This window comes from Talpa europaea, assembly GCF_964194135.1.
Source record: "Talpa europaea genome assembly, chromosome: 1".
Lineage (NCBI taxonomy): Eukaryota > Metazoa > Chordata > Mammalia > Eulipotyphla > Talpidae > Talpa > Talpa europaea.
In genome coordinates this window covers 92887701-92959789 of record NC_140073.1, presented here as the reverse complement: position 1 = coordinate 92959789, position 72089 = coordinate 92887701, and the positions used below count along the sequence as shown (strand labels likewise).

The following is a 72089-nucleotide window of genomic DNA, read 5'->3' as shown; positions in this document are numbered from 1 at the left end:
GGTGTGTATGTACCACATCTTCTTGATCCAGTCATCTATTTTTGGGCATTTGGGTTGTTTCCAAAGCTTAGCTATTGTAAACAGTGCTACTATAAACATAGGAGTGCAGGTGCTCTTTGGAATTGATGTTTCTGTGTCCTTTGGGTAAATACCTAGGAGTGGAATTGCTGGATCATATGGAAGCTCTATGTTTAGTAGGTCCAGAAATCTCCACACAGCTCTCCATAGTGGTTGGACCAGTTTGCACTCCCACCAACAGTGCAGGAGAGTTCCTTTTTCTCCACACCCTCGCCAACATTTGTTGTTACTAGTTTTTTTAATAAGTGCCCTTCTCACTGGTGTAAGATGGTATCTCATGGTAGTTTTGATTTGCATTTCCTTGATTACAAGTGATTTTGAACAATTTTTCATATGCCTTGGCCATTTGCATTTCCTCTTCAGAGAAGTTTCTTTTTAGCTCTTCTGCCCATTTTTTGACCGGATTATTTTCTTTGTTTTTGTACACCAACCCTACTTTAATCCAACTTCAAAATGGTTTAAAGATACATGGCTGAGAGCAAGGGGAAGCTGGGAATGTGCACAGTCACACAGCTGCTCACGCTGTGCCCTTCCTACCCAGCTAGTTCCTTTGTTGGAAAGGGGAGCTGGGAGTTGGAGTTGGTTATGGGCTGTACTTATTTATATTTGAACCTCTAATGTTAACATAGATATTGTGATTCAGAAATAGCCATATTTCAATATGGCTCAAAATAATTTCAATATGTTCAATATTTTAATATAAGATTATACATATACATATCAGATACAAAATTGTATACACCAAATATGTATTTGTTATATATGTTTACATAGTGCATATTTGTCATATGTTGGTTCAACTACACATTTTTCATTCTATATATAAATGTGTGTATATAACATTTATTGTCTATATATAAACTATGTAAATTTCTTTATACATAGAGATTTATAGTCTTTGTAAGGGAAGACTTATACCATTGAAGTTTATATATTCCTTTTATATCACATTTTAATTTATTTTTATTTATATATATTTAACATCATTGTTCATTTTTAAACAATGTTTGCCCTTTTTTTACATCACATTTTATTGATCCAAAAAAATGTTCTTTTCTTATAGTTTATTCAAGGAAACTGGTGATGTTCTCTGATAGCTGAGATTTGTTCACACTCATAACTTTATGTGAATTACTAGAGAAAAAAACATGAAACTCCCTGGGGACATTAAGGGAATGTGAACTCTCCCTAATTGATATAATCAAATTTCTAGAATCACAAAAGAATAAAGAAAACTTGTTGGAAAGTTACATTCCCCACCAAAGATTTTCAGTGGATTATTTTTTTAAGCTGCAAAGACTATGAAATTGAGACCAAAACGGGATCTGAGCCCCAAGAACACTTTCCCACATACTACACATTCCTGACTTTGAAACACAAAGTCATAGATCCAAGGGTTCAGGCTTGCACAATTCCAAAATTATGGTTTCCACAGAACCCATACTCACCTTTATACAAAAAATGTGGATTCATAGCAGAGTTTGTTAAGGATATATAATATGTAAAAATTTTTCAGCTACAAACACCTGATTTACAAACATCCATACTTAGAACAATTGCATTCTTCTTTCCAGAGTTGCCTTTTCCATCCTGCTAAAGACCCTGCTGATTCTGCCCAAATACATAATCCCCTACCTCCTCTCCACCACCACCCCTTACACATACAGCAATAAGCAAGCAAGCAAGGCTTTGAAAAGTAGTGGAATATAAAAATGGATAAAGGAAACTGTGAAAGTGTAAACGGATAATCTTTGCTATGGGCAAGACTTCCAAACAGGAATAACAGAAGAATTTGAAATGCTAGTTGTCATTCAAACTAAAGTGGATATTAGTTTAATCAAAGTTGTTGTCGTTCTCATTAAAATTAGCTTCCTCAGTGGCCTATGGTGGTAAAATATGGGTGATTTGGTGGCAGGTGCACTATGGCGGTAATATCTGATGGGAACACTTCAATATTACCTCAATTACAAGAAAAAACAATAAAGTAATATATAGACAAAAAGTAAAATAATAATTTCTAAAAAGAATAAATAGCTTCCTCTTGAAAACTTTCTCATTATCCCCTCCTACAAAGGTTTTATAGAGAAGGTAAAGAACAGCAAAAAGTCACTGTGAGGGTGGGAGGTAGGGGTGGATCTGAATAGCACAATATAATTTGGGACATAATTACAAATAATAAAAAATAAAACGTGGTGGAACATCTCAAATGACGTTTACCTAGAAGTTGTCTTTTCTCCTTATCTTTTTCTTCCTCCTTTCACTTTTCCACGGTCTCTTGCTCCCTGAGGAAAATTCAACACAGTCTCTACACCACACTCATAGGATCCGATCCAACACAACATGTCATGTCTGCTCATCTCCAGATATGGTTAATGGGCTTGTGTTTCATACAACCTCAGGAGTGCTCTCTGGGACAGAACCATTTTATATTTCCTATAATAAGCCCACTAAGGTTTCACAGTGATGCCAAAAGCAGACTTTGTTTATTTGAATCAGAAAAAGGAGAGGAAATACTCTGAATTTCTGCCTTAATAAACATTTGTGATATGCTGCGCACCTAGTGAGGTACCGGGAAGCACACAATAATGAATCAGTTGTTGTCTTTGTCCTCAAGGACATCACAGTCTTGTTGGGAAGAAGAATATGTAAATAAATGAGGACAATTGAATATTTAAAGGTGTTGTAGTCATCTTGCAGTCTGGTGTGAGTAATGCAAAGAAACAGGGCCAATTTAAAATTCATTTGGGTGGTGGGAACTAATTCTAATATTCAGTATTCACAAGCAGAGTGAATTAATATAAGTTCAGTGGTGTGTTAATGGATTGCTAGTGACAGTGGACAATAATATAGATGAATCAATAGCAAGAAATGTTGCCTGGTTACATTTGAAGTCCTAGGATCTGTGTACCAAAATTAGCTCCAGTCCATCAATGTAAATGTGTCCAATATCAAATGCAATGCTGGCAAAAAGAAAAATGTCAATCCCCCCCCCAAAAAAAAAATCCAAGCTAAAAAAGAGACTGGGTATAAGAACAAAAGACATATCTAGGGCCTCCCCTGGTGGCACAGGAGGTTGAGCACAGCGTTGTGAAGCTGTCCGCAGTCTCTGCAGTGCAGGTTCGATCCCAGGCAGGGGGCGAGCGTCCCGCACGGCGTGGCAGACCTCTCCTGTCTCGTCCACTGCTCCCCTCGGCAGTGTATTTCAGTCAGTCTGCCTGTTCTGTTCCCCGCTCTGTCTCTGGTGAATCCTCTCACCCTCCTGTGAATCTGGCCTGTACCCCAGTTCTTGTATAAATAAATAAACAAAAATCTTAAAAAAAAAAAGACACATCTAAGTGCAAAAGATTGAAATCAGCATTATCTATCGATCTATCCATCCATCCATCTATCATCTATATGATGAATATTGATATATAAATGTAGATATATCCATATAGAGGTATCCACAAAGAGGCACCGCTATATGGAGATATGTATATTGTATATCTGTATCTATCTATATCTTATTTGTACCTCTATGAGAGAGAGAAAGCACAAACATAATGAATTGAGTAAACTAATGGATGTCCTGTGATTCTGTGGGATAGCACAAGGCCACCATGTATAGAACTTTAGCTTGGGGGTAGACAAGGTAGGGTTAAAGATCCCTTATGAGTTTAGACTTTGAACATGGTATCCTAGATGAACATATATTTGAATTGTAGCAAAGAAAATTGGTCAAGATATGATAGGAAAGGAAGTGCTTGTGAAGGAAAAACTAATAGAACATATTGTTATGAAAATAATGACCTTTTTAAAGTAAAATTTGGTTGTTAATGGGTAGTAGAGAAAAATTTGTAATGTGTTAATAAATGTAAAATGGAATATGTGAGATTGAAGCAATTTTTTAAAAACTATAGCAAGCAAAGTAGTCACAAAAGGATTTCTGATAAAATATTTAGGTAAGTAAATAAAAAATTAGTTTGATCTCATGATCTACTCACATGCTTTTTCAGATATATCTCTTTCTTTGTAATAAATAAAAACCATTGAAGACACCAAATTTAATAATTTTAGAATGTTTTAATATATCCTTACATTTATTCTTGTTTTTCAAGAAAAAGAGTGCTGAAAAGTGATGATTTCCACAAAAGAAAAAAAAAGATAAGATACACCATTTGAACTAATGTATACAATTATATATATATATATAATTACATATAGCCATCTTAAGACATAAAGAGTGAAGGTAATATTGAATTAAAATTAATCACAAGTAGCACATTATTTCCATTATATCCAAATTCTAGAAGACATTATTCAAGTACTGAAATAATTTCTTAGAATATTTCCCTCTCACTAAGAATAAAAATTAAGCTGTTCCAAATGTCATTTTATATAGTGCAGAATATCAGTAACATGTCCAAAATATACCTGTGATGAAAATACTATTTGAATGTTCGTGAGTACATGCAACTACTTCAAAATGAATTCAGAAAATTTCCACTGTCAAAGTGAGTTCCCAGCAGCAGTGGCAGCACCAGTAACCAGATACTGGCTTTTCTGGTTCCAAGGAGCAAAGAATGTTGATAGAAAGCACCACCCCATGATTCATGTGTCAGGACAAGGTTTAAATCATTCTTTAGTAGAAGAATTTCCAAGGTTATTCCTCCCACAAACTTTGTATATAAGGTATTCTGCTATCCCCATGGTAACCAAAAGGGGAGGAGAAAATGTATTTTACATTTCAGCTGCTGTTGAATCCAAAGCACAAAATGACCTTCACCTGAACAATGTCTTCTGAATGGTTTTTATTTTTTCATTTGATTCTGGATATGACTTGTCTTTGAAAGCAATGAAAAAATAACCCCAAACAAAGAACACATATCTTCTGCATGTACGATAATTAAAAATGTAGATGTCTGCATCTAACTACGTTGTTTTTAAATAATTTGAGGGGACTGGCAACAGGGACATCACCCAGAAAAAGGTGATAGAGGAAATATTTTTAAGAAGGTGAGATTGAAATGAAAGATTTGAGTTGGGTCGTTGAAGTCAATAGACTAGATAAATGATGCCCATCAGCTCCACTTACAGGGACTAGATTTTTTAGTTTAATAATTAATAGGAAATATTAAAATACAAGAGGACAAGACATCTAGATCATGTGGCACATTGGCCCCATCTATTTTTTTTTCTCAAAAAAAAAATAAGAAAGAAAAACAAACAAAACAAAATGATGACATCAAAACACATAAGTTGTCTCTGCTTATCTAAATGAATCTCTATCTCTTTAGTATCAGACTCAGCTCATGTCTCATTATCTACCATAGAGATGAGTTAGGTATTTCCAGAAAAGTTCTTACCTGTTTTGACCTAGAAGCAACAACACAACAGAATCAACATAAAAAATTCCATAATTTTCTTGTGTCCTCAATATGTGCACAAGACACTATATACAATTCAATGATGAATATAATTCAGTCCTTGTTCTTAGTGAACTTACAAGTTTATCAAGGAGCTAAATACCTTATTCCATATTTTATTGTAATTTAATTTTCAGTTTGGTGCTTGTACAGGGAAACTGGAGAGTCTGAAGGAAGAAGAATTAATATCTCTAGAAAATCAGAAGTTACGCTGTAGAGGCTGACCTTGGCGGTGTAAGATAGGTAAGATTTGAATGGGTGGCAATAAAAGAAGGGCTTACCAAAATAGAGAACATAGTATCAGCAAAGGCATGTAAATTGGAATTTGAGTCAATGAGCTTAAAGTTGTCAGAGAAAACTAGCCAGTAAATAAGGATGATCATTCTATGGAAGGCCTAAAATGCTAGTTTAATAGAATGCATTTCAACCCATAGATAATTGAAAGTCATTAAATATATTTGAAAACAGAGGTGATTGTAGTGAATTTCCTAAATGCAAGTCTGACCACAACATGTCTTAAAGCATTGTATAAAGCAAGGACAAAGACAAAGTTGAAGAGGAGGCAAAGTCCTGGGTCTCCAGAAGGGCAAACCAATCATCTCTTCACTCTTTTTAGGCTGTCAATAACAGTCTTTCCTTGCCCCATAACTACCCCTACGCAACTTTCCTACGTTGGGCATATGGATAAGCCCTCTCCAGCATCAATCCTTGTTCCACTGGGCAAGTTTCATTAACAGTGCAGGTACTATGTGACATCTCTGTATCCCTAGGTATTTAGATAAAGAACCAGGCAACAATCAGCCTGAGATCAGGGGAATTTTTAGTACAGAGCTTAACTCTACAGGATTGTTCTACACATTATTTTTGGAACAATCGCTTCTCCACTACAGCCATATCTCTGGCCCCAAACAGCTGCTGATATTTCCCTGTTGTTAAGAGGATTCAACATGATAATGAACTACAGCTGAGAGGATGCAATGGGATGATGTGTGCAGGGGACTACCCCTTGTAGGCAACCAAAATCAGTGTAAGCCCTTCATCAAAGATACAGAAAATCCACACAGCATGCATTTTAATGGGGGCTATATCACCTCCAAAGGGTGCAGACAGATTCTTGAGGGCTCAAAGCATCCAGTTTGTGTTAAATATAAAACACAGAACTACATACAGTATATAAAGAAATATGCAGTACACCTGTGATATTAAATTGTCATGGGGGAGAAAGTTTATTAACTTACTAACAAACCAAGACTTAAAAGTTTCTTTAGGAGAGCAGTGATAAAAAAGAGATTGAGAAACGATTTCCCAGGACAAGGAGATTCAATTTCCCCCACCCCCTTAGTTCACATGAGAAGTAGAAAGTAAGAGAGGGGGAAATCTATGAGAAATTCCCAACTTGACTCTATCTCCTGAGCCAAGGCAGAGCTGTCTGATTACTTAGCATCCACTCCCACAAGGCTGATGGTACCTATTCCAAGAGCTGATGGCAGAATATAAAATTCCTGGGTCTTGCCAGGCTGTAGACAAAGACTGCAGAGTGGCAGCTGGGGAAGAAGCTGGATTTGCCAGCTTAGGAGTGTGCATTAAACCTGAGGGTAGGGAGTTCCCAAGAACTGTTTTAGAGCTCAGGCTTGTACCAACACAGCTGGGGTTCCCTGATATTGTTCTACATATGGGGAGAGACATGTGAAGCTGAGATTAGTTTTAAGTGCCATCTCACCAAAACATGCCAGTCTCTCCTGAGTTAATGGGTATGGAGGTACTCTAAAGGAAGTATATTGGCTACGTTGTACTTTCTGTATACCAGTAGACTGGAATAGAAGGATAATCTGGCAATCAAATTCTTAGAGTGATGACATATCCTCTTCTTTGTAGCTGAGGTACAAACAGATGGGGAGAACATGGATGGGGCCATCCATGACATCACACAGAGTGTCTTCTTTGTTTCTGCTAGAGTTTCTATGTAATTGTTTTGTCCACCCACAACTGCTGGAGTCTTGCCCAGTATCTGACACTTGGGAAGGGGGTGGGATAATGAACAAAACTAAAAAGGGGAGGAAGGAGATGGTCTTGCTAGGAAGGCATGAAATGTGGAGGTTGATGGAGAATTGAAGAGGGGAGTACATGAGAGAGAGACTGCAGGTGTTGGTGGGTTACCAGGGCCATTTTAGCTAAGGAAAAGGAAAATATGAAGAAAATTGTTCTGAGGACTAATTGACTAGATATGTAATTTTCTCTAATTATGTTGTATGAGAACATTATGCATATTTATATATGCAAGAGACTGTATTTCCCATACAAGCATGCAAACACATGTAGATCTCATCTTATTATATATGTGTGGAATATTTGGCTATGTAATTTTCTAATTTGATAATTATTTAATGAAGTTCTTCTTTCAAGATACCTTCCTTTAAATTTCTTTTTGTATTCCTGTATGTTAAGCAAAAAGTGAGAGGATCCTTCCAAAAATGGAAATGCATGGAGGTAGGCAGTGAAAATTTGATGAGCCTGTCACCTTTAGATCTTTAAGGAATTTCTTGTGAAGAGTGAATAATACTCAATATAATTACTTGCTGAAGGATTAGAATATATTTTTTAATTATAAGTTTATACAGGTAAATGTTTATGGGCTTGCACTGACAAGCCTCAAGAGAGGTAAAGAGGTTTTAAGTCTTGTGGGAGTAGAAACAGGTCCACAAAAGGAAGTAATATTGCTATCCCACGTCATTTCATGTGGAATCAGCTTTGGAATTTATGTTCATGCCTTTTATGGTTAAAACAATGGAGACTTGATTTGCATTTGTAATCTGTGCTCAGGTTCATATCCAGTTAAATCCAACTAAGCTCACACACCCATGTCATTCTGACAAGATTGAGGTGTAGATGAAACTAAGTTTCCTCTAAGTCGTTCAGACCAACATCATATCTGTACCTGCAAAATGCAGTGGAAGGACAATGATTTTTTGCCTTATGGAATTCAAGAAAGAAAAACCTACATTTTCCATATCTCTAATGTGTTTAAAGCCTAAAATATACAGGCCATAGTGACTACCTTGGTAAAACAGATTTCAGCACAAAGTTTCAAAAGAAATGATTTAATTGTGTGGGGGTGCTAATAAAGCATGAGAAAAATAATTTTTAGTCATTAATCAAGTATGTACCATTAAAGCCACATTCTTTGAAAAATAATGGCTTCCATCTTTATAAGAAAAAAGAATCATATTACTTGACAATGGAAGCTGTTATGCCCAAATCCTTGTATCCATCCCACTTGGAGGGGACAAACCCACCTGACATTGGTGCATTTCTATCTACAAATCTCTGCACCTTTTAAAAAGGCACTATCAGAGTCAAGTACTTTCCTAATAGCACAGGGGCTCCAGTTTTAGGTACTGAGTCTTCTCTCGAAGCTTACACAGTGGTAGGGATAAAATTTCCTCGCATGAGCTCTGCCTGACAACTTGTGTTTCTAATTATGCTTTGTTGGTTAGTTGTGATAAGTACACCACTCTTCTCTATCTAACATATGTGAAAGAATTCATGGTGTCATTACTAAATTCAGATTCTGAATAAGTATTTAAACATAACAAAACTGAAAAATGTGAGACAAGTATGCTTTGTCCAGACTCAATTAATCTACTCTGTTATTTTCTTTCCAACACTCCTAAAGAATGTTTTGCAATTAAGACCTTTTGTTCACAATCCTTCCAACATGTTTCTGTTTTATGAAAGAGCAAGAGTTAAAAGAGGTGAGCAAATGCCAAGTTTTTTTTTTTTTTTCCTGCATCTCTCTTTTATTGTTTGAAGAATTTTGGGTGGTTTGTTATTTTCTCCTTTCAAAATTCACTCAATACAAACCCTTTTCTAGTTGGAAAATTTAGTTTTGATGTCATGTAATGAGCCATTCCTAAGGAAGTACACAGGAGAAGTCACATGAATGTCAGGCTGTAATTATTCAATCATCTTTCCACCATGATAAAACCCATTACATGGGAAAATGAAGGTCATTCATTTTCAAGTCAGCTAGAGAAATTAAGATCCTTTAAAAAAAGCCTCCCAGGTGGAAAATTGTGATATGTGTGGTTTCAAATAAGTGATCACTCATTTCTCAAAAGAAATATTTTGATGAATTAGCAATTTTGCAGATAGAAATATAACATGTTATATGTTACACACACGAGAGAGAGAGAGAGAGAGTTATTCAAGGGATTTATTTTGTAGGAAATTTTTTAGGTTTGAACAAATACACTAATACTGATAGGCTTTTTATTTATTTATTTTTTTATTTATTTATACAAGCACTGGGTACAGTCAGAAGCACGGGAGGGTCAGAGAATTCACCAGAGCCAGAGCGGGGAGCAGAGCAGGCAGAAGGACCAAAGTACACTGCTGAGGGGAGCAGCGGGTGGCAGGAGAGGTCTGCGCACCATGTGGGACCCTCCTCTGGTGGTCGGGGAGCAGCTAGGGATCGAACCAGTGCTGCAGAGGCTGTGGGCAGCTTCGCAACCCAGCGCTCAACCACTGCAACACAGGGGAGGCCCTGATAGGCTTTCTTTTAATTAGTCACACATTTGACCCACCCTTAGGAGAAGCAAACAGTGTGAGCTGTTGATTTTCACAGTATTTTGCCTAAATTGTAAGAGGAGCTCAAGAGTCAAAGATAAAACTCAGATTGGAATTGAAATAGTATGTCCTTTTCTAAGGTCTGCATCACCATGGCCACTACAAATACAAAATCATGAAACACACATGAATGTATGGCAGATTTTTTTTTTCTCTACCTGAGGAGAAAATTGAAAGGGCATTAATAACTTATAAATTATGTCATGTGCTGTGCGCAATCTTACTAAGTATTCAAATATTTCACTGTGAAGAAAAAAATCTAAAAATAAAAAGCCTATTTCTTTCATACCAACAACTGAAGTATGATAGCAGAAACAGAATATCATGAAAGAAAAACAAGCATCTCATTGCTCTAGATAAATGAACTGAACCTGTAAATGTGGGAGAATTTCAATTTCTATAAGTTGCAGGAAGGACTGCAATGTTTCTGAGAACTGTTGGCACACAAAATACAAGTAAGGCTGTTGGCACCATATTGTCACTTGTCCATCACCCATTTGAAGACTATTCAGAATTGTTCTAAATTCAGGAAAATTCCAAGAGGAGTTTATAGTAGGAATCCACTCAGCCAAAGCTTATTAAAATCTAATTTTTATGATCCCACTGCAGTGGAGTTTGTTTGTTTTTCCAGGAAGCGTGGCAAAATATACTCTAGATGTAGTGACAGCAAGGCATGGGGCAGCTTCTCTGTCAGTTCAGGAGACGGGTAAAGCAGAGTCCTTGAGCCCACGGTGGCTTTTCCAGGCCTTTAATGATCTTTCTTCACCATTTGTAGTGAGGCAACCAGGTACAAGGCATGCAGGGGGGCCGGGGGGCTAGCAGGACTGCCAGCCTCCTAGCCCCTGGCAAATCTTTACTCTTTCGGTTCTCTGTGGTCCCATCTCATGGTCTCTTCCTCTCACAGCCATTGCTCATCTTCTGTCTGGGTCACAACACCCTTAATAGCCTTTCTCTTGGCTCAGGTGTGCCTACTTTCGCATGCACACAACATGCTCCAGTTGTGCACGAGCAGGCATGCAGGCCCCGTACCCACATTCCCAAGTGCCTTTTGCAGTCACGGATGCAGGTGATAGCCACAGCAGCCTGCAAAGTAAAAGCCTGGCTATCACTTACCCTACAGAGATTATCTTGCCATATTAGCCCCTATTAATAATAGCAAACTTTTAGTTGGCTTATCTGATAACCTTTGACATGACCTCATAAAGTAATCTCTCAAATGGACAACTTCTAAACATTGACACAACCATTAATAACAATGTTTACAAGTTAAAAGAAAACCCTTGAAACACTGAATTCACAATCTAGGTTATTTGTTAAATTTCCTCACTTCTTTCCTTTTATGTGGATGAAGACTAATATGTTTTCTAAATTCCAAGTCAGTCTTTAAAGTCAGTGAATCAAATTGTGAAAATCACAGTCATTTAATGGTAACAATTCTAGAAACCTATTTCTTCATCTACAAAATTAGAAGACCAAATTGATAGATCTTAAAAATCCTTTCCAGATTTACAGTTCTTGTTCTAGTAGCAAAAGTAAGAAAAGCTTCAAGCAAAGTTGGACGGGAAGTTAATATTTGTAATGTCACATTGAGAGATTAGCTCAGCAATTTCCATTAATAGGAGTCATATGGTGAAATCACCCAGAGCTATTTAGAAACAAATCACTGATTGCTTAGAACTACAGGTACAGGCAATTTACTTCTACTTTTTTAAATTTTATTTATTTATTTTTTTTAGAAAATACAAGGTATTTGGAGGCTATGCTCTCTCTTTCTTGGGATGGGGTGACAGAGATTTGCAGAAGAAAGTTGTGTTTCTCAGATAAATATTGGCAAAGGACTAACTGAAAAGAGGTTGGGGCAAACGAGAATGGGAAATGTTACAAAGGTCCTAGGAAAAAGTGGGCTCTGCCTTGGCATGAGATAAGTAATTCAAAACCTCATGGTTTCTTGTTGATGGTATGCTAGCCTTCCAACTGTAACTAACTCTTTAAATGATTAAAAAAAAATTATTAGGGCAGTATAATCAGTGGCATTCATCATAATTTGAGTTTACAATGGGATGGTTGATAAAAGACTATCAAATGCTGAAGAGGGAAACCAATCAGCTGGAAATTTTCAAAGATTTAAAAGAAGCACTCTAACACATTTTCCTCCTTTGAGTGTGGGTATGTTTGGGTGAAGGGGCCACATGGATTGATGACAATAATTGCTATATTTCATAATAGGTTTTTTTGATAAATTGTCCCTGGAAACAATTGTTGGGTGGTTCATATTTCTGTAAATATGAAGTTTCAGATAATTAAAAATAGAAATTAAATATTAAATGAATTCTTTAAAAAGAATATAGTTTCTGCAGTTCACATTCATATGAATGTGATTTTTCACAATAAAAGATTTTTCCTTCAGGTGTGGTCACCATTCTTCTCTACCACTACCACCACCCATAGTCACATTCATATGAATGTGAAATGAATGAATGAATTCAATTTCCATTAAAATTTTAATGATTTGGGCCTCCCTAGTGACACAGGAGTTAAAGTCAGTGCTATCAAGCTATCGCCAGACACTGTGGCATGAGTTCCATCCCCAGCCAAGGAGCTGACCTATGTGCAGCAGCAGACCTCTCCTGTCTCACCCGCTGCTTCCCTCAGCAGTGTATTTCAGTCCATCTGCCTGTTCTGCTCCCCACTCTGTCTCTGGTGAATCCTCTCACTCCTTGCACCTCTGGTGTACACCCCAGTTCTTGTATGCATAAATAAAAATAAATCTTTAAAAACTTTTTCATTATTTAATGCAACAAGATACATACATTTTGAAGAATTCATTTATCAATATTTTGATAAAAAATGGTTTAAAGTCTACCAAGGAATTGCAAATTATATTTGATTCAAGTACTATTATTATCTAATAAGAATTCAACAGTCAAGACAAACTAATATGTATAAAATATTAAGAACTAGTAGAAATAAGTAACTCATCCCTGGCTATTCTTTTTTTTAGTGAGAGTATATTATTAATTTAAGGTGTTCTTTCTATCCTGTCACCAAGTATATTGTGCTATAAACTCATTGTGTTGAAATAATTTATTAACAAATATACATGCTCCTTTGACTTGATGAATTTTATAATCAAGGATTTTTTTTTACCCTAATATCATCTGTAACTGCTGAACACAATGGGCGTTCAATAAGAATTTGCTCAATAGTTTGATATTGCTTTGACTTGTTTTTAATGTAAACAAAAAGAAAGACCAGACAAATAATCTTATCAAAGTCTTTAAAACCCTATATATTCAGACACCTTTTAATTTTACTTTTCCCTGTACTTTGAAAAAAATATGATTATTAATGACCTATCATTATTTTACATTCTTGTCTGATTTTTCACAATATAGGATTTTTCCTTCAGGTGTGGTCACCATTCTTCTCTACCACTACCACTAATGATAGTCATGTTCCCCTCCCCCACTGACTTCTTCTTCCCTCTTTTCTACCTCCTGCCCTCCTGTATACCTCAGATCTATGGTCAGCTTTCAAAGGTCAGTTTTAAAGTTTGTCTTCCTCTGCTCCTTTGTTTGATTGCTCTATATTCCACCTATAAGTGAAACTTATCTTTCTCCTCTGGCTCACTTCACTTAGGATAACACATTCTAGTTCCATCCATGCTGTTGCAAATGGCATGGATTTATCTTTTTGATTGCTGAGTAGTATTCCACTATATATGGATTATATACATATTCTATATATGCACACATCTTGATCCACTCATCTGTTTATTCAGATGCTTCTTACTTAAAAACCTAAGAGAGAAGAAACGGCCTGAAAAAAAAACCTAAGAGAGAAGAAACGGCCTGAAAAAAAAAGCTTGCGTCTTATGTAATAATTGGAATAGTCTAGGAGACAAAGTACTATAAAAAAAAAATACCCTCCAATGCAAACTGTCAAGTAGGAAAATTAAAAAGATCTGAAAAAATATACAAAGCAGAGGAAGAGAAGCTAAAGGACACTACTTATCAGAAAAATTCAAGTTAAAAAATAGTGAATTGTCATCTTTGCTTGATTCATGAAACAATTTTAAAATGTTGAAAATATCAATGGTTGTTAAAAATGTGGGGAAATGATTACCTATAGATTTTTAGTGTGGTAGAGAATAGTACAGCCCATTTTGGGGAAGGGGGCTTTCAATTTCTAATCTATAAAAATTTAAATCATGTGTGTCCTTTGAACAAGCAAGTTCATATCTTGGAATTTATCTTAGAAAAGTACTTGTACAAAGAAGCATATGTTTGAATATTTCTGGCAGCATTTACTTTGTTAGGGAAAACTTGGAGGTAATCTAAATATATATTAATAGGTACAAGTTAAATAAATTTTGTCCATTTGCAGAAATCTGTACAATCATAAAAATAAGTAAGTTGAATATGTGTTTATTGACAAGAAAGAATATCTGTGACATCATGTTGTATGAAAAATCGAAAGCTGTGAAAAAGTATATGTAGTGTGAGTTTTTTTGTAGAATACATAATCACAAACAAATCCATTCATACTGATGTCTGAGATGTATAATGATGCTGATTATCAACTTTTTAGGTGAGCAGGACGCTGCCAGAGACTTCTGTTTTACTTTGACATACTTTTGCATTGAGTGATACCGCTATTTGATAAATTTTGAAAACACAATAATTTAAAAATGTGAAATGCTGATGGAAGACTTCATATTTTTAGTGAATGATATAATGTTAAACATAATGTTTTTTATCCTAAGTATTTTAATGAATGGAATGCATGCACTTGCTTTAAAAAATATGAGGGCCTTATGGATCAGTTTATATATTTTTGTCTATAAGTAACAAAAGTATTGAATCAGCTGGCTTAAAAAACAAGGCAATTGTTATCTCCTATTACAGTGTGTGTGAAGGGAGGGGAAGTTCTAGGTCAGTTGATTCAACAGCTTATGGTTGTCATGAAGAATCCAGTTTTCTTCTAATTGTCTGTTTTGTTATTCTTAGTATGATTCTCACCCTCAGATACTGCAACATAATCAAGAAGGGGACAGAGCACATCTCATTAGGAGTGAGGGGTCCTTTCTTTTCTCAAAAACATCCCTTTTCACCCCAAAGCCTTCCTTTCCCATTTCATTGAACAGAATAACATCCCAAACAGAAGAGATGTGATTACTCTTGGAATTGTAAGTAGAAGGGTATGTAAACAAATTAGGATTTTCTTAGGAAGGATGGAGGAGTAAATGGGTGTGGGACAGTCAACCAACAATGTCAATTACAGTGAATTTCAAAAAGGAATAACCCTTTTCTTGCCCCATAATTCCTCCTGTCTACTCCCCCTCATAAAAACTTTTTATTACTTTAAATATTCCTTGAATAATTACCCCTGTATCTCTTAAAGAGTACTGCTATATTTTGATCTATGAATTTAGGATTTATTGATGGAATTTGACATAATTTTTCTACATTCTCAACCACTAGTGCTGCTCTTATTCAAATATAATTATGTCATTTATTTTGCTTCCTCTGAAGATTACATTTATAACTCTAAGAAAAAATTTATTTACATTTTCTTATTTTTTGTTCAACCAGCCAGAGATAATATCATTAACTCTGTACTTTATCAGCTGAAGTATTACTCATTCCCATTATTTCCTTGACTACAAACCTCCCAATTTCTATCATCTATAATCTGATTTTACACTAATATGTTCATAATATTCAATAAGCATAGGTAAGTTTACATTTCATTGAGTTAGTTATGTTTTCTGTCCTTTGAGTTAAATTACTTCTAAAAGTTGAAAATCAACAATAGTATTTACATGTATCCTTATAGAAAACAATTAATTGGAGCTTCCTTTTGTATAAGTTTTTGTTTTTTGACACTTTTTTTAGTTTCTAGAATCATTTGTCTATACTCTCAGTTCTGCCTTTACTCTTTATTTTCTGTTGTTTCATGGTTGTCCCTCCAAAGTGATTCCTCCAGAGCGCCTTCCTACTTCCATCTGTCCTGACTGGTCTGTGACCTGCTGGGCAGCTGCCATTTCAGAACTTCTTTCAAATGTTCAACTGTTTTGGATGCACTATTTACTTGAGTTCATTCTTCTTCCATGTTGCATTCTCTTATTTTTTAAAGGATATACTCAAAAGCTCCTGAGAAAGTTTGCTTGGGAGTTGAGTATCTAAAGAGAGTTTTGTTGTGAATTCATGTTTATATGATAGTCCAGCTTGGTTGTATATTACATTCCCAGCTTCAAAGGCATTGTTTTGTTGTTATCTAACATCCAAAGTGACTGTTGAAAAGATGGACATGAGTCTTATTCTTATTAATTTTGAGCATGACATATATATATATATGAGAGCATATATACATATATATATATATACACGCACCTATACATAATATCTCTGAGAACTTTTCTAGACAGCTCTTTATCTTCAGTGTTCTGAAATTTTACACTGATGTTCCTAGGTATGTCATTTTCATTTATTTTGTTTAGATGTTATTGAGTCCTTTGAATGTCCATGTCCTGCTACAATAAATTTTCTTATCTTTTTTAAAATAATATGCCTTTTCATCTTATTTTACTACCTTTCTTCCTAAAACTCATTATTTGGACAATACACTGGCTGGATTGATTATCTGGGCTTATTGTTATTTCTTTGCAGGTTCTTTTTTAGGGTCTTTTTATTTTTTGGAGAATATTACTTTATCTTACAAACATTGTATTTTTTTATTCCAGCAATAATTTTTAAAGTCCAAAACCATTTTTTTCTCCTCTGCCCATTATTTATATCATTCAACATTTTTATGGATACAATATACACTTCAATCCAGCTAAGGATGCCATTTAGATCTTTTTTTCTTCTGTAACCTGAATTTTATTATTTTTTTCTGAGATTAATTATTCTCTTGACTTCTTTCTCTTTCATGCTGCAGATTTTCCATAAATGCCTTTGTTTCTCGCCTTTGTTTCTTATCATATTAATGAATAAACAACATAAAAGTTCACTATGATTCCCCCGTATAGTCACAGAGATTCTCAACAGTGATGTTCCCCCTAATGGTAACTGGTCAGGAATGGGCTGCCATGCCAGGCATTTGATAACTAGAGATCAACTGGGTTGTGTTCAGAACTTAATTACTCTGTTGTCAGTACAACAACTTGTATTTACCTTTAATATTATCTGCCATTTCTGAGTCCTAATCTTTTTCAGGGTTTTTCAGGGAAGGTAAGCTACAGCCAGGGCCATAATTCTCTACACATGAACTTGTGGCTGTGTTGTCTGTTGACCAACTTTATTATCCACCAGTCCTTCATCCTATATTTGTCTCTTGGGAATCTATTAAATTTTCCTGTCTGTTGAGTTCACTCCTCATCATTTTCACATTATTATGGTATCTTATCTTCATTCATTATTATCTCAGTTGGAGTTTTAAGGGTGGTGGTAGGGGAGAGAGAAACACATGTACTCAATCCGCCTTTTGGAGCCAAATGTCACTGATAAGCTCCTCAAGATAATTTTCATCTCCATTTTGACATATTTACAGAAAGCACCTTGTCATGAAATATTTATCAAATCTTTACCACAACTTCATGAGCTAGACTAAATTATCTCTAATTTGCAATTAACAAAAATCAGATGTGTTTCAGATTGACTTCCTCAAAGCTAAAACACTAGTTAGAAACACAAAGGTAAGTATTGTAATTCCAGTACTAACAACAAACATGACTACATTGAGAGATCACAGCTTTAGAGATGTGCTTTTAGTCACTGACATATTCTAGGATGTTTGATGGTATCTTGTAAAGAGCACTTGGCTGGAAGAGCCAGGAGCTCTAAAATCTAGTTTTGTTTCTCTTAACCAAACAACCACTCCTTCAAGGACTTTTATTTCCTCATTTTTAAAGTGACAGGATTAGATGCAAAGACATTTCCAAAGTTCTTTCTAGCTTTAAGTGTTGATATTTCTATAAACCTAGGTATTGCTCAGGACTCCAAGTAATATTGCTTAGGACTTAATAAACAATAATGTAGAAGTGTTTTCTGGTCACGTTGCTGTGGATTTAAAAATACAATGCCCTGCCCTTAGTGGGATGGGCTTCATCAAGAATTTTCCCAGGGCACCAAATTATGTGTAATAATATTTAATAGGGAGGACTCTTGCCTAATTGGAACAGTCATGCTCACTTAATTGAGATGCCTCTAGGTGATTTTATGGTATATCTACAGAATTTAGGTGGCTAGAGCCTGGTCCTGCTTTGGGTTTCTTCAAATAATTCTGTTAGTGCCAAGTCAGCACAACAGCATGTAGAGGAGAGGCTCCTCTCTCCAGAAAAAATCATCTTATTACCTGAGGAGAACCAATTCTCCCAGGAATAACATTATTCTTCAGTTTTCTAGTAAGGGTCAGCTGGGAAAGGGCACTCCTCCTTCCATGGAGAAGACCATTCACTGAAAAGTTGGTCTAATGTGTTGATTACTCAACAAAGAGATGCACCACAGCAGACATAGTTGTACCGTATTTGCCAGAGAGAATCTTACACTCTACATTAAAAATCATACCCACATTGAAAAAAAGAGACAGAAGCTAAATCTGAGGCTTGATGGAAGATGTCAAATATGTACATACACTTACATATCCAATTATTGGCCAAATGTCAAAAAAAAAGCACAGAGTCAAAGATTCTTTATTTTTATTAAAGATTTATTTATTTATGCATACAAGAGCTGGGGTATAGGCCAGAGGTGCAGGGTTGAGGGGTGAGAGGATTCACCAGAGACAGAGTGGGGAACAGAACAGGTGGATCTGCTGAGATACACTGCTGAGAGGAACAGCGGGTGAGACAGGGGAGGTCTGCTGCTCCATGTGGGTCAGCTCCCTGGCCAGGGATGGAATTCATGCTGCAGTGGCTAAGGATTGCTTGTACTGAGACTTAATCCCTTGTGCCATCTGGGAGGCCCCCACAGGGTCAAAGAGTCTTCTTTACAATCTCCATAAAATTATCAGGTGCTGAATGTAACACCTGGCTGTTTTGGGCCATCAGTCTTCTCTCTAAATTAAATGTTTCTTTGGTTTCTTAAGCTATTTTCTTTTTGAGTTTTGTTCTCTTATTAGGAAAAGCTTGACCTTTTTTTTTCAATACAGCTATTTCTAGCTCCTTTGTTTGACTTATATGACAATATTTTCCTTATAAACAGTAATTAGGGAAATGTTATGATAGAGATCATTATTATTTGACATTTAATTTTTTTCTCATTTTTTTGGACACATAGAATAGACCTATGCATTGTTAATATAGTCCTTTCTGTGGTGATTTTGGTTTTATCTGATGTGTATTTATACTCTATGATAGTGAACAAGACCCAGAAGAATCATAGTATTGCCTGAGTGGTTGAACACTATACATACAATTTGCTCTTAATCCAATCCCAAATCACACGTCCCATATAATCACTACAACTGCCAAAAGCAAACTCATGCTACTTAATTTATTTTTTTAGGGGGGTGGCATTTTAAATAATTCATTTAACAAAGTTAAAGGTGGAAGTTTAATTATTGCTTTTCAGCAGTTTACATTATACTTGGACTCAGTAACACCATCATGATTTCTTCCACCCAAAGCAGGAATGTGCCATGTCCTTGATTTAACCTCCCTGATCCAGGTGCTCACATACACTATTATTAGCAAAAGTATTCTACAACTCACAGCTAGTGTGGAGAGATACTTCTCTCTTCTTATCTCTCTGAGGTTCTCATTCTTGGCAAGAGGCAAGTGGAGGTTAAGCAACCTAATAAGCTTAAGTCAGTAGATTTCAGCACCGCAAAGAGAGACCTGAGTGACTTGGTAGCAAGGACAGGCATTTATTTAGGACTCTGCTTTCTTTCCCTTTGGTTCCTCCTCACCCCTATGTCTAATGGACTGAGTAGTGAGTTGACATTTTCATTACAACAAAACTCCGTAATTTTTGATATAATGAAATATTCACTAAATTTAAAAAAATCTATGATTTTGATTTTAAAAATCTTAATTTCCTTATTATTTAAAATTTAAATTCATTTAACATTTAAAATAATTGTTGTTTTAAAATTGTTAGCTTATGAGACAGCAAATGTATATGTCATTTTAGATTAAAATACTTTAAGTGCCATTGGGAGTTTGTCTGCAATTTTGAAAGCAGCAATTGTTCGATTTCCATATTCAGTACTCAGTTCCCAGTGGAGATTCAATAAATTACCATAGTTATTGATGAGGTAACTGTTCTAAATGCATTTTATAAAATAACTCATACAATACTTTATCACTATTTTCGTCCATCTTATGATTATTATATTTGTTAATAACTTCAAGTATTAGATAAATTGCTTGAGTTCAGAATTGATGTCTGTTTCTGCATGGCTGTATATTATTATATTTATTTTTCTAAAAGTCATCTTATGACCAACTGAATTCCTAAGAATCTCTGCTTACTCTGAAATTCAGGTTTATTGGATTCATTTACAAGGTCAAATTTGTGCCAGCATGTCACAGGTACAAGAATTTCCTCAGCTATAGGCTCTGCTAACACCTTGGGCAGGCATTCCATAGAAGAGTTTTAAATATGAGTCTGGACTTCCAAAGAACCTGGGTAGGAGAAAGAAAAAACTGTGGGTGGAATAATAAGGAAAGCAAAACAAGGTGCACAAATGCCTCCATACTAAATCTGTGATTTCTTCAGACCTCAGTTTCATATGCTTTGCAGTGGATTCTTAGATTCAATGTCTCCAGCATTATAATATGTTAATGTTTTTGCTCCCCATGTTGTTCTCCTAAAGGCAACTTAAAAGTGATAGTGAACTCCTCAACCAAATAATGACATAACAAAAATTATTTTCAGATTTATGAAATATCTAGTTGTGTTTGCAATGCTTGCTCTTTGGAAATCATGGCCATCTAATGCCAAAAAAACCCTCCATTGGATTGCAAAAGGGAAGGTCTGGGTTAGCTCTAATAACATAAAGCTTTGGGGAATTAACATGCAGGTAAGGTACACCACATGTCAAGTTTAAACCTACAGAATAGCAATGTACATCTATTTACAAAAATGATGGTCACATAAGATGCATTTTGTTCAAGATAGAGAGCAGTAAATTATTCCTTCGGGATGCAGAATACTGTGGGTAGCTTCTAGGGCACCATTGTCATCAATACCAGCTTTCCTGGCCTTGTAGAGGTTGCTCTGCCCTCTCTCACCTAAGTGTGTAGAGACAAGCAAGAAATATTACAGAAGTCAGCGATGAATGTTACCTTCCTAGTGACTAGAATAATAAAAAAAACAACAATAGTAAGTCATCCACAAGCACAAAGAAACTAAAGGTTAAGTGACTTGTCCACAGTGCTCATTTACAGGAAGTAAATAAATAGTCAAAGTCTAAAACCAGGTCTCTGGAATTCTACGTTTCAAGTTCTCCTTCAGTCCACTACATATAATTTCCCCTTATTTAAGCACAATATGACCTAAAAGATGTGTGCCAGATTTCCCTGCACAGAAAATACTCTGTAACATCTTATGTATGCATATAACTGGACGGAAAACTACCTGAAATGTGACCTATTTTTTTAAACATTAAAGCCATTCCAAACAACTGCATGCTATAGTGTAATTGTATTCCTTCCCTTGTAAATTGTCTGGAATGTGGGCAAGTCAAATGGTTCACGCATATGTTCACGAGAAGTAAACAAGCTTATTTACTTTCCACGGTAGGTTCTCATTTTGTTATCTCTTATAGAGAAGTATTCTTGAAAGAAAAATAATGATTTGATCATGTGATCTTTGTCAAAATCTTGTGTAAACACTCTTCTATAATGGAAAAGAATCAACCTAGAAATAAGTAAAACTTAGTTTTTTTTCTTGACAGAAACAAAGGACTTGCCTAAAAAAGAATTTCCATTCACTTTAACTATCAGAGCTATTTTATTATTTGTAGCACAAGATCTTTTGGGAAGCATATAAATAATAACAAAAAGTGATGTCTGAATTTCTAAACTTGTTCCAGGTTTATGTCTGAAATGAGATAATACAAATTTTAATATTACTTGAACTTACTTTCCATTAAAATTTCTTTATCATAAGAGTGATCATATAAGTAAAATTCACAGGTAAAAACTTTCAACTGTAGTCTTTCTTGTATGTTGCAGTATTGAGATTTTTATTTTCCCAATAAACTGGCAACAAATTGTTATTTTAAAAAACTCATAACTTGACTATAAAATTTGCCAAATTATTTATCAAGAAGCATTCCAGTTACAGTGTCATAATTTTGGTCAGCCAAGAAAGTTCTTGAGTAAATTGCCTCACTTATCACCACAACTCTATATTCTACAGTGAAAGATAAAAGAGAAGATAATACAATAAAGACTCAGCAGAGAGTCAGCTCATTCTGAAAGGCATTGAGTGGTTCTAAGAATAAGAATATTCATTTGGTTTTAATCTTGTTTCTCTTCTTTCAGTAAAATCTTGCAAGAAAATAATAAACAGGCAAAAAAGTAAGGGCCAATGACAGTCTTATATATTTTTAGGTACTTTGAAAAAATAATTCGTCTACTCTTCCCATTTATAAAGATTATCATTTTAGAGAAGTGAAACTATACTCAAAAATATCCAACTTATGGCTAACCGATTTTATAAGTTACCATATTATTAATAAGCAATGATTCTTGTTACAGAAACAGTTTCTTCATGTGTTCCTAAATTCCTCCTTTCGCACTTCACTGTGCGTTACCTCTTGCTTAGTCCTCGATGGAAATGACAATTTTTGTTAGGGGGAGATGGAGAGTATCTGTCAGCATCCTTTAAATAAGAAACTTTCATAGGCTTGATGATAGGTTTGGGATCTAAGCATTTTCTTTTCTAAAATGAATATCTCAATTTCCTGCATCTTTTTTCATCTCCTTTCACCTCAAAATCCTAATTCATGCTAAGAGCTTGAAAGAACAATAGAAAAGGGTTCAGAGTTAAGTCAGTTTGCTGCAAATTAACTGTGTGCCTTAAGTTTCATCATCAGTAAAATATGGTTTGGACAGAATTATCTCTAATTATTTGTGTCTCAAATCAAAATTCTGGTGCCTCATTAGGAAATCTATCCAATTCTCCCACATTATTTCAGGAATATTGAACTGGACACAGCATGCTATGTCACAGTTGTGAAAGATGCTTCACTAATATTTCTGAATACTAGTTTCACAAAACATTTTTAAGCTAATAGACTTCAATGGCAAAAGAATCATTTTATTATCCATGTTAGCCTTAAGACTTTTTTCCTGCTAATGTTGCTCAGACCTTTTAGTTTTGAGTTCTTTTAACTTTGTTTTTAAGTGTATTAGCTAAAGGTATACCTGGTTAACAATCGTAATTTGCTACTGATTATTCCTTCAATGTATTGTTTTATTATAATCTGGGAAACCATGGACTGGCCTACTTTTCCATTTAACGTTATTTAATCCCTTAATTATTATTCTCAAAGGACTATTCACCAAGGAAATATTTATCAGTTGATGCTGGTTCCAGAGAAGTACCACTGATGTTAACAATGATTCTCTGATAAGTCCTCCCTGCATAATGACCAGGAGTTGTGTGAGCCTACCAAGAACCTGTTTTTCCCAGTGAGTTATTTTCCATTTCCATTTGACTATGTTTAGTGCATATATGTTTCTATTTTTTTACATATTTCTACTTTTTTAAATTATGAACTTTCATATAGTACATGAAGTACAATGCAAAACAAACTGAGGAAAAATAACTCACTAGAGATTTCTTCATTGTATGTTGTTCTTAGAAATGCAGACAGGACTTAAAAATAGAGCTCGGAGAGAAGGCAAATGGAGTAGAATCATGAGGGGCCTGGAGTGGCTTGTTCCTAAAACCCTGATTCTCCTGTCCAAAGTTCTCTGCACATGACCTCTGGGACACACACCATGTGGAGCTTGGATAGGTTCTGGAACTTCCTGTGGAAGAGAATGGAATGGGCAGGGATGTTTCTACATATAAGGAAGCTGAAAATCTCCTTCCTGGGTCCATTAGAAGGAACCACCATTGCAACATGAGACTACATTCCCCACAAGCCTGTTACTCTACATACGTTATATTGGTCGGCTTTTCTTGAGAGGTAAAAAGCAGCCCAAGCTGAGAGGAAGCTATGTTGATAACATACAACAAAAGGAAACACATCATAGAAGGGGAAAAAAGCAACCAGCTGAACTGTATATATTACTTTATTAAATGTAAATGGTTAATCTCTCCAATTAAAGACTGAGATTGTCAGAATTTATAATAAATGAGAACCAATCAATTATATGTTGTCAATAAGAAACAAACTTTATATATAGAGTCCCAAATAGCTTAAAAGTAAAATGGTAGAAAAAATGTACACCTTGCAAATACTGTCATAAGAAATGGTGTGACCATGTTTAAATCAGAAAAGTAGTTTTCAAATAAGAGGTGCTATCCAAATAAAAAGGAATATTTTATAATTATTAAAAATTTAATTCATAAAATTATAATTATGAATGTGATAACTGACTAAATTGAATGGACAAATAGAAAAATTCATCACTGGAGACTTTAATAACACACTTTCAGGAATCGGTATGTAGATTAAAAAACTCAACAGAAATATATATTTTAAATTTAAGGATTATTTATAATTTCAAGCTTATAAGCAAAATTTTGTTCTCTAAATGATAACCTCATTGTTTTTACTCCTATGTAATTTTAGAAAAAACAATCTTGCTTGTATCCCCAATTTCCTTCACAGATTGAGTTTACAGAGTAAAGTTCTGTTTATATTTCAGTGCAACATGGTTTTCCTTATAGTAGGGAAGATCTTTGGAGGTTAGTGTGAGAAGAGTGGCTTTCAGGGGCCAAAAATTATCCATAAAATTTGACCTCTGAAGGATTTGTTGTTATCCTTGCACCCAGACATTTTGAACTATTACAGAAAGAGATTTTTCTGGTTAGCATGGTCATTCCCCAAGTATCTCTATTCATTCACCCAAGAATATTTAAGGGCCCTGCAATACTTCCAGCATCAGTCATTTTGGGAGACTTCAAGAAACTATGGACCATGGACTACCCCATGAATTCCAAAGAACTGCAATAATTTCTGATTTTTGTTTTTCCAACAATTTTTAACCTTAATTTCCAGTTCCTATGACTGAGAAGTATAGGCCAACTAGCACTCAACAGTTGAGAATGCAAAGTGAAAACACTGGGAGAGGATAAAATGATAAATTCATATATATTTATACTGATCTATGTATACATATACATGTACACACACATATATATGGAAAGCAACATTTTGGGAAAGTTTCCAAGCTATATTAATTGAGCAACAGCTATTAGTTTTTGTTTGGAAAATAAATCAACATTGAAACATTTTCATTGTACATTATAATAAATAAGCCTCTATAGAGGATGCTAATATATGATTTTCTTTTTAAAACTTTTTTAAAAAATTCATGATTTTTAAAACAAATACATATTTTCCCAGGTTTTTTTCCTCACCATGCAAAGTTTTTTGACACATTACAAAATTTGGTTTCAAATGCCTGTTTTAATTGTATATGACCCACCATAAGTGCCCTGATGCCAATGTGTTAAGGGTTTTGAGAGACCTTGACTAATATTAATCCAGACCTAAAGACGTGGGACTTGCTGACATGGGGTACCACTGAGAACAGTCATTTGATGGATTCCATAGCACTGCTGTGACAATGGGGAATGTGGGGCATTGTCAGAGGCAGCATGGAGACAATAAGCAAGAACTAAGTGTACTGGCATAAATCCTCAGTAAATTAAGATCAATGACAACATACAATATGCTGATGATAGCTTTCTGCTCTGAGTTAAAATTAAGATGAATTGCATTATTGATATATCAGAACCTCCTCTTTGCCTTTAAAACATAGGACCCATTCCCCTCCCTCTCCCCAGCACACACACATATAACTTACGTATCTTGTTAGTCACCAGACATTGCATCATAATGCTTACATATTCATTTAACCTATTGCCGGCCTGCAGTAGTTTGATGGCAGTAATGTGACCTAGAGAAAAGTCTTAGATAAGGTCCAGGATCAGATTGTGATGAGTCATCTGACCTCCACTTATGTGGCCAGTTTTAAGGCTCTGTCAGTCACAATCATGCACAACAGGACTCAGTAAGTAGTGGTATTATAAAAAGCAGTGCCTTTCAGGAAGGGTTTCTAGGAGACTGGATTGGAGAAAGAAGGCACAGGAGATCCTCCAAAATAAAAGATTTTTATAAAAGATAAAATTCTCATTGACTAGGAATAAAAGAGTGCTTTTATTCTCCCTCAATGTTTAAGATTAGTGATTACAAGTCCTTATCGAGACCTGCTACATTCATTACCTTAGCTATTCTTCAGGACAATTTTGAATATATCAGGTGTATTTTCCTATATGTCCTCTTACCCCAAACAGCTGCCTTCAAAGGAAAAAATAAGATTTGGGTTTTTAATTTATAACGTGTATACTAGAAAAGTTAACTGGAAAGATCTTTTACGAAAAAACTTAAAATATTTTAAATAATTAAAGCAAATGAAATACTTTTGCTCCCATTTCTGCAACAAAAAGAAATAAAGCATTAATATTGTAACAATTTTTTACAGGTTTTCAGACTTCTATAGCAAGCTATAAATACATTGCTATGTTTTACCTCTCCAGCTGAAGACATAATCTGAAGTACTGAATCAACTGTGCTGAAGTCAAATCAATTGTGTCAAAAAGAAATAATTTTCCCCTAAAAACTGGTTTAGAGCACTGATTCTTAAAATCTGGATATGGGATCACTACTGTATATGGATCATGCATCATTCAAGTTCTAGTATAACTTCTAAGCACTCAATATTTAAACAAATATTATAGACAAAGTAACAGACCTAGATACCTTTTTATAACTTTGCATCAAAATTGCTACTGCTTGACCTCTCATTCTGGGTGCAGTCTCCCAGAGAACATCTGTGGACTTTTTTTCTTGGTGATTGGTTTTATTTATGTGAGTACTAGCCCTTTGCCCAAACATAATTTGAAAGCTACTGGCCTAAAAAGCATTATCTGAAAATTGAGTTTAAATGCTTTAAAATCTACTGCCTTTGTCTGTGTCCAAGTAAATGACTCCTTTCAAGTTTTCCAAGTTATTTTCTGTTTTCTCACTTTGAGTTCAAGAACAATACACTAATGGCTACTGGGTATTTTAGCTAATAAACTTGATCTAACTGGGCCTCCCAGGTGGCCAAAGGGGTTAAGTCTCAGCACTATCAAGCTATCGCCAGGCACTGGGGCATGAGTTCGATTCCCAGCCAGGGATGTAACAGACATATTGCAGCAGACCTCTCCTGTCTCGTGGTCTGCTCCCCTCAGCAGTGCATTTCAGTGGATTCAGCTGTTCTGCTCTCCACTCTTTCTCTTGTGAATCCTCTCATCCCCCAGCACCCCAGTTCTTGCATACATAAGTGAATAAAACAAATTTAAAAAAAAATTGCTCTAACAATTATTGTCCTCTTATTGTACTAAAACTAACCTCAACTAAATTTTCATACTTCCTTTTTTTGAGCATTTAAGCATAAGGGATGAAAATTTACACTAAGACTTGTTCTCGAAGTCTCATAATACATATCTGTCTTCATCTTTTAAGTCTTGATATAAATATGAAATGCCACTTGACAATACAGATTCATAAGTAACCCAGCTCTGCATAGTTCATCAGACTGATAACAGAGCTCTGACAGTCTCCGCAGAACGGTCTAATTTGTGATCAGTAATAAATAATCTATTTTCTTTGATTACTCTGAAAACACAGAAAAAGGTATAACTTGAGTGTACTATGTGCTTTTCAAAGGATACAATTTATGAAGAACTCATTTCTTAATTTTTTTATTAGAGAAGTTTCTTAAATAGGTTTCACATTGCACTGACAAGTTGATATAAAAACTATTTTGATGTTTAGTAGATTAAGTGATCAATGAGTCTGATCATCCTCCACTTTATGTGTTAATTTTTTGTTTACTTTTTCTGGGAAATACTGAAGTAGAAAGAAATGTCATCAGGAATCAGACACCAAAGTTTATAAAAGGCAATTGGAAAGGGTTATGTGTGATCTATAATACATAGAGACAAAATTATGTGGGCTGGGTCTCTAAAGAATGCAACAAATTTTTGTCAGTCTACTGTAAACAGAGAAAAGGATCAAACGGGCAATGACTTATTACTCAACATTCGTGCCTCTGTGTCATTTCCTGTTGGCTACAGAGTTAGGGCTAAGTCTCCACAGCAGCAGTAAATCATATTAGCAGTCAGCATTAATGAGGATAAACAAGACCAAATTCTGCAACCCAGACTGGAGCACCCAGACCAAACAGCTTATTGCGCTGCCCCTGACAGAGCAAACAGCCACTATCTAAGCTAATATAAGGAAGTGACTCCCTTCCAAGAGAAGAAATTCTTTCCAATATCAAGCTCAATTCACAGAAAAGTACCAATCTTCTTTCCTTAATTTCTCTTTCTCAAAAAAAAAAGCCTCCAATTTTGTTGATGTCTTATATTTAACCTCACCTGAGTGACCCTCCCAAAAGAAGACTTTGAAAGTACCCCACTTCAGTATAGAGCAGGTTACAGATTTATATCTTGTCCTTAATTTTATATTGAACTTCATTTGAATATATTTCATATCCACTATCTTATTAAATTCTCCAAGAATTCCTATGACTCATATCCATATTTTCTGACATAATGTCTATGAGGGCATCCTGCCCGTTTTCTTGTTTTTATGTCATCTCTCTGCCCTGTTGAAGATGCCGGTAGGAGACCTGTGCTTTCTCCTCACGGTGCACTTGCTCCTTCAAACATTTTTTCTGCTGGAGTCTGGAGAGAGGCAGGCGACCATGCATAAACAATCAGGATTATATCTCACAATATTCAACTGTGAACTGGGATCTCCACAAATACACTGAAGCTGGTGGGGGCGGGGGGGGGGTGAACTGTAGTGTTGTTCTAAAGAAGAATGTTTGAAAGTGTAAGTCACAGTCTAGGCAGCTTTAATGTGCATCTTAAAAGAGGCAGATATTATTATCCTCTTGTAAGGAAGAAACAGGAAAATAATTCAGTCAGTGTTTGCCCAAGGTCAGACTGTGCTTTAGTTCAGCTTGGACTAAAGCTCAATTTTCCTGACTTGTAGTCCACTGCTCAGAGGAAGAAACAGAGCCATTATCAGCCCTGCACCACCCCTAGATAGTATTTCTCTCCCAATTCAACCTCTCGCCACACCTGGATTCAACCATTTTTGTGGCAGGTGGAATGCAGCATCTTTAGGAGAAGGGGATGTCCTCCAATACATAAAGGATTAATCACAAAGGAAAGAGCATTTGGCAACTGAATGTGGAATACATGTGGTTTATTAACCAAGCCATATTGAAATTTTTGCTGTGTTTCCACTCTGGAACTAGGGTTTAGTCAGAGAAAGGAGAGAGGACTAGGAAGACGAGACAAACTGGAGGAACAGCAAAAGGAAGGACATTAGGCCATGTACCCACCCTAGAGGGGGACGTCACATTCTCCAAATGAATGTGTTTTTTAGGGGGATATTTTCACTGCAGTTGAAAATCTGAAAATCTGATTGCAGGTGAGCAGCTTCGCCAAAGTTTCAGTTAGTGTACTGACAGGTGCAGACCTAGATCTGGAGTCATTCATTCTTTCATTCATTCAAGTAATTATGTTGCTACTCTTTTTTATGTTTTCCTATGTCTAACTACACACTGTCCTTAGAATTAAATCCAAAATATATGACCATGGCTCCAGGCACAATTATTTAGCTCCAGCTAATTTTCTTCTGTTCTCCCTCCTATTTTCTCTCTCCTTCAGTGGGCCTCGGTCCCTCTGGCCTGCCTTCTGTTCCTCAAACCTGCCAAGCTCTTTCCCTGCACATAACCTTTTCACTCTGTTCCCTTGCCTCATAGCATCCTCCCACTGGAACTTGTCATGGCTGATTTGTTCTCTTCATCGAAGACTCAACCTGCTTAGAGAGGCACTGCCAGGCAACTGGGTCTAATCCCCATTCCACTAGGCTTTATCATGTCATGCTGTTTTTTTCTTCATAGAGCTTACCACATACATTCCTATTTCTGTACTTGCTTCCTTCTGTATTATCTACCTTTTGTGTGGAAGGTGTGATCTGTGAGAGCAGCAAATAAGTCTGGTGTGTTTACTGTTATATCTACTATTCCTACAACAGTGCCTGACATACAGCAGGTATCTACTAAATATTTGTTAAACTAAATGCTAAATAAATTTTAAATAATATCCACTACACATAAGCATTAGAGACTCAAAGAAAATGAGAGAATTCTTACCCTAAAGACACTCAAAGCCTAGTGACTCCAGGCAGTTGGTTTTCTACTCTATTACACAGCCATTAAATTTCCCTCAGTAACTGGCAGATTCCTGGAGATTCAGGTCACCTGATTTCCAAAAATAGTCATCCACTCTGTTTCTGGATTATTCATTGGTAAAGTGATTATGCCTCTCATTTTGCCTGTGACAGACCCTTTTATAACTGTTGTTCTGCCACAATCATTAGTAGTACTCCCTTTTGCTCTCAAAGTGTCCAGGATTATATGATAAATTGCATGGTTATCCTATTCATTGTCAGTCAAATGCTAATCATTCATAATCATTGCTAGTTAGAGTGGTTTGACCACATACACTAATCGATTCAGGAATGTAGAAGGTCAAATTATCTCTCTAGAAAGGGGCATCTTCCTAAGTTAAAAATGTGAGGGAAAAAATGAGGTGGATCTATTCTCCTAGTCTAATTAGTGAGTTCACTAATGAGGCCTTATATGTTCAGTGGGTCTGAGAAGTGCAAATAAGATTTCCATGTGTAATATAAAATAGGTCAAGGGTTCTTAATTATGCCAGGAACTATTCTGCAAACTTCACTTGCATCTTCTCTTAATTACTATTATGACTCCTATTTTACAGATGATGAATTTGAGGCTTGGAGATGTTAAATAACTCATCCAAGGTCACACAGCCAGAAATGGTGAAGTTCAGGACACAAATACACAATCATCTCCTGACCGCATACAGCTGTGACAATTGCTTCTCCAATAAACAAGAAAATAATATAAAAGGTGTCTATTGTTAAGCAGATTTGGGGAATATGGTTAAGCTATGTAGACTATGGTTTTTATAGAGCTTTTTTGTCCTGAAATATGTTAACATGCTTCATACACGGTCAAGGGGTAACATGGACACAGTGTCTCCAATGCTAATTGGGATACAGGACCCTTTTTGTGAGGAAGACCGAAGTTCTGCAAGAGCAAAGTTTGGCCTGTGCTGCTTTAGAAACCAGCCAGGCCGGCTATCTCTCTCTCTGAGTCAGGCCTCCATGTATGCAAACACGGACCTGCACACTGGATCTGAGTCAGGATTCTCCTTTGGAAGGCTCCAATTTTCTCACTTCTGGAAAGGAGACCATCTTGGGATCCCCGAGGCTTGTGGTCCCAGCTGCCCACTACAAACCTTCATGCTTTTTTTATTTTTATTTATTTATGCATACAAGAAGTAGGGTGTAGGCCAGACGTGCAGGGGGTGAGAGGATTCACCAGAGACAGAATGGGGAGCAGAACAGGCAGATCTGCTGAAATACATTGCTGAGGGGACCAGTGGGCAAAACAGGAGAGGTCTGCTGCACCATGTTGGTTAGCTCCTTGGCCGTAGCCACCAGGGAGTTTCCACCTTCATGCTTTTAACCACCTTTATCGTGCCTTTTCAGTCCCACACTGAACTTTCTGGTTTTTCATCTAGACTCCTCCATAGGGGAGCCGATACATTGATTTTGGCCAATCTTACTACAATTTAACAATTGAAGACCTCCTGACCATTTTCAGCGCAGTAGATGAAGATCAGAAAAGAACTGTGCCAGGCCTCCCCTGGTGGCGCAGCAGTTGAGCGCTAGGCTGCGAAGCTGCCCGCAGCCTTTGCAGCGCCGGTTCGATCCCCGGCTACTGGGTTAGGGTCCCACATGGCACGCAGACCTCTCCTGCCGCCCGCTGCTCCCCTCAGCAGTGTACTTTGGTCCTTCTGCCTGCTCTGCTCCCCGCTCTGACTCTGGTGAATTCTCTCACCCTCCCACACTTCTGACTGTACCCAGTGCTTGTATAAATAAATAAATAAATCTTGAAAAGAAAAGAACTGTGCCATTGAGACAAGAGGAAAAAAAAAATGATGCGTCATTTTTACTCCTCTAAGACTTTTGGGGTGGATGGGTAAAGGGATGAATGTAGACTAGGGATAGAAAGTGAGTGAAGGACTGTACCTGTATTTTTCAGCTAAAAATACTCTGTGTTTTCTACGCTTAGTCTAGGGCACTTTGCTTCCAGGTAGGTGTGGGATATAAAGATAAAGGAATTAAAGGAAGGATCAGAATCCTAACCTAATATCCTCACTGCAAGTGGGGCAGTGCGCGGACCTTGGTGGTTGGGTCCCAAGTGCAGTAAGATTGAATTCCAGTGGCTTTTCTCATTTTCCACTTTTCTTTCTTCTTTGCTCTCACCTCTTCATCCTACTCCTCAACCCTTCTGCCGCCTCCTAGATTATTGAAATTGACAGGTTTTCGTAGTCAGTCTATGGCTGCGAGCCAGCTAAATCAGTTCTCGCCCTGAAAACCTTGGTTTAACTATAGTCCAGTGGCCTATATACCTGATACAAGACATTTTCTAAAAAAAAAAAAAAAAAAAAAAGACAAACACTTAACCCTTCCCCACCCAGTATTTGCTGCTGACACTTTATGGCTTTTAATTTGGGTGAGCAATGTTTTTGCTTAATATGTGCTTGTGAGGCTTTTGTAGATCAAGCCACTATTAAAACGCTTTTAAAGGAATTGTAGTAAAAATCAATATGCACATTCCGCTTCTCACCTCCTTCTAGCCCCACCCATCAGCAAAGCGTCCTGGAGCAGACCCAGGGCCTCGGTCTGGAGATTCCGCTCGGCCACCCTAGAGGGCGCGCTGTTTACATTTTCCACAAGTAACGAGACAGCGCTGGCTCCCAGGCTCCATAAAAGGGGAGGAGGCGGATCAGTTTCCTTCTCTCATTGAGAAAGAAGAGGATTGGAAGGCCGGGCGTATAAAGCCGCGCAGAGAGCGTGAAACAAAGCAGTCGGATCAGAATTGGACTTGGGGAGCGCGGCGTGGAGTCAGGGATAAAACTTGTTGGAGGGGAGTCACAAGCCGGCTCCTCCAGCTCTCCCGGTCTGCGCTGCGCTTCAGGGGTTCCCACCAGCCTTGCGATTTATTTTTATATCTGCTTTATAGATACATATATAGCGAAATATATATATTTTTTCCTCTAAAGAGAAAATTCCTGTTCCAAGAGAAAATAAGGCAAGATCAATGAAGGAGAGAAGAGCCAGTCAGAAATTATCCAGTAAATCTATCATGGATCCTAATCAGAACGTGAAATGCAAGATAGTAGTGGTGGGAGACAGTCAGTGTGGGAAAACCGCGCTGCTGCACGTCTTCGCCAAAGACTGTTTCCCCGAGGTGAGTGTGGAGGGGCCCGGGCTTCAAGGAGGGCACGGCCTGGGGATCTGCTTTCTCGAGGAGGGGTTCCTCTTGCTTTTCCTCCTTCACTCCTTTTCCAATTTTTAGAGTCCTATTTCTCACCCTTTACTACTCCCCCCCACCCCCACCCCACCCCCTTAGATTGCTCGGAAAGGGAAAGTGGGCTGGAAGCGTTCAGGGGCTGGGACACGCCGGCACATTCTGCTCTTCGCTTCAGAAACTTGTTCGGTCAAGTGCGCAGAACATTTGGGGTGGGAGATTCGGGGTGCTAGCTGCTTAGAGAGGCTAGTAGGGAGAATGCGGGAGTCAGAAGGGGCTTCGGAAAGGTTCTACATGTCTAGCGTGTTATTTGGTATTTGCGTGTTTTTTTTTTTTTAATAGAGGGATGGGGAGGCGATTTTCAGAGGGCGTTCTATGGGTGTCGTGCATTTTAAGATAACCTCTTTGCTTCTCTCCTCCTGTCCATTCTGTTTGCTAGAATTACGTCCCAACAGTGTTTGAGAATTACACGGCCAGTTTTGAAATCGACACACAAAGAATAGAGTTGAGCCTGTGGGACACTTCGGGTAAGAGAGTCATCCGACCGCGTGGCGCTCGGGGCGGGTTTCCAGCCTCGCGGGGTTGCGCCCGGGCGTGGGGACCCCGCGCCTGGCACGCTCTCAGCGCCGCGGGAGCTCCGCTCCCTCCGTTAACTTTGCCTCTTCCGAGGGATTCCCTCGGTCCCTGCTGAGTGAAAATTTCGTCTTTTTTGGCTGAGGACCGGGGACGGCAGTGGGGATGGGGAACGGCAAGTGGGGCGAGAAGGGCGCTGTGTGCCCGCAGGGTGACCCCACGATCGGAGCCCCTCGTGGGCAAGGTGCCTGGACCGCCTGGGGGCGCGCCTGGGGGATGCGCGCGCCGCCCGGGGCCGCCGGCTCGCAGTGGGCGCCCCTCCGGCACCTGCCCTGCTGGCTGGCGGGGAGGCGGGAGCGCGGCGGGGTGCCGGGAAGCGGGAGAAAATCCCCGAAGCGGCGACGCAGTTACGTGCAGATTCCGCATTTGAAGGGAGAGTAACGTGACGCCTACTGTCAGGAATGCGCCCGCGGCGCGGGCTGCACCCACCGCGTGGTCGCGGCCTCGCCGCGCCGCCGGCCGCTTGCGCCGCCTGGGTGCCGACCTACGAGTCAGCGCTCCCCAGGCCGGGGTGATCACGCTGCTCCCCGCCCTCCCCGCCCCCACCCCGCCATTCCGTCCAGACCCATCTTGCATCACCCTCCGCCGGCCCACGAGGCCCTGGGCCGAGCTGTTCGCCTTTGACCTTTGTGTCCATTTGAATTATTGGCATCTTAGTGAATTATTTTCAAGGTTCTGCGGTTCAAGGTCGGGGTATCTCCTTCCCACGCGCCCACACACCCACCTTGCACTCGGTGGCAGGAAGGGCCGAGGACCCCGCGGGCGCGAATGTTTGGGGCGCGTGACTATTAGGGTAGGGTAGGGTCAAGCGCGGTGTGGTTGGGGGGCACCACCTGGAATCTAGGGCCCGGACCTAGGCACCCGCCGCCCCTGTCACTGGTTCCCGGGGCCAAGGCTAGAGACGTTTTCGAGAAGAGGATCGCCTCTGGAGGGGGAGGAGCCACCGGGAAGGCAGGGTCCTGAGCTTAAGTGTGAGAGCTGAGCGGGGTGCAAGGCTGCTGCTGGTGAATCGAGCCAAATCCTGGGTGAAACTAGCCGGGAGGAGCGTGCAAGTGCCGACACGCAGGTTTTGCTGTCAGGCGGGGAGACCCAGAGGTGGAGCTGCGCTCACCTGGGAGTGGCCTGGTGGAGGTGCTTCTGGGCTGTTGGAACATCTCACAACCCATGACTTGAACCTCTGGCGCCCCCAGGGAAACGGGATTAGAAAGCACTGGGAGGAGACCAGACTGACGGTGCCGCCAGAGGCAGTTCCTGCACAAAGGCAAGCGAGAAGTCTCGCACGAGCGCCTCTCACGGTTGGTGCCAGATTCTCTGAGCGCTGCAGTGAAAAGAGCTGATTCTGTTTTCCCTGGGAGAGTCAGGCTCTTTCTCCAGCCTCTCCAACGGCCGCGGTTCCAGGATCTGGCCATGTTTTGCACGGGGGGGGGCGGGGGGGGGGGTGTCGTACACACACACAGACTCACAGCTAGAGGGAAGAGGTGAATTGTAGACTTTTCTTATTTTAGTAGTTCCTATCCTTAGAATTCTTACATAGGCTAGCACGTAATGGGTTCCAATTCCCAGACAAAGCATGGCCTTTTTACCTAGTGGTTGGAGAGCTGGTCTGGAACCAATAATTAGCACGAGTACTTGCCCCTTGCTCCCCAATCCACCCAGTCATGTTTGTACCCAATACATGACAAGAAATATTTGGGTGTGGGATCTGTCTGTGAGTCTGATCCAGTCGTTAACACAAAGCTGTGTTTAGAGTTTTCCTACTGGTTACCGCAGATTTCTGTGTGCAAATCCCCTACTTCCTTGAGTCTCATTTTCATCTGTAAAGAGGATGCAGGGCTAGATAATGTGCAGATCTCTCCTGGCTGTATACTTCTTGGCTTTAGTACATGGGACAGGCAGTCTTATTGTTTCCCAGGATATTAATTGGCTCAGCTCTTAGTCCCAGTAGACCTGGCATCCCATGCTGGGGTTTTCACCACAAAGCAAAGCAGATTCTGAATGGAGCCACTGCTTCCTGGTGGTTTAGGAAGGAGACTCACCTGGGTAGTGAGGGATAATGGATGGATTCCTAGGAATGCTAGGTCATACGTCCCCTGTCTTTAGCTTCAAGTACCACCAAAGGAGATTTTAGACTAGGAGCCCAAAGGGCTAAAATTAGTTTTTTAAAAGAGCGAACAGGAGCATTGTTTTTTCAAAGGCTAGAAAACAAACCAGATGTGGGCAGTTATTTGCGGTCTGTCCTTTCCACGTGCAGATAAATATCACTTAAGATAATTTCAAGTGCTTAATAAAAATTTGACAGTTTGTAGTCTCTGCACATAACATCATGCCTTGCACACAGTAGTCACCCAATAAAATCTGTTGAGTAAACAAGTGAATAATCATATGCATAGTTTCCAAGGAGATGAGCACATCCCTGACATTTATTATACTGAACTACCTGTGCAAAAAGAATGGCAACTTTATACACCTTGCCTTTCATCAAAATGAAAATCACCTGAAATGAAGTCTGGAGTGAAACAATCACTTGCATTTTTATTTAATGAAACAAAACCTATGCATATTTAACTACAATATAAAAGTTTGGAAAATGATGATTAAGAAAATATCATGATGCAGGATTATTCAATAATGAAATCCTAATTCAAATTTAGATTTATGTAGATGGAAAAAAGGCAGAAGGGAATCATCTAGAATCCTGTTTTGTTGTTTGTGAGGTAAAATGTGGGTTAATTATACACAGCGCCAAGCACTGCTGAAATCCTGAGTGGACTGTTTCCTTCAGAAATTGTTTGTCATTCATGAGTAAAAAAGAGTGAGTTGCATCAGCAACTAATTATTTCAAGCATCTTCATCATTTACCTTGCTCAAGTTTTTGTCACAAGTTTCAGAACAGGATTATTTTTTGAGAAATGTTTGGTATTTTCTTTGCCCATGAAAACGTTTGTTTAGTTCAGTTGGTGAAATGTTTGCATATGCCTAATGCCTCTTGACACATTTATTTTCTTCCAGTTACTATCAGTTTACCTCTGGAGAGAAGATCCAAGCCAAGTCTCTAAAGTCCTATATGTCAGATTTTCCCTCTTAGACTTTGTGAAAGTTAGAGGTTGATAGGGGAGAAAATGAGGAAAGAGATGAGGAAAGTGACATTAGGAAAGAGATGACATAAAAGGATAACGTTCACGTCCTTTTAGCCTCCTAACAGAGGTGCAGGCATTTACAAAACAAGCAGTTCTTCTCTTATCTACCTCTGTACTTGGAGAGCTGCTCATAAGGAGTCTACTTGTTCCCCCAGAATTAAAGACGTTCATGCAATGACATAACTGTCAACTTAGATATGGGAGAAAACATCAAGTGGATATAGGTTATGTGAGGTCTTTTTGCACCAAGAGAAAAGGAAACTCCCCACTTTTTGAGTCACAGTAACTTAACTGTTCTTCCATTCTCCTGTTCTCTCTCCTTCCCATCTTTCTGCACTTATGGTGCCTGACCCTCTGGGTTAGGTCTCTAACAGAGATGCACTGTTAATTAAAACTGTTCCACCTGGTATATTTCTCTTACTAGGTAGCCTAGTGTTGATACATCTTCCAAGTTCATCTGAGTAGGAAGGAAATATTCCCTTCCCATTCCCCAATGCCAATGCACACACCAGTGATTGCAGCCACACTGACACTTTGGTTTTTTATAGCGTCTTATTTACTCCAGCTCTCCTCCCTTGCCCCCCCCAAAAAAAAAAAAGTAAGTAAAATCTTTTAACTACTGTCCTGTGAATCCTGTAGAAGGGGGGATTTCTAAAAGGAGTCTTTAGACATGGATTTTTAATTTCTTGATGTTACTAAGAAGTATTCCCTTTGCATTCATGAAGTGAGCATTTTTATTAATATTTGCAGAAATGTTCCTAATGATTTTCAAAGGCATTCAATGAACTTTTGGGAAACCATGGCTGATGGCTTCAACATTTTAAAGCTATAAGTAATACCAAACTAGGTCTAATGCCTGTGCTTCAGAACGTGCCACATTTGCCAAGCATAGAAGCAATTTGTAGCATGAAGCCAACTGCCTACTAATAATAGAATCTTAGTCATTTAAGGATCGCCATATCTTTCCCTAAGTGATTTGATTGCAGTGTAATTTCAGCACATGTGATTTAGGGAGTAATAATCATTTATGCCAGCTTTTAACCAAGGCAAGTTAATGCATGTTTTATTTAAGGCATATTATTACTTTTAAAATTCTCAATTCAGCTGCTAAAATTCCCTTCAATAACTATGCTATTGCCTCATGAACACTCTTTGGAATTTTGTCATGATACAAGCTGCTTTTAGAAGCCATGATTGCTAAAGTTAGCACTTTCTGTGTTAGCGTTTAGCATTATTGGCAAAGAATGTGGTATTCTTTAAATATTATATTTGAAGGAAAGGGAAAGAGAGAAAAAAATCTTAATTTCGCATGGCCTGACTTTGAGGACAAATGCCTCAACAAACACTTAAATCCATCTTTATTATTTGTTTGTATCAAAGTTTGTGGACTGGACTTGGTACAGAGTGCTCTGTTGAAATATTTCTCAACAGGAATAGAAATGTTGGGGATACAGAAAAGATCATCTTCAAAAGAGATCACTGTTTACATTTGTTTGCGTGACTTAACATGTAAATTAACATATCTAGGCAAGATAAGTAGAAATGATTATAAAACCAGTAAATACTTTTTAAGGCATTCTGTGTGGGACCACTCAATGGAGGAAGCTGTATGTGTGAGCAGGGCTGGAACCTGCAAAGCAGGGCAAGAACAGCTCCTACCCTCAAGGTCCTCACAGACTTATCTTTGCTACAAAGTACTTGTTTGCAGAAAGGTGGAGTCTCGGAAGCTTGATTCACCCAGCAGCAAGAGTTGCAGAGTTGCAGGTCACAGGATTTGCTCAAACCCGCTGACTGTGACTTATTACTCCTAGAAGTGGGTTCCATTTCTTTATCTCTAGAAATTAACTCAGTTTTGCAGAAGTCTTTAACATTCCTCCCACTAGGAAACATGCTTGGGTTTAATGGCTATCAGCGAAAATGAGATTCTGAAAGTTGAAGAATCCTAACTTAAATTAACTTTGTTTAAGAAAGGGGGGAGGGGCATTTACAAAGAAGCAGAAAGAAGTGTGGGTGCTTTGATGAAACTACCAAGGGCAAAATTGCAGTAAACCAGTTAGATCATACAGTAGTGATGATCCCTGGGAACTTAGAGTTTCAAAATTGGCCTCAACTCAAATTTTTTTTCACTCTGAGACTTTAAGAGACATGAAAACAAGTCAGATAGTAGCTTTAATGAGCAAGACATAAAAGTGCATTTAGAGAATGGCCAATAATGCAACAAGTTCTACTAAACTATGAATTAAAAAAAAGTATTTAGTTTTAAATTTTATTTTTAAATTTTAATCCCATTTAATGCTGTTTTTTTTCCAATCTGATTTCTTGCTAGGTTGCACATTTCAGTGAGGCATCTGCATTGGTCATTCTGGTGCCACCTGAAATAGCCAGATGTTTTCTCATTAATCCAGTTCTTTTGCATGTAGATGTGACACCAAGGGCAGATAATTTCTCCAGTTTACTCGTAATCCTGGGCTGTGGCAGAGGAATTAGTTGTGCCTCTGCCATTTTCTGATGTCCTTTAAATGTCTCCCCAGTTACTATATTTTGGCAACTTCACTCAGAATCCCCCTAGGACATCAGCTGCCTCAAAAGTTGTGCACATCGGTTTTGAAAAATGATTGTGATGATTTAGTATGTAGAAAAGTGATCATACTCCCTGGATTTGCTCCAAGGAATCAAATTCTTTGAGCACTATATGAAACATAAAATCTTCAGTCTATGGAATAATAATGTAACTTTTAGAAAAATAGACATCTGTACTCTTATGCCTAAATTTCTGTGATGTACCATGGTTCCATTTTAAATAAAATGTTTGATTCTTTTTTTAAAAGTGTATCAATGAGTTCAGGAGTTTAAGGCTAAAGCTTCATTTAAAGCTGAAGAATAGCAATCATATTTCTTTCTCTGACTTTATGTCCCTATGACTTTATGTACTTACATTGTCCCCCAAAATTGAAAATATTGATTCAGTTTTCATAGCAACACAGCTATGCCCCCAAATTTCAATCTGAACCTATAGAAGAAACAAGCAAATAATCCTTTCTGGGAATGGTTGTTGCTGATTTGTGGGCATGGTGTGTGCAGTGCTGACTGCTTAGAAAAAGAGTTCAAGGAGTCTTCTGTTAAGCCACACACAAAAGTTCTGCCCAGGCTTGATCCACATTCTTGAGATCATTACTAATATGAAGCTTTCCCTCTGAGTGGAGACGGCATGAGGAAATGGAATCTTGTAATGATTGGACAGGTCATTAGTCTCATGCTTGGTACAGATGTCCTCTAGGTGGTCACTAAAACTAAACGAAGTTGGCATATTTTCTCTGCTCATAATATGCCCCATTCCCAATTTTATTGTTCTTGCTAGTAATTTCTTTTGGGGGCAAAAGGAAGGTTTTCAATTTAAGGTTCAAGTAAAAATAGTTGCATTTATGAAATATCCTTGTTAAGTGAGTTTTCAGTTCTCAATCTCTTGTAAAGCCTCTCAGTGTTTGGACTGGTTTTGCAAAAGGGTTCCATAAAGCCTCCCTTTTGGGTATGAATCGTCCTACATATACATTTGGTTATGTACATATATGGTACGTTCTATCTTTGTGAACGGATGACTTAAGCAGGCAGGTATGTGGCTACAGACTTAGTTTCTGGGTGAGGCACTTTGTGACTATTCTCGAGTTGGAAATATTGCTCTCACCCAGAATTAATGATCTTGAAGACAAAGATGGGTAATCCTGAAATTTCAAAAAGCCTTTTAGAACTTTGCTGACATTTGCTGAAGTTGAGGAACACAGAGAACCCCAAATGAGGACAATTCTGTTGACACCACAGGAAAGCTCTTGATCTTTGATTTTTTTTTTTTTTTGCACACACTTTGCATATGTGATGTTGTTTCCACTATGGAGTTTCCTGCGGTTTCCCCTTTGATGGTGGTCTACTAGGTTCATTAGAAAGGATCCTGGAAATCATGCTGTGTGCTTACGATTTCATACAGTATCAGAAAAATGATGCATCTGACAATGCCCATGTGCATGAATCTTGTTCCATGGGCTGAGAGTTCAATTTGACCACCAAAGCTCAGTACCTGGTAGGCTCAGACATCTGAATCTAGTTGTAGTGCATTCTTGGAGCTAGAGCACATGCTTTGTGCACGTCAGCACCTCTTGATACAGCAATTGAAGTCCATAATTTCCCACACAATAAAGAGTGTTCAGCTCTTTTTGTGTTGTGTTTAGTGCTATTCTGAAAGCTTTGCACTTGTACCTTCTCAAATACCTATCAGAGTTCTTTTTTTTTTTTTTTTTACTGTTTGACTTAACAGAATGTTTTTAGAGTTGTCTGGAAGACTGTAAGAGTTAGGGTCGGGTCTTGTCCCTGTTTCATCAGATTAATTTCACCTCCTTTCTTTGGTGTTCGTTGGCTTCTCCCTTTACAGGGGAATTTCTAGAATTCTTAATTTTTTTCTTGCCTCATGAGTTACCCCACCGTATCTGCAATTACACCATGCACTCTTAGCTTTGCTTTCTTTCCTTTGTGCAATATTGGGCTTTATAGGGAAGAATTAAAAATGCTTAAACACAATGTGCACACTGTAAAGTTGCACAGGATTTTTTTCCCTGGACATTCTGGGATGGTCATTGTTAGACTTTTCAGGTAGCACAGTTCTGTACCATCTGAAAATGCTGTTTCAGTTGTGTTTTTTTTCTTTTTTTTGACAATGAAAAAAATGTAAATAATAGCTCTTTCTGTAACAAAAATGCTTCTGTTCTGTCAAAAAATAGAAAGAATAAATGATCTTATTTTTAATGACAAATTTTTTTGGTAATTAGTGGCTAAACTAGTGATGCGTATAACTAATAAACATAAGGGTCAGTTTTATTACTACCTCTGGTCACTCTTGTTGATCTAAAGTGCTGTTTATTAGTGAAAGTAATAGGAGGGGTCAAATGGCATTCATAATTAGATCCTGTTAAAGCTCTTAAAAATGTAACTCTCCACCTAAACAAGCAAGATCTATCATGAACCTTTATATTACATATGTGTTTCATTCAGAATAATAAACTATATAAAAACAAAAGCAGAAACAAACCTGTAATTTTGGTTTAAGTTGCAAACTCTGTTTCATTTTAAAGTCAGGCAGGTCTAAATTTTGCACATATTTGGATATAACTTCAAAGAACAGAAGATTGCTAGATTGATTGTAGTAAGTAGGGTTCTCCTCCTGGGGAAGAGGTTTGAAAACAAATCCAGATCCCCATTATAGCCATAAAAGGATAGAGAAGGGAAACCCAGAACATAGGCAGGATGGAGAATAAGCATCTGCAGTCATGTGATGAACTTAATGTCTAAACATTGGAAGCATTCTTCTGGATTTTCCTGGTATTCTTTATGTTAATCACTCTATCATAGTGTCTTTTTGGCTTTCCAATTGTCTTTCTTCAATTTTTTTTTTAAACATTTATTTACTTACTTATACAAGCACTGGGTACAGTCAGAAGCGCGGGAGGTGAGAGAATACACCAGAGCCAGAGCGGGGAGCAGAGCAGGCAGAAGGACCGAAGTACACTGCTGAGGGGAGCAGCGGGCGGCAGGAGAGGTCTGCAAGCCATGTGGGACCCTCCTCCGGTGGCCGGGGAGCAGCCGGGGATCGAACCAGCGCTGCAGAGGCTGCGGGCAGCTTCCCAACCCAGCGCTCAACCGCTGCGCCACCGGGGAGGCCCCTTTCCTCAATTTTGGATTTGAAAAAGATGGCCTTCATTGTTTCTTAGAGTAGCCTTATAGCTGAGATTAGCAGTGAATCTTCTTGTCACATCCTAAGGAACAAGGTGCCCCAAGAAGCCTGTCTTCTGAATTTCAGGTCTGATTGAGACAAGAAAATATTTCCACAGCAAGATCGTTATCGCACCTAAACTGATTTCCAAGAAAGAAGCTTTCTGAAGTCTACTTAGCTTTCTGATAATCCTAATTGTAGTGCCGATCTGGTTTATTTGGGATCAGGTCATCTTTTGCTAGCTTTGGAGAGCTTTGGAAATCTTTGGGTCTTTGGATTTTCACCCCTGAATCTGGAATTTTCTGACTTCCTGTTTAGAAAGAGTTTCCCTAATGTTTACAGCAAAAGCTGTGTAAAAGTTAGACTTTGGACACAGAAATAAGAGATTATAATCCAAAGGTCAGGCCTTGCCACAATGAATATGAAGATATCAGTATATCCACATGCGGTGAGTGATAAGCCAACTCATTCCCGGTGCCTCTTAAACATTTTTAGATTATTTTCTCTCCACCTCAGATTTTTTTTTTTTTTTTTTTAATTTATACATGCACTGGGTACAGTCAGAAGCTCGGGAGGGTGAGAGAATTCACCAGAGCCAGAGCGGGGAGCAGAGCAGGCAGAAGGACAGAAGTACACTGCTGAGGGGAGCAGTGGGAGGCAGGAGAGGTCTGCGCGCCATGTGGTACCCTCGCCAGTGGCCGGGGATCGAACCGGCGCTGCAGAGGCTGCGGGCAGCTTCGCAACCCAGCGCTCAACCGCTGCGCCACCAGGGAGGCCCTCCACCTCAGATTTCTTTTGGTAATGGAAAAGGCAGACACAGCTTGTCATTTTCAGAAACAGCCTTGTTCTAATACTGTTAATATTTAAGGTAACTTGATATTTTTTTAACTCTAAACTCTTAAACCTTTTGGAAAATAGTTTCCAGTTATCCTCTGCAACATTAGGGTCTTCATTCCAGGTGTGGATCAGGAACTGCTGGTTTAGATTGTCAGTTCTTGTTCACACTTTTCTTCCTGATTCCAGAACATTCCTTCTTTGCTTGGTAGACACACCTGACTGGAATTTTTCACTCTCCATCTCTAAAGCAGCTATTAAAAAGGCTACTCCATCTACTACATCACCAAAGCAGACATAGAAAAGGTTCTATGGTGAATGTTAGGGGCCTAGAATATACTGTGTGAATAGAATGTGATACACACTAACCCTGAAAATTTTCATTTTGATAGAAAAGTAAAAGATTATTTTAAAACCTTCTTTAATCTTTTTCTCTTCTTGGGTTTGACTATGGAGGTTTTGGTTTATCATTTGTCTTCTAGCTAAAAAGAAAGGTGATATCCATATTTTGTTTTAGATTTACTTTTCTAGTCCAGAATATATCTTATATATACACATGTGAATATACTAGGTATATATAAATGATTTTCATCTTGTGATATGTCAGTATACTAAAAATGATTTTAAAAGATACAAATATTACTAGCAAGCTGCATTTACTTTTATAGTCACACCATTTTCTAATAATCTCATATAATTCTTTGTAATTCTTAAAAGGATAGAAGAGACTTCCTAAACAACTGGAAGATTCTGTGGCTAAATTAATTGACTGAGTCTTTAATGTACTCTGAACTTAATTCAGACTAAGTTTCTTGGATCATGTCTGAGTGTTACTATCAGAAACGGGACTGTGTAGAAAGTGACATGATCGATATGGCATTTATTAGAGTCTATATGAAATTTGGGGACAGGTTTAAATAAGCAAGCCCAAAGTTCATTGACTTATCCTAACTTGTCACTGTGAGATAGGGCAGTGGTTTTTCGTACTTCTTTTTGCCTAGCTAAACCTATCCTTTTCCTTCCTCTCCCAGTCATGATTGTCCTGCTATCAGAGTGATCTTGAGTTTTGGTGTCTTCCCCAACATGTAACTTCCTTTATTGTGCTTGCTAACACTCAGCTTTTAAGATCAACCATACAATCACAGTCACGGTCAGTACTTACTGGCCCCTTATCTAATGCCAGGCACAGTCTGGGCTTATAATACCAGGTTAGTACTGTTATCACTTCATTTTATGAATGAAGGATTAGAGCTACAGAGGCCTACAGCTACCCTGCCCACTCCCTCAGTGTTGGAAGTGGATTTTCAGGGGCTGCCACACTTTACCCAGAAATCCTTGAGTTTTGCTCTTGGAACTAAGCGGATTTCAACTTAAGTTCCTGGCTTTTCTTTTTAAATTCAAGTCAGCCACAAGTGAGGCTTCATTTGACTTCCAGTAGAAAGAAATGCATCACTACCAAGCTTTTGTTTGAGTTAGAGGAGGTGGGGATGAGGCTCCATGAGATGGTTAAAGGTTTTAACTCAAAAGGCCAGGTTAATGGATGACAAAGGGGATTTTCATCTAAAAACATATCTTTTTTTCTTCTCAGGTTCTCCTTATTATGACAACGTCCGGCCCCTTTCTTACCCAGACTCAGACGCAGTGCTGATTTGTTTTGACATCAGTAGACCAGAGACTCTGGACAGTGTCCTAAAAAAGGCAAGTGCTGGGGATTGATGACACAGTTCATTATTGGCTGATGTATAAAATAGGAACTTGCGGTTGGCTGGGAGCTAAAGTGATTGTATGTGACTCTTGTCAAACATGTATTCCTTCCTTCCCCCTCTAGATTAAGCCTTAGTTTACAGGCTTACATTTAGCCCCAATCAGATATTGAAGTGAACACAATAATAGTTGTTTTAATAAAGAAGCTGTGTTTCAGTAATGATGTTACGTATTAGAAACAGAGACCAAACTTATATAGGGGCATAGGAGTATGGTTCAGACATCCTACAAAGTAAAATATGGTAGATATCAGTTACTAATAAAAACAGTAATTGTGGAACATGTTATAAGTAACACATAACCTGATTCTGGAGGCAAAGGTGAATGAGATTCTGTAGGTAAAGCCACTTGAAGAAGCTCTGAATGAAACTGGCAAGAGGACAAGAACCTGCTAGAGGGTGGGTCACAGGTCCTGGGAAGGTCAGAGGGAAGGAGAAGACTCCACCTACCGAGGATGAAGCCTCAGATGGTTACAGAGGCAAATGCTTGTTTGTGGATAAGCGTGTGTTAACCACAATCTGTTTTCTCAATCCTGGCCTGAGTACTGTGGGGTATCAAACTCTGAAAGCCTGGACAAAACCTTCATCGAGCTCCCTTCAGGGGTAGACCAAGGATGTGGTTGAGAGCAAGGCAGTGTCTTTGCATTTTGTATTTTTATCAGTTTATTTTCCTATCATATTTAGCTGCTTGTTTTCTGTGTCATTATTAAATTAGGATTTGAAGGTGAGACACCTTCACTAAACATAACAAAAACAGTTTAATGAACAAGAAGTTCTTAAAAGATCAAAGGCTCTTTTTCATTCTTTAACTCCTTTCAATTTTGAGTAATGTATATCTAACACAAATAATGCTAATGTTTGTCAGATACAGGCAGGAATGCACCTTTCCTGTCTTCAGTTCTTGTAAACATTTGCTAGACATGCAGAGGTAAGACAAAGTCATCACACAGCTGAAGAACAACACAACAACATGTCTAGTGCTTACTTATAGATGAAAGAGATTGCTTATTTACTCAAGTTTTTACTTGATGTGCTCCTGGGTTATGCATAATTTATGATGAAAAGCCTTGTTCCTGTTTTATTTTGTTTTTGTCTTCTAAAACCAAATGAATAGTGACTTAGGGCCTTAGAGATATTAATGGGTGTGTTTTACATTCACGTGAGGTTTAAGGCTTGTGATAACCTCTGCTATGGTTCCTCTTGATTAATTGAATCCTTTAAGTCTTTGAATATCAAAGAATTTAGAATAAGTTAAAGCAAGACAGATCTTATTCTTTTTTTCACAAATCATCTACCAGTTCTTATTCCAGAGACAGCTAGCTCTGGAATGGTCGTTTCTTCTATGTAATTCTGGAAGGAAGGGAGGAAGAAGGAAGAAGGGAGGAAGGGGGAAAGAAAGGGAGGGAAGGAAAGAAGGAGGTAGAGAAGATGATAAATTAGGTTTTTATGAAAAGTACATATGTCTTTTCAATCCACTGGCATATGATGTGGACTACATAGAGTTCATTGCCTAAAGCACCCCTTGGAGTTGTCTCTTGTAGGGCCTTTTGAGTTACCCCTGCAGGATGTACCTCTTATCTAGTATTATATATATGCCTTCATCATTCCCACTCTTCTGTGGATTCCTTCTGGAATGTGCAGTTATGTCTTAATCACCTCTTTACCACCATAATGGTTAGTAGAGCATTTAACACTTATTCGTGGACTGGTGAGTGAGGCAAGTGAGGTATCACTTCCCACTCTCAGCCCCTCTGATCCCTCCTCTCCAATAGCCAGAATGCTTCTGTGAACACTTTGATTTCCCAATTCCCGCACTGATCTCAGGCTTGAGGAAATGCATACACAAAAAGCTGCCCAGTTACCCTTTAAGAGTAGTATTGGAATTCCCTGTCAGGGATTTCTGGAGGTTCCAATAGTTCTTGTTATGTCACAAAATAGTTAGCCAAATTGGACAAATGGAAGTATTTAACAACTTCTATAACTTAAAACGAATTCAAAGAACATGTGAGCCACAGGACCAGATGCCTTCCTGAGAGCCTGGGAGATGGGCCTTCACGAACGTCATGGTCTCTGTAGATTCAAACACCAGTGAATAGAAGCTCCTTAAAGGCAGGATATTCTATTTACTAATTGTCTCCAGTCTCTGAAATCTCAGTAGAGATTTCAACACGTGGTAGCTACTCATCTTTCTTGATTGGATCTATGAGTGCATACCTGTGCTTGTCTTGGCTCTGCGTTATTCCCGGCCGTCTATGCTGGGAAGTACCAACTCAACATACCCAAGGATGTAGTCACTCGTCAGGATATATAATTATTCTTAAGGCACTTTTATCTTTCAGAGATGGCCCAATAATTAAGAAATTGTTGACAACACTCAATAAGAGTTTTGCAGTAGGAACAGATAATGAGTCACAGAGAGGGAAAATGTTTAATAACATAATGAGCATTCCCTAATGAATCCACTTTAAAAAGTAGTAGAATTTAATATCTATATAGAAGTTTAATGCCAGTTTGCTTCTTTATCTGAACTGACATTTGTTTGAAGTCCTTTTGAGACCCATTTCCAATGCTGCCAGTGGAGAAATTGTTTTCCATTATATGGATGACAGAATTTTGTTAATTTTTCATCTTCTTTTTCCCCATAGTGGAAAGGTGAGATCCAGGAGTTTTGCCCCAACACCAAAATGCTCTTGGTTGGCTGCAAATCTGATCTCCGGACAGATGTTAGTACATTAGTAGAGCTCTCGAATCACAGGCAGACACCAGTGTCATATGACCAGGTAGGTATGATGTCAATATGCAAATGTGGATTTTAAAAAGAATGACAGAAATGAAACATCACTCATAATAATAAAGAGGAGAAGCTGTTTTTCTAAAAGTTTAACCAGTGCCAACTCCAGGTGTAAGTAAGACCCTTTACTTAGATTTAGCATGGGCATCAAATGTCCAGAGTGTGGCCATCTGTACACACAGTAAAGGAGTCAGCCCTTAGGGATCCTGTGCTTTCATGGCCTGAGCTTCTTCATGGCCACCCATAGCTCAGATTAATGTTAAGATTGCAGTATGAACAGCAAAGTGATGTGGGCAAAGTTTGAAATCATGATGTTATTTTGATGCAGGAGCCTCAAAGTATCTTTCCAACATTTTTTAATGATTTATTATATAAGGATTAACATGCGTGCATGCATAAAACAAGACAAATTTGAAAAAAAAATTTAATGTAAAATGCTTTGTCATTCAGTTGGGTAGTCACCTGATATTTGATTACTGAGAGCAAGGACAGTGGATCATATGCTACCATTATGTGTCTCTGCAACCCCCACTGGGTTTAAAGTAAAAGAGATTTAAGAGAGAATGTGGTCAAAATCAGTAATACTGTTTAAGAGACTTAATCTTATTTTACACTCAGTGGCAATAAAACACTAACATAGACTGTTGCCAGTAAAATAGACTACTTCATAAAACCATCTTTTAGAAGTTCATCATTTCTGCTGGCATTTTCCCCAAGTACTTAGAAAAGAGGAGAGTTGGCTTCAAAAGTTCATTCTCTTGAAACCTACACCAGATACTAAAGAAAGTTCATTATGAAATAGAATTCTATTTATTAATCATCATTTTAAGTACTGCAGTCCTCTTTGTCTTGTATTTCTAATTAATAAAATTTTAGTTACTTAAGTAAGTTCTTTTTGATGCACAGTGTTTATAATAGTTATACTGGTTGTATGGCCCATGTTTTGAAAGTACTTATTTTGTGCTGCTGAAGTTATAAATATCATTGTATATAACAGTATTGTTCCTTCCCTCAATTTATTTTTACCCTAAGACATAATCACATGCATTTCAAAACTGATTCTAAATTCCATCCCCAACTCCTGTTTTTTGTACAGTCTATCGACTAGTCTTGAGTACTCTTTAAAGTTAAGAAAGAGGAATTGAGTCCTATGAGGGGGAATGGGTTCTTCGAGCCCATCTCCCTTGCCAGAACCATGTTGAAAATGCAACATTTACAGTTATGATCTTCAACTGACTTTTTTCCAACAGTAAGAATCTCTAGGTAATTCTATACTTTATTGTGTCCTGGAAGACCTAAATATCTAGTGACTCTTGGTTACAGTTGATAGTGAAGATGAAGAGATCTTCTCTTACATCTTTGAATCACCTCATACTAATTGTTTGATGATCAGGCCTCTCATTTACTGGTGAGCCAATAAAAACTGGATCAGCCTTTATTAGCACCTGTGAGCAGTCAAGCAGTATTTACTGAGTGATAGTAATCAGACACTGGGTGTTGACTATAAGAATTTATGAAATAATAACACAGTTCAAATTCAAAACCGGACTTTTTTGCTATAATTCTTGGAAAATTCGGTTGCAAATATATCAGAAATGCTTTGCAATGCATTGTTATTATGTAGTATTAGAAGATACTTTATAATTTTCCCCAAAGACTTATTGCTGATTACGATTCCTTCTTTTGCTTCTCAGGGGGCAAATATGGCAAAACAGATTGGAGCTGCTACTTACATTGAATGCTCAGCTTTACAGTCAGAAAATAGCGTCAGAGACATTTTTCACGTTGCTACCTTGGCATGTGTAAATAAGACAAATAAAAACGTTAAGCGGAACAAATCACAGAGGGCCACAAAGCGGATTTCACACATGCCCAGCAGACCAGAACTCTCCGCAGTTGCTACGGACTTAAGAAAGGACAAAGCAAAGAGTTGCACTGTGATGTGAGTCTCTGGTTATCTTTAATGAGGACAAGGAAATCTAATGTAAAAAAACACCAACACCGAAGCAAAAAGGTGAAGTCTGAATGAAGTACACAGCCAAAGTCACGTATGCTGGAGGTTTAGGAGGCATCTGAAGAGATGCTCATCTTTTTGGAATCCTGTCCTTAAGTTCGACATGTTAGAACAAGTGGTGAGAAGTGAATACATTGAAGAGTTTTGAAGTGTGACTTGAAAAATATGCCAAAAAAGAGAGATTCAAATGGGCTGGAGGTAAATAAGGAGGAATGCAAGTACCTCCCAGAAGAAAAAAAATGCCCTGAATGGTGCTTGTGTTTTTGTTTTCATTTCAATCTATTCCTGGATCTCTACTTTGATTTAATTTTAAGTGTTTTAATCTCCTTTGCAAAAAGTATATATTGATATACCGTCCTCATTGGGGAATTGGCACTGTGACCTTAGCATTTAGTTTTCTAGAGGATGTGATCTAATTTCCTCCTAGCTCATCATTAAAATGGAAATTGTATCAGGACCCGTGGGATATCCAGAGGAAAAGTTTGTGAGGCTTTGAAATCTTGCCTTCCTGAAGATAGCTGAGTGAGATGGTTCTAGAAAAAGGCTTTTGCAGTGTTGCAAGATACGCAGACCAGCACTACAAAGATTGAATAGCTCAAATAGGAAAAAAGTGTCGATTTTTATACAGTCTGATGGTTCTGTTCATCATTGTGATTGTCATTTAAAAGTGGTAAATTGCTCAATGTAATACTTTTGTGCGCTATTTAGAAAAAGAGAGTGTGTGATTTTTTTGCCATCGTTGATAAAAATGCAAAGTCAAATAAACGGTGTCATGGTTTGACGTCATAGAGTGATCTAAGGGAAAAAATAATGTAGGTACTGTTTTCAACTGAAGAGATAATGAATGAAGGAATAGTAACAGAAAGCACAGTGTGTGAGTAAAGCTGTCTGGAATTAAGCTACCAAAATACAAAGCAAAAGGACTATTATTTTGGGATGAAACTCCTCCAAAGTTGGCAGCATCTCATGTTCTGTTGGTTTATTTCACTTTCTTTTTAAAGGAACATTGATAAGAGAAGGACCCTCTTACCCAAGCTTTAGAAAATCCTTAGAGGAAAATTAGGTAATGTCAGTCCTGACACTATACTAGGGCATTTCTAGAGAGTGATTGTTAAACCTCACTTAACCAGATTCAGTCAATGCCTGTGTCTAATACTTGATAGCTGTTGTTACATAAAATAATCAGCATTTAAAATAGTTTACAGATATTTTTTGACCAGATTCTTTCAGAGCTTCTTTCAGAGAAGAAACCAGATCCGACCTGTTCATTATTGGCGCTTGTTGAAAACGAGCTTTCTTTCCAATGATAAAGCTTCATTTTTGAAGTGTTGAAGCTGTGCTCCCATTAAATTGTGGCAGGAGAGGAGGTTAGGATAATTACAACACTCAATTCTATGTCTTACAAGCACTTTGTTTTGTCTCTGCAAGAAAATACCATTCCAGTCATTTCCCAAAAAATACAGAGGTTTTACCAACATAATATGCTTTGATTGATACAGCATTATGCTTTGGGCAGTATTACAAAATAGCTGGCAAGTGCTTTCTGTATTTAAATATTGTAAAAAGAAAATAAGTTATAACTGTTATAAAGCAGAACGTTTGTTGCATTTTTTTAAATGTTGAAGTCACTTTGTATGTTTGTTTGGTCATTGTTTCCGCAGTATTTATTAAAACATACTTTTTTTTCCTTCAAATAAAAATGTAACCATGTCTTTGTCTAAATGCGATCTCTCTTTTATTATCTACTTCCTGATTTAGCTATTTAGTTTTATTCTTTAACAGAGATGATTATAGAATCTGGTCTAACATTTCCTGAAAAGAAGACTTTGGAATTCTTTGATTCTTTTTTTTTTTTTTAAGATTTATTTATTTATTTTTATACAAGAACCGGGGTACAGGCCAGATGTGCGGGAGGGTGAGAGGATTCACTAGAGACAGAGCAGGGAGCAGAACAGGCAGACCAACCAAAATGCACTGCTGAGGGGAGCAGCGGGTGAGATAGTAGAGGTCTGCCCCCACCATGTGGGTATCTCAGCAGCCAGCGGGGATCGAACTGGCACTGCAGAGGCTGCGGACAGTTTCACAGCTCTGCACTCAACCGCCTGTGCCACCAGGGAGGCCCTGATTCCTGACAATAGTATTAGTTTCTTGGTGGAAAAATAAACCCATGCATATTTAAAGTTTTCATGATAATTTCATATCACAAGAAAATGGGGCATAGTTAGACCGATTTGTTCATGGACAAAGTTAGCTACTGCCTAGGATCAACTTAGAGAAAGTATGGAAATGTCTCATACTCTTCAGTAACAAAACAGTACCATGCAGCGTTGGGTCACAGGTTTAATTCTGATGTGGATTTAGTTAGCGTCCCTACCTAAGTGCCTAACCCAGCCATCCACCTTGCCTGCATGTTCTTGGTCACAGAGGCCACTTGTGTAGATGAGCTAGGCTCCAGCTATTGAAACAATTGGGGGGAGGGAGAAAAAAAAATGAAAATGGCCTTGTTTATGGTAGTAACATTGCACAATAACACAAAACAGCAGGAAAAAACTTCCCCAGTGATCTCAAAAATGTAAAGTAAGCATGGAATAGTTTAGAACCAAGAGAGACCACGCTCCCCATAAACCTGGTTAGTTATCCTTCTTTAGCTAAAACTTTTCTACATAAGTTTTACATAAATATCCAAAGATATTCCATGTGGGACTTTAAATCTCAGCTCTTCTTTCTACACAGCTTAGTTGCTTCATATTAAAATTGCATCCTTGTGTTTGTTTGGTTTTTTCCCAACGACTTTAGAAATCTTTGAGGTATAGTTACTTGCTTGGAAATATTTCTCAGAAACATAAACCAGGAAAAGCCAGAACAGCTAGGATGAGTGAACAAATTGAAGAGCAATGACCTTCTGGGATAGCCTTATTAAAAATTTAAAAAGCACAGAAAATTACCAAAAATATTTGTAACTCATTCTTGATGGCAAATAGTAAAAGATATAAAAGCAGTTTCCTAATCTCTGATATTGAGTAATTTCTAAGCATCATAATCTAAATCAGGTTTATTCAAAACTGGTTTCTCAACAATGACAGGCAGAGAAAAAAAAAAACAGCAATAATCAGCTGAGGTTCTGCTGACCTTGGCAGTATTTTATAGGTTGTACAGTCATGTTCTCCTCCGTTGAATTGTTTTTTTACCAGCGGCTTTAATTTGTTAAACCAAAAAGAAAAAGTTAGTGTTTTAGCCCTGGGCATGCATTCCTTTTCTCCTCTGACTTTTTGCTTCAGCAAACATTCATTCTAAGCATTTTGTGAACATTCCTTTCTATTGATTAATGATCATGATTAATGCTTCTTTAAATACTACAAAGTGATTTTCAAACTCTGAGTAAGACATTGTGCCTCACTTCTATTAGTCTTTTTTGGAAATAGTTGCTTGGAAGGTTCTCTCCTTATAGGTTATATACCTTAAGTGCAAATTTAGAAATAACCCAGGGAATTATATTTTATTAGATAATAATGGATTTAAAAAGATCACCTCATATCCTAAGACTTCTGAAACTCGTAAAGTTGCGTATCCTCTTTATGATGACTTATTTTGTCATTGGCATTCCGTTCTAAATCTCCCCTTTTCTATTTCTGTCATTCTTCCACTGACCACATGTTTATTGAGTATCTTCTATGTATCTGGCACTTGTCTATACTTGCTATATAGTCAGTTTATTTCTCATAGTTCTGGAGGTTGGAAATCTGAGATCAAGGTGTCTGCCAATTAGGCTCCTGGTAAGATCTCTCTTTCTGGATTATAGTCAGCCACCTTCTTGCTGTGTGTTCACATGACTTTCCTTCAATATGTGTGTGTGTGTGTGTGTGTGTGTGTGTTTGTGTATGGAGAGAGAGAGAGAAAGAGAGACAGATAGAGATCTTCTACTTACAAGGTCACCAATCCCATTGGTTTAGAATCTTACATTTATGATCTCATTTAACTTAATTATTTACTACAAGCATTATCTTCCAATATAGTAATATTATGGGTTAGGGCTTCAACAGATGAATTATGAGACATAATTCAGTCCACAGCAGGACCCATGCCATGGGCAGTTGACATACATGGTCTTCCATTATCCAAGATTACCTGAACTGTATTGTAACCAAGAGGTTGCACAGTGATAGTCCTAGAATGTTTCGATGTAAAGATGTCAGCATTAAAATTAAGAAACTGCAGGAAAAAAAAAAAAGATTGACGCTGACCTGACCACTGACTGCTGGGCAACTAGTCAGGTGCATTTATATTTTTCTGGATAAGATGGATATAAATAATAGTATATGATAATGAAAAGCAATTCAATTCCATTCTTCCATTCTCTTGATTGCAGTTTCCTTATTCTTAGGAAGCCAGTTAGAGTGGGAAACTATTCACTTTTAGTTTCCCATGGAAGCACTCTCAATAAGTTACTAAGCATATTTAAGAGTAGCCAAGAGTTGATTTCCTTCACAGAGGGCTCACAAAGACGCAGGTAATGGGGATGGATGGAGAAGACTTGATGCAATTCAAAGCAAACAAGCAGTGGTTTCCATTGGATTAACCAACTTCAGGGCAATTTAACTGACATTGAACAGAGTTGAGGGATGCACTACTTGCAAGTGCCATTGGAACTGTGAAAAGAGTTTCTTTTGTGTTAAGTGCTTCTGCATACTTCTGAAAATTAAATCTTCACCACTCCCCTTGCTTATCTATTCCCATCCTGCTCAGGCCCTATCCTTCATCCACTTATTGTCCAACTGGGCCAAGCAGTCACTTCTAATCATTTATTTGTTCATCTTTCTTCAATCATATCCAAAAACAAGACCAAAAGCAACCAGTAAACAATTTTTTTTAATCATCATCAAAAATATAGATATTCTTGCTTATTTTATGCCCAACTTTCACCCAGTTTGTGAGTGTCAAACTCTACATCGCTTTGCAACCTCCAGGGTGTCTTCAAATGACATTGACTTTTAGCAACACAAGGAATATATATATATATTATATAATTATATATAATATATATATAATTTGGTATGGCTATCTTGCTATACTAAGTCAATTAATTAATTGAGTTAATTAATTAACATCTTGAGCTACTGAACATAATGTTCTCTTTGGGTTGCTTGAATTTTCTCTAAAACTTGGATTAAGCAGAGTTCTTAGGGTTGTCTCTGACCCCAAGAAACTTATTGGTTAAAGAAGTACCCCAAGGGGAGAACAAAATTACGTAGGAAAAAGGTATGTAACCATGACTGCCTTGAATGAGCTTGCCCCACCTCTGCTCCACCCATGCTTTGTTCTCCTTTGCCACTGCACTCATCTCTACCCCATGAAAATATCAGCATCTGAGAATGTTACAGAGCATTCTCATTTCAGTTAGCTTATTACACAGCTAATATATTATCAAAAGAAATATAATATGTCATCATTATTATTATTTGAAAATCCCCCCAATGACTCAGTCTTCCACGCAGACAGTACAGAAGTAGGAGATGCGGACAATGGCTGAGGAGAGGATATTCTGTTCTTTATCTTCCCCAGATACAAATGGTGACTTGCTTAAAATTTTGTTTTCCTTCACTTTCAGACACAGAATTCTTTACTCTTTTCTTAAATTAGCTATAAAAATTCCCTTTCTGCTTTTTTCCTTCTCTTCAACTATCTGAGAACATGTCCTATCTAACAAAACTGGCATAATAAATAAATGCAAGCAAACCCAGGTATTGTGGTATGTTGAATAACGACTCTTCAAGCTTATCTGTTTTCTAATATTCAGGAACTGTAAGTGTTACCTTATATGGTGAAAAGGGCTTTGCATATGTGATCAAGTTAAAATCTTGAGATGAGACAGTATTCTGAATTATCCAGATGGGCTGCATGCAAGTTCACAAATTCTTATAAGAGGGTCACAGGCAGATTCCAAGTCAGACTGTGGTAATGTGATGACAGAGGCCTCATAAAAGGACAGAGAAAAATAATTTAGAAGATGTTGTGCTGCTGGCTTTGAAGGCAGAGGAAGGAGGTCATTAGCCAAAATATGTAGTTGTTCCCTGAAAGCCGGAAAGGAAACAGATTCTCCCCTGAAGTCTCCAGAAGGAATGCAACACCAAAGACCCATGCGACCTGAAGAGTTTTTGTTGTGGCAAGTCTGTGGCAATTTGTTACAGGAGCAATAGGAAATTAATATAACTATATCAAATAAAAATCTCTTCCTTCACCCATTAAATTTGGCTCCTTTAGATGACGAGGTGATGGTCTTTGCTGATGATGTTATACCACTAATCCGAGCCACTTGTAAGAATGTCAAGAATCTGCAGTCTCTCTTGACACAGCATCCCCCAAAGTTTCTGGGACCATCTCACCCTGCTGGCCTCCAGGTGGATAGTTTGAACAAACAGTCCCTCTATTATCCATGAGTTCCTTCTGGGTTCATATTTATAATCCTGATGCAGGAACAGAGTATCTTAGGGAAAATAGTGATTTCTCATGAAATAAATTTACAAAAATTTCACTATTTACTGAGGGCATTTAAAAACCTAGCTCTGGATTCAAATAATGTAGGTACAGTTTAGCCTGGGCATACATACATATTTCAAGTATCATGAGGCAGTAAATGATAGAGGCAAAATGAGGCTTTCAGAAAATAAATATTATGGTTGAAACAGTTTTAGTAGTTTCCTTAGAAGTATAGACATATTATAGGGGAAGCAATATCAAAAGTTTGTTATTTGAGAGTTTCTTAACCTTTTTGAAAAAAGTAATTTTACTTTTAAAAATTGATGAAAGTGATAAACTTTTTCATTTTACACAATGTCAGGAAGTCCGCAGGCTTGCTTTGGTATTTATTTGTGAATTTATGCCTTCAGTTTAGAAATTTGTGTCCAAATTTAAGAAAAAATGGAAGCCCAATGAGTGTGAGTGTGAAGGACTGGCCTATAGGTGTGAGAAGTAAGCTAATGGCAGAGAATCACCCTAGGCCCTCAGGTTCCTGAGCCATTGCTCTCCCAGTGAGTAGACCTTTGCATGAGGAGACACACCCACCATGCCCCGTGCAATTGCGTTTTGATGTGACTGGAATACATGGCTTTTTCCAAATCTGAATATGGTACCTCTGACAAATGCAGCAGAACTTTTCTGAGAGTGAAAAATATTACAATGGAATTCATTGTTGGGGGATGCCTTTTGCTTTTGCAGACTCATTCACTTATAAGGACAAGTCCTTTTTGAGTACTATCCGTGTGTCAGACACTGTGTTCTGTGCTGGACATAAAGAAAGATGACATAGAAAAAAGATGTGCTTGTCCTTATGGATGGCAGTCTAATGGGTGAGAAAGAGAAATACAAGTAAAATCAAAATCAGAGTAAGTAATGTCTGGGGAATCGAAAAAAAATCTTTCCTCTGCTATTATTATTGCTGTTGTACTTTGTTCATATCCTACACCTCAAGGACAGATTTTTCGAAGAAGTATAGGACAAAAATGATGAGATCAGACTGCAAATGCTTGCTATTTTTTTTTCTTCCTCTAACTCCTTGGACAATAAATAATGGCTACTCCAATTCTATAGATGAAAGAAATGTGTTTCTTTGTTCTCCAAATGCAAACTCATACTTTCTTGGGATTTAAAGGAAGTGGGTTCAGGTGTTCTCTTGATCTCATGTACAGAAACAGAAAGGTATTGTTTTTCATAATCAATAATAAATGGGGTGCGTATTTTTTAATAAAGACATAAGCACTGTAGCATGAATACATGTTGCTAGAGGGAAAAGGAGGATACTGAGAGATATGGTAGGACCAATCAATACTAAGAGCACAATAGCATTGGGTCTCCCTGGTGGCTCAAGGGGTTAAGCATCGCACTATGAAGAAATCCACAGCTTCTGTAGCACGAGTTCGATCCCTGGCCGGCCAGGGAGAAACCCACATGGCGAGGCAGACCTCTCCTATCTCACCCACTGCTCCCCTCAGCAGTGTATTTCAGTCAGTCTGCCTGTTCTGTTCCCCACTCTGTCTCTGGTGGATCTTCTCACCCCCTGCATCTCTGGCCTGTACCCCAGCTCTTGAATGCACAAATAAATATTTTTTTAAAAGAGCACAATAGCATTAACAGCTGAGATGTCTTAAAGAAGAGAATTCAGCAATTCAAATCCAAATCTTTAATTTCGTAATGAGAGACAATATGAGTAATGTCTTCCTTTCTCAGACCAGTCCATTTCTACGTGAGATTTTCATAATGTTCACTCCTGGATCTGTTAAGCCCACCTCAGGCAGGTCTTAGTCATCCTCTCTATGGATTTAGAAGGAAGATGGTGGGAAATCCTTCTAATGTTAACTTAATTATAAAGAAACGCATGCTTGTAGAAAAAGAAATAGATTGTTGTTATTCTTAAAGAGTCGTTTAGATTTAATGAGGTAAGCCTTCCAGCTGCCTATGTCTGGATGTGGTTGGTAAAGCAAGATGAAGCTGTCAGCAGAGAGAAACCAAAATGCGTCTAGTGGCCCTTGCATGTTGTGGTTACTTTTTTCCCTCTGTAATGTCCTGCCAAGGTGGGGGGAAAAAAGAGCTCTCTGGATAGAATACATTGTTTCCTTGGTATCTTGACATCACTCAAGAGAAAATTGGGTTGGATTTTGAGTACCCTAATGACACAAAACAGGTGGAGGAAGGATGGTGGTGTGTGGGAGGCTTCAGGGAGAATAGTAAGTGACAAACTTTTAGACAGCAGGCTCCTGATCTGTGCGTTTTTGTATATATCACTCCTTTATGGACCACAATTAGATGGTGAAAAAATCTTTTTCGTGACTATTTCAATATGGATTTATTCTAACCAACACATTAGAATCATCAGTGGGATTGTTTCTCATAAAACTGGGATAGGAGAAAACATATCCATTCATTTTTGTTGCTATTATTTCCAGTTTAATGGAGAACAAAGGCATTGATGGGAAAGGGGCTGTGTAGAGTAGTATGCCTGATACCTTCCCTCCCTGGCGCAACAACAGAGTTTAAAACCGTGGCTTCCCATTACTTTCCAGATTATGTTCTACCACCCTTATGTGGTTGCGCGGTGCAGCCTCTTCTGCCCTTTGTTCACCAGTGGAACCTGTTCTCTTACCACATTCTCTCTTGCTCCTCACTCACTGGTTCCATCCTCTTCTGTTCTAGACTGCCCAGCCTTAGGATCTTTAAATTTTCCTCTATCTGTGACTCTCACACTCCCTAGACTATTAGCTCCTCCAAATGAGAAATAAGCTGATTACAAAACTTATAATTATCTGGTAAATAAATTATTTAGATGATATTGCATAGGTAAGATATAAACTTTTTCCCTCCCAATGATACAATACAATGTTACTGTGTATTTTTTCACATTTGTTAGTTTGTTTGAAAGTTATCAAAGGAGAGACAGAGCAGGGGTACTCTCAAATTGCTCTCTGACTTTGACATATGCTGTTCCTTCTGCCAGAAATATTCTTCTTTCTTCCCATGGTTGCCATGGTTACCTGGTAAACTCATTTTGATACTTCAAATTTCAGTTCAGGCATCACTGATCCAGACATGTTAGTGACAATTGTCCTTACATATTGGGTTAGATGTTCCTTTTATCTGGATCTATAGGATTTCCTGTGTCATAAGATGTATTCAGTATTCACCATTATTACCAAACATCTGACTTCCTTCCTGGAACATACTAAGCTTTCAATAAATATATATTTTTGAATGAACAGAAAAGTTAGAATTCTTCTTCCATGTTGCCTGTCAATATTAGCCACTAAGAAATGTGAAGAAAACAAACAATAGCTATGCTTTATCTAAGGCCAAGAAATTGACACTCACTAGGAATATGTGCCGAGGGAAACATACAGCTGGAGAGAGGAGGATAAACATAAAAACAGAATTTGGAACATAATTAAGTAAATCAGAGAAAATAAGACAATAATCTAGGACATTTTTAATATGACCCCCAATGAATACTAGAAAAATATAAACAATTTTGTCATAGGAAATATATACAATCCTTGAATAGAGGGTAACAACAGAGAAGGAAGATTTCAGGAAACCTCACCTTCCACTAAATTTTTAGGACTCAGTCAGCACAAAACATGATACTGGAATCAGGCCTTCAAACAAGAGAAAGAATGGAAGGGTTCAAAGCAGAGTAGACCTCACTGTAAAACAAGCTTAAGAAAAATAAGAACATTCTAAATATAAAAAACTAACCTCATTACTGTCTCAAGAAACCCATGTCATTTCAGGATAAGAAAATGAAGTAGCAGGAGATGCTTTTCAGAGGTGGCTCATGGAATAAAGTGTAATTGTCCTGTTGTCATTATTCAATTATAACAGAGCAGAGTCTGGACCTCCCTGGTGGTGCAAGGGTTAAAGTCTCAGTGCTATAAAGCTATCATCAAACATTGCAGCCTAGCCTGAGTTCAATTCCCAGCCAGGGAGCTAAGCCACATGGCTTAGCAAACCTCTCCTGTCTCACCAGCTGCCACACTTACCAGGGTATTTTGGCAGACCCTCCTGTTTTGCACCCCATTCTGTCTCTGGTGAATCCTCTCATACCCCACACCTCTGGCCTATACCACAGTTCTTGTATGCATAAATTAATAAAAATAAATTTTAAAAGGATTCTACATTTTTCTATTTTGTAGAGGCAATAAATACCTGTAAATACAAATATTTCCTTAGGAAATAAATATAAATAATGAATCAGAATAAAAATTGATCAAAAGAAGACCTTGTCCTATCAGAAAGGACATTGAGGAAAGTTTTGGAGTCCAAAAAACAGATTTCCACTAACTGGAGGGAGGTTGATGAAGTATTTTCAAACAAAATTTCCTTCTATCCCTTAGCTACATGATCTGTGGCATCATGACCTCATCATATGCACACAATGTAATAGGTAAGTCCAGAGACATGGATTCAAAATCTGACTCACTCACTTCTTCATTGCTGGATATATATGACTTACAATTTTCTAAGAGATAGATATAATAATAACTACAACATAACTTTACTGTGAACATGGTAACATTATTTATTTATTTCCATCCTTCATTCATTTACTCATTTATCCTTTCATTTTAGTGTGGAAAGAACACTTAATAGAAGAGCTGCCCTCTTAACAAATTTTTAAAGTAATGTAGTATAGATTGTTGATTTACAGGTGCAATGCTTTAATGCAAATCTCTAGAGCTTATTATCTACTCCTTTTAGATCTTAGCATGGTGGCAGCATTCCAGGAAATCTCTTCATAACCCATCCAAAAGTGTCGCTTTACCAGGCACTCTAGGAGTACCATGCACCACTCCGAAGTGCTTATCATGGTAGTAGGCTGTATTTATATCTATGATTCTTTGATTAATATGTGTCACTGGTACCTAGCCCAGCACCTAGTAGATGTTCAATAAATTTGGGTTGATGAATGAATAATTGAGTGGATAAGTATATGAATGAACAAAGATTAAGAGACATATTGTGGAACTTGCCTAGTTCAGCACCTAAACTGATTGATGATGACATATCCTTGGCTAGAAATATTCCGCCATTGTTCTCATGGGAAAATATTATCATGACTTTTTGAGTTTGTTTCACTTCCTGCATGCTTTTTCAGAAATGCAGTTAACTTCTACAGCTGCCAACAAGCTAATCCAGGAGACATTTGGGAATGTTCAGGAGCTGGAAGACATCACAGTACAGTTTCTTCTGTGTTTGTTCCCCACAAGATTTATCTTTCTCTTTGTTCTCCCATCCCCACCAACTCTGCAGACAAACATGCCTCAGACAAGTCTATCCGAAACCACAGGGACCACATCCTTAAGTAACTGGTAATTACACAGTAGTGACTATTTTTCTGGCTAGCTTATCTATAATTTCTCATCCTCCTGCTTTTTATTCTCACTGTCTCACGGTTCTTGTTCTTTTAACCCAATGTAGTTGCTTGTGCTGCTCTGTATAGCCCACCATAGTTTTATTTCTCCTGATAACATTTTCATAGAGACTTAGTGTACTGTTGAGACTAAATAAAGATCTGTGGTGTGGTAACAGACATCTGAAGAGGTGGGAAACTATACTTTTAAGTCATATACAATGTTATAAACCAATGTTAAAGCAATAAAAAATACAAAAATAACTACAAAAATAGAAGCAATAAAGGCAATGGGTTATTTTTCACAAAATTAATTTTTTCAAGAAGAATGAAATTAGAGGTCTTGAGGACATATTTTTCTAAATATGAATTCCTTGTGAGCTCTTCCAAAATTTTTCATGTGTATTGCTATAGGAAATAGTAATAAATTGCAAGATCCATGATTGCAGGTGTTACAACCTAGCAACTAATACAGTATGGTTACCCAGTAAATTTGATAAATAAACAATGAAAAACGTATTAATTCCTAGAGTACTGACTGACCTAGCTTGATGGGCAAGGACTGTGTGGAATGCTTCTTTGATTCTATCTCTGGCACCTTCCCCACAAGTTTACTAAATATTATTTCATTGGGTTGAAGGAAAAATAATGTAGAGGAATTTCCCAGAACTGACTTACCTGCAGTTTTCCCTCTGGCCTTTCTGATTCTTCTGCTTATATGGTTATCATGATTTGGTAAAAACTATCAGCTGGCCCTTCCCCTTTAAAGGAATGGTTCCACAGCTTGTTAGCAAACCCAGCCAAATCTTCCATGGTAGCAATGTTAATTTAAAATAGCATAAAGTTCTGTGTTTTTTTTTTTTTCCCCAGGGGTCCAGATCTCTGCATAGAACTAGTGAAGTTAACCCAAATGTAATATTTGCATAAAACTCAATTTCTTTTCTCTGCATTATATTGATAAGTGTAGGAGCAGGAATGGCCATAGGGCAGGTTTTCTATGGTCCCAGCAGACAGGGGGTAAGGGAGGAGTCAGAGTCCTGGAGCCCTCAGTGGCTTTTGCAGGTTTTTATTGGGATTTACCGGGTACATGGCAGGTAGGGGTACTGGGGGGCCGGGAGACTGGCAGGCCTCCCAGCCCCCAGCAAGTCTTCACTCTTTCTGGGCTCTCTGGCGTTCTCTCGGCTTCTCTGCTTCTACTGGAGTCCCCGTGACGCGATCCTTAAAAGCCCAGTCTTAGCCCAGGTGTATCCCATCTATATATGCTCACACCCTACTCCAGGTGCCCTCCATCAGGCATGTATTTGGGACTGCAGGGTTCTGTCATCTCTCCTAATGGCTGGAGGGCAGAAAAGCCTGATACTTTTTACCTTACCCTACAATAGGTCAGCCTCTCATGTTTGGTTATTCTGAACAGATTCCTCTGTGTTAACAACACATAGTCTATTTAAATCTTCCTGTTACAAAGGCGTTCTACCAAAATCTAGAATCTGCCCTAAAGACTAACTTTTTAGACCAAGACATTTTTTAGGTGTCCTTCATTTTTAGAGTATCTTAAGTATATAATAGACTCTGGGTTAATAATGTTGAAATTGGTGATTTTCAGTTTAAGATTTAAAGTGTCTGATGCCTTTTGAGAAAATAAGGCTTGGACTCTAAACTGCTGCTTACATCATGATTGTGAAGTAGGTCAACTTTGCAGATGTTGAAATCCTAGCCATAAAGTTTGCTCTCATGACCTTTATGTTAGAGATAAATTAACTGCATAGTGAATCCATGAACATTTTTCTTTCAAGAAAATAAAACCTAAGAAACAAAGTCCTCTCTATAACAACTTCATAGAATGCCCATCTTTCTTTCTGCCCGCCCTCAACTGGGATTTCAGCTTTGCCTATTTTGCTGCTTGACTCATTCACCAGTATCAATATGAATATCCTTTACTTTTTATTATCTTTATTTACCCATTTAATTTTGGAACTTAACAGTGAATCAGAAAATGGATGACAAAACCATTTACTGCTGCTACAAAGTTCCTACAGACTACATCCTCACAATTACCCCATAAGCCTCCCTTATCACTACCACCACATCATCATCAAGACACAGTGACTTAACTGTTTCTGCAGCTCCATATCCATGCATCCCCTTCATATTTCTTTCCTGTTTTCTTTTCCTTTGACATCTTAATTTTTCTGAGATATGGAGATTAAAATTAAAAATAAGGGAATAGAATTAGATTTATGAAAGTTCACTCTATAAATCTGAATTTTTGTGAGGCCTTCTAAAATGATGTTTGTTTATTCATTTATATCTTGCATATTCCAAAAAGGATTAGAGGTGATTTGTAGTACACTAATAAGATAATAAAATAAATGTGTGAAAAAAAATGGGGTAAGGAAAGAAATTGAATCAAGAGCTACATTATACTGATCTGCAATTGCTTTCAAATATACCAAAATTTTGATCTTGATTTTCCTAGAAAATAAAAAAGAGGAAAATATTAAAATAGCTGTAGGCCACTAATGCCACTAAAAGTTATAAAACTCTAAGAATAATTTAATAAAATAATTTCAACAGAATAATAAAAATAAATCTCTAGATTTGAGAGTAAAGAAATTACATCAGTTCCAAGTTCAAGGGAGATTTTCTTTTAAGAAATATATGCTTTTCAAAATCTTCTCTTCCTCCAAAAAGTTGTTTTAAATGAACAAAAGTGCACTGACAATCATCTAATCAACCTTTGAAGAGTGAAACTATATTTCTGGAACTATATATTAAATAAATTATAGTTTTTGTCCTCAGTCTAATTGGGAATGCAGATGTGGAAACAAAACTCTAGCAGAACAAGAATATGCTGATAGAAAGATGTACAGAATCTCTCAGTGTGATAAATACACAATGGATTGTAAAATCACAGATAATTGGTTCTAATCCTGGCTCGCCCATTTCCTTGACTCAGTTCCATCTTCTAAGAGGTAAATGTAGTAATAACTTTATCATAGATTTCTTTTTTTTTTAAGATTTATTTATTTATTTATGCAAGCACTGGGTACAGTCAGAAGTGCGGGAGGGTGAGAGAATTCACCAGAGCCAGAGCTGGGAATAGAACAGTCAGACTGATGAAATACACTGCTGAGGGGAGCAGCGGGTGAGACAGGAGAGGTCTGTCGCGCCATGTGGGGCCGGGGATAGAACAGGCGCTGCAGAGGCTGCGGGCAGCTTTGCAGCCCAGAGCTCAACCGCTGTGCCACCAGGGGAGGAGCCTATCATAGATTTCTTATGAACATCTTAATTTTTTTTAGATCTTAGCTTGATTAGACCATGCCACTAACCTATCCAACAGTATCACTTTCCCATTTATCGTCTCATAACATTATTTGCCCTTCCTTCTTATTAAAACTTTACTTATTAAAACTGTATATTTAGGGTGTCCTTGGTGGCTTAGGGATTAAGTCTCAGGGTTATCACCTCTGTGGCCTGAGTTCCATCCCCAGCCATGGAGCTAATCCACATATGGTGCAGCAGACCTCTCCTCTCTTGCCACTGCTCCTCTCAGCAATGTGTTTCAGTAGATCCGCCTGTTCTGCTCCCTACTCTGTCTCTGGTAAATCCTCTCACCCCTGTAACTCTGGCTTACAACACAGTTCTTCTATGCATAAATAAATATTTTTTTAAAAACTGTATATTTGTATTAATATTTGTGATTCTTTGATTAATATATGTACTTAGTAACTAGACCAGTGACTGGAACCTAGTAAATGCTCAATAAATTTATGTTGATGAATGGATAATTGAATGAATGTACAAATGAACTAACATATGAATGAATAGAGACTAAATGATGTAATGTGGCATATTTTCACCATAATGCCTGACCCGATGGATGATAATATATGCTTGACTAGGAAAATTCTCCCATTCTTCCCATGGGAGATCATCATCATTAGTTCTTCAGAAATGTGTCTAGAAATTCACTAGATGAAAAATTAGAAAATATTATAGCTGTAATCTGGAGTACTTTTCTCCCTATTTCATCAAGTGACCTTAATTTTGGCTGAAGTATGTTCCCCAGGAGGTACCCAAGGCCTACCGGAGAGTGAGCAGGAAGGATGTGTGTGTGTGTTTGTGTGTGTGTTTATGTATGCGATATGTCTCGGTCCTATGTGTGTCTTCCACCCTGGCACAGTTTAGCACCATGCCTCTCAAACATGGCTGGGTAACCTAGTATAACTTTCATTACATTCTATACCTTTTACTGTTGATATGGATAAGAGACCCATCTCACTTTCTTCTGATGAGGAGAGAAGCTTAGCTCTTGGTATTAGGATTAGATAATTAAAGCACAAGAGGCTTTTAAAAATGTACTTTCAATCATATTTAATGTTCAAATTTATTCCAGTATCTGTTATAGTAACAAAGAGAGACTTTCTGTCTTAGATCCTTTAACACTGTATTGTATAAACTGATGTTTTTTCCCCATGTGATGAATACATGGTACAAAATAGAAACACATACATCATTAGGCCAGTATTATCTTCTTGGTGGCAGAGAAAATGTCCAAGTGGATAAAGGCAAAAATCCTCTTAATTACTTGCACTTGTACATAATTATTTAATCAATATCTGGACTAACCTGCAAGTTTGATTTGATTTTAATCATTCTTTGACTCAAGGTACAGTGCCTGAGTTATACAGTATATAAACTCAGTAACTATTTAATTAAAGAATGTATGAGTAAATCACTGAATGATTGGATAAAAGAAGACGTACATTAGAACTCAAGCAATATTCTTTTCCGTGTAGGAAATCTTGCTTGACCAACAGGATCTCAGCATTGTTCTTTTTTTTTTTTTAAAGAGGCATGTATTTTATTCATTTATTTGTTTGTCTGTTTGTTTATACATGCACTGGGTACAGTCAGAAGCGCGGGAGGGTGAGAGAATTCACCAGAGCCAGAGCGGGGAGCAGAGCAGGCAGAAGGACCGAAGTACACTGCTGAGGGGAGCAGGAGAGGTCTGCGCGCCATGTGGGACCCTCCGACGGTGGCCAGGGAGCAGCCGGGGATCGATGCGGCGCCACAGAGGCCGCTGGCAGCTTCACAACCCAGCGCTCAACCGCTGCGCCACAGGGAAGGCCCTCTTTTTTTTTTTTTTTTAATCTTTGCTTCCAGTCACTGTTAACTTTGTAAGGTATTGAACCTTGGTTGTTACCTAGTGTAAATGTCTTCTATATAAGGTCACCAAGAACACAACTATAGCAAACAAAATTGGATTTATGATTCATTGCAACAAGAGAATGCTGAGGCATCTCACAGGAAAGTATTAGAAATGAATTATTGTAGGATCTGAGTTTGGCTTAGCTAATTTCGGGAAGGATTAGAGAAAGGGAATTCACTCTGGATTGAATACAGTCAGAAAATGTAAATAATTCTTTGGTTGTGTGTCTTCATGAATTTTAAGTAGAAATGAAGACTAGAAGAACATTGAAGCTATCATTGGTGAATAAGTATCAATCATTTACATTAACTGGCAAGGCGATAGCAGGTTATTTTGTGACATAGGAAATGTTCATGTTTTGCTATGTCTGGGTATTATTATGGAGCAGTCTTGTGTTTGTCTTGATCTAAATGATTCCAGAGTTACCTTGTCTCACATTGATATTTTGTTAAATTATTGAAATTTAACAGGAGAGTACCAAGACCTAGCTGTGAGGGCCAGATCAGCTCCCGGAAATCAAAGCCTATTTCTCTCTTTCTCCCTGTGAACATGACATAGAAAATTATTACCATCTATAAGATTTAAGTTAAATCTGTTTTTAACAGGTCTGTTTTCACTGAGATGGAGAGATAAAGTTTGGAACAGGAAAAAGTGGAAATGAATACCTCATTAGAGCAAACTTTGGGAGTTCGGGTATTTAAAAGCAGATTAAACATGGGTATAAAGAAAACAGATCATACTAACTTTGTGTTTTGAATTGCTGAGACTGAAATTAGAAATCAAATTTAGCAAAATAATGACAAAAAGAAAGTTGGAATTTTTGTGCTTATTAAATTTTCAAAGAAACAAGATTATGTAAAGTTATGACACATAAAAAGTTGGAATTTCTGTTATTACTAAATTTACAAGGAAATATGATTGCATAAAATGACAACACATAGAAAGCTAAAATTTCTACAAGAGGTATGCAACACTATTACAAAAAACATATGCTATGTCTAGTAAATCCTAGATTTATACCTAAAATTTGTGAACTTTCATTTTAAAATATTTTAAAGATATTGTTCTCTGATTAGACAAATAAAGAATACTTAATGAAAACAGATCTTTTTTAGATATTAGAATATTCAAGGTTTTATATATTTATGTATATTGGTTTTAGGTTTTATAAATGTTTATATTTATAGGTAAATATGTACATTTCCTTATAAAAGTTCAATCAACTAACCAAAAGATTGTTATCTCTATTCTTTACATTTTTTTAATCTTCCATCATATCCTGCAGTGATGTTAGCTGTTTTTGGCTAGTTCCCAGGACCTTTTACAGGCTTTCATGTACAGAAATTCAGTTGTTTCCTGTATGGGTGAACTCCAAAACATAAAACCAGCTCTTCCACTGATTTGGAAGTGAAACTTGTAGCATAGCTTATGCATACCTTTGTGCTGAAGGCATAATTATCCTTGTAACTTCTTAAACATGAAAGTTCCTGATACTCCCATTAACCTCATCAAAGCATATATTGCCAGAAAGCGCTCTCAGTACACAATGAGTTTTATTTCAGTCTCTGAAGCTTCTTTCATTCACATGTGTGGTCTTATCTCTTCCACAATTTTAGTCTAATATTTATATTTTTCACTTGAGAAAATCATACACATACACACTCATATTCAGTGTAGACTATCAAGGTTTGATTCTTGTTAGAGACTTAAGAAGTATACCTTAGCAAACAAAACACTGCTCAGTGGTATCTTTGCACTTTCTTAGCCATAGCAATAATCAAACAGATTTATTCATTTTCCAATTAATACACTTCTCAATTTGACTCTCCATATTAGATTCCCACAGTTAGACAATGACCAAATCTTTACTTCATATATGTTAAGTCTGCAAGATTCAGCACATAACACACTGTTGCTACTAAATTTCTTTTCATACACATTTGTTTTGCTCGAATACTAAGTATGCCCTAATGAAAATGATGTTAATTAGCACATATCTTAAATAAAATGTTACTTTAGAAATAATGTGTTTCACCATTATTTTTTTGGATCTCTAGAAATAATGTTCAGTAGATTTCCTGACTCATTTAAAGAATTGACCCTATTTAAAATACAACCATACTGAAAATAAAATAGTGCAACAATTTCTTTGAGAATAATTTTAAAATAATTACAGGTAATTTAAATCACAATTCAGATTGCACATCAGTACATATCAGAAGGACATGAAATTTAAAAGTTAAATTCAAAAAGTCACAGCAAACACAGATACTTATACCTGGGTTGACACTATTGAGTTGCTTCATGTTTCATATTGCTCCTAACTGCTTCCTCTTTTTTGTTTTATGGCTAATTTCTTTTTCTCAGAACTTCAACGTTAGAAACTCCAATAGAAATACAGAGAAAATATAAATAATATCAGCAATTAGAGAACATTTTTCATCCGTATTCCTTTTTATTTGTTTCAATCATTCTACATACATTTATGCAAACTGAAGAAGATAAAAGTAACAATTGTTACTTGATCAAGTGTTTCCAAAGCAAGTATAATCTTTGCTCTAATAATTTTCTGAAAAGCCTGGGGCCCATTTGCATAGTGTTAAACAGAAGGAGCACCCAGGTAGGATTCAGAGCTTAATTCTAGATTTCCAGAGATATGTTTCACTGAAGCATGTGTTGATTACACTCCTTTCTCTTAAAATGTGGTATATATGTCCCACTTGATATTTCTTTTTCGTTCTTTTCTCAGTCTAAATCATATCTAAATTTCAATGTTGACTTTAAAGCTATTTTTTAATCTTAATCTTAACAAATTACTCCAAAACCTATTTTAATGAAAATATTCTGCAAAGTATCCAGAAATTATGACTTCAATATAAAAATTACTGATACACCAACTTACTCCAAAAAAGTCTTAGGATCATCTCCAATCTTCTCTTCAACTTTTTCATAAAATACCCAGAAAGACAAAGAAGAAAGTGAAACCCCTTCACTGACAACTGAGTCACTAAGATTTTAAATAATTGACATTAATTATAAAGGAGACAGAGTAAGGGAAAACCTCCCCAGGATGCAACTCACACAAATAATGGCAAACAGTTATATGATGTTTACCGTGTGCCTAGCACTGTTCTAAGACTTTACTTGTTTTAATCCTTCCATCTTCAAGGTAGAAACTGAGTTAAGTCACTATTATTTGAGGAAAATGAGAGAAAATGTTTATATATAAAAAGAAGAAAATATTTTTTGCAGGAAATACAAAATTCTGTAGAATAATTGAGGATTAATTATGTGCAATGGTATGGGTAAGGTGAAGGGAAATCAGTAAAGACTGAAGCATCTAGAACTAGCAATACTGTGGATGAAATAATAACACCCTCTGGTCAGAAGGTAGGAGGGAGCAGCAAGCAATGAAACCTGGACAAGGCAATAGAAGACTGTCTGTAAAAACTGTGACTAAATGTAGATTCAGGCACTGCCAAGTCTGGTCCTAGCAAGGAGGGAGCTAAGGAAATAAACATGCAAATTTTTCTATCCTTCAGTCTTCGGAAGATGTCTCCCATTGACCAGTAACAACTGGAAAGGAAATGTCAGGAAAACAACTTCTATAGTCACAACGGTCAGAATCACAGAGCATAGTGGAAAAGGATGGAAGACAGTTCTTTAGGACTAATGAGGAATAGCCAGCCCTTGAATTATGTGGAAGGGGAAGGACAGAAAATTACCATATGGGAAAGTAACTGTGTGTCAAAAAATCAAATGGAAGAGGAAAAAGAACTTAAAATATCATAAAAGAAATTTTCCTTAGCAAAGTGCACAGTGAATGAGATGACCACGTTCAAGACAATGTCCATGAAAGACTTAACTCTAAATGCATGTTGGCCAAAGCATATATTAAAACCAGAGTTCAAGAGAGTCAGTTGACTTAACAAATGAAATAAAAATTAAATTGCTCTTAATCTGCCTAGTAGAATGCCAAAGGGACAACTGTTGTTTTATATACAAAGTTTTGAAAAGAAACAATTGTAAGTCAAGAATTTCATGTTCAAAGGAGAGTTAACTTCTCCTTTATATGTAAAGAAACCGAAAATACATAAACTCACACATAAGCAGGCACAGAAAATATATATTTTTCTTGAAAAACATTCTTGATATATATATATATATATATACAATATATATACATATACGCACATATATATATACTTGATATATACTATACTTGACATATACTATGAGAAAGAAAATAAAATGAGCAGTTGATTAGAGAAACCATGTAA

At 37.5% G+C, this 72089-nt stretch overlaps 1 protein-coding gene across 1 annotated transcript; it reads left to right on the top strand.

The window, feature by feature from the left end:
- Positions 1-33567: 33567 nt before the first annotated feature.
- Positions 33568-50636, top strand: RND3 (Rho family GTPase 3; the record flags this gene model as incomplete). The annotated part of the gene is made up of 5 exons (XM_084241645.1): positions 33568-33717; positions 34217-34304; positions 45725-45834; positions 48545-48679; positions 50385-50636. 5 exons carry the CDS (start codon positions 33568-33570, stop codon positions 50634-50636), a joined length of 735 nt encoding a protein of 244 aa, XP_084097771.1.
- Positions 50637-72089: the final 21453 nt, after the last annotated feature.